Below are 72089 nucleotides of genomic sequence, written 5' to 3'. Positions count from 1 at the left end.
AATTGGTCATGAGGTACACCACAGGCTTCGGGTCAGTGGAAATGTTAGCTGTTATGCCTCGGAAAGATTGCCTTAGGCAAATGAGTTACGCAGTGTATGGTAAGAATTCAGTAAGGGTTTACAATTATGTATTGGTACATCATGTAGTGATGGATATGGTGTTCGTATGTTGGAAACAGACCTGGTTGAGAATTTCATATATTGAAATTTGGCTCTAAGGCTTATTTGACTAGATAAAAGTGAGGATTTTCAGGTTTGCCCGAGAACATAAGCTCAACTAGGTTGTGGTAGCACAGGTAGGTTCACGAGGTGTTACACAATGATTTCGGACAACTCCAGAGCAATTCTTAGCACGTTCGAGGACGAACGTATGTTTAAGTGGGAGTGAATGTAACGACCTGACCAGCCGTTTTAAGCTCTAGCACGTCATTTAGCGGTTTGAGACCCTGATCAGCTTCACTTCAGGTATTATGACTTGTACGTATGGTTGGAATTGAATTTCGGGAAGTTCGGGGTTAGTTTGGGAAGGAAATTCTAATTTCGGAAGATTTAAGTTGGAAGAATTGACTAAGGTCTGATTTTTGAGTAAACGACCTCGGAATCAGGATTGGAAGGTTCCAACAGGTTCGTATGATGATTTTGGACTTGGGCGTATGTCCGGATCGGGTTTTGGATGATCCGGGAGCGTTTCAGCGCCTATTATGGAAGTCAGCATTTTTGGAAGAATTTCCTAAATTTGGGTTGAAGTGCATTTTAATGTTATAAATGTCCGTTTGGGATTCCGATTCTGGGAATAGCTCCGTATGGTGATTATGGTATTGGGAGCGCGTTCGAAAGTGGAATTGGAGGTTCGTAAGTCATTTCGGGGTCATTTGGCGAAAAATGGAAATTTGAAGGTTTTTGGAAAGTTTGATCGGGAGTGGACTTTTTAATATCGGGGTCGGATTTCGATTCCGGAAGCGTGAGTAGGTCCGTAATGTCAATTATGACTTGTGTGCAAAATTTGAGGCTAATCGGACGTGATTTGATAGGTTTCGGCATCGATTGTAGAAGTTTGAAATTTCGAAGTTCATTAAGTTTGAATTGGTAGGTGATTCGTGATTTTGATGTTGTTTGGCATTATTTGAAGGTTCGACTAAGTCTGCATTGTGTTTTAGAAGAAGTGCTTAGGGAGCTTACACCTGGTGCAATCGCACCTGCGTGAATAGGGCCGCAGGTGCGAGCCTGCAGGTGCGGCGATTAGGTCGCAGAAGGGACATCTGGACGGAGATGGGATGGCCATATATACGAGTATGTTTCCGCATCTGCGAGCCCGCAGATGCGAGGAAAGCTCCGCAGAAGCGGAATGCGAGCTGGCAGCTGGAGTCGCAGAAGCGGAAGGTCTCTGCATGTGCGAGACCGCAGGGGCGTGTTTGGAATCGCAGGTGCGGAGCTGTGCTGGGAAGAGGGCATACGCAAGTGTGAGGTTTTGGCCGCACCTGCAAGATCGCAGATGCGGTGAAGCGGCCGCAAGTACGGGAGTCGCTGGGCAGAAAGGTTTTTTTAAGAACGGGACTTAGCTCATTTTTCTCCCATTTTTGACTTGGTTGGGCAATTTTCGGAGAGCTTCAAGGGGAGATTTTCATCATCTATGTCAAGGTAAGTGATTCCCACATATTGCAAGTTAAATACTTGGTTTATATATGGATTTGAACATGAAAATTTGTAGAAATTTGGAATTTTGAAGAAAAACCTAGAAATTAGTATTCTTGGATTTTGATCACGAATTTGGGCATGAAATTGAGAATAAATTATATATTTGAGTTCATAGTGCAATGGGTAGTGTTTGTCTTCTAAAATTTTCGGAATCCGGGCACGTGTGCCTGAGGGTTGCTTTATTTATTTTTTGAGCGGAGTTGGGAATTTAGTTATAAATTGATTAATTATGAGTATTAGAGTACATTTTGATTGGGTTGCATCTTAATTGACTAGTTTGGAGCGACGAGCATCAGTTTGAGGTGTTAGAGAGGCTTTGGAGCTGGTTATGGATTTTCAGAGCGAGGTAAGTCTTCTGTCTAACTTTGTGAGGGGAAAATTACCCATGGGTGTTGTATATTAATGTGTGCTACTTGTTGTGGGGGCTACGTACGCGCGAGGTGACGAGATCTCGTACGTAGCTACATTCATGTTATTGTCCGGGTAGGCTTAGGTTCACGTCATGCTATAGCTGTATTATTTGAGCAGTCTCTCGCCCATTAAATTACTCTGTTTTACATTACTACTTGAGACCAGACTTGTTATTGTAGAGACTTCACGAGTTCATGATTAGTCACTGAATAATTCTACTCCTCTTACGGCATGTTTCCGTGATATATATATACTTCATTGAAAGGTTTTTGTTAAAGAAATTACAACTCACACGTTTATTCGTGAGTGGGGTCAAGGACCCGTCAAAGATTCTTACTCTTATGGGATCGGGCCATTCGCCTCGGCAGGAATTTGTATTTCACTTCTGATTGGTTAAAGATTTAAAACCAAGTATGGAGATTGTGGTACTATCGCTAATGTGAGAATTTATGCCTGAAGGGCACTCGGTTTATTTGGTTGTGGAATGTGGAAGTTTGTTCCGGATTTGACGGTTGTTCTTATGTGTCGTGAATAGGTCATTGTGGGTCCTTGAGAGGATATTTCGCCAAGCATGGTATGATCAGAATCGGATTGAGGTCCGTGGATGGATCTACATGTGAATGTGGGCTTTATATGAGGCCAGATGTGCTCATCTTAGCATAGCGTTGTTTTCGGGAGGGTCTTCGGGCCTTGGATGTTATTTCTGTCATCAGCTATTCCATGTAATCTATATTATACTAGGTGGATTGTGAGGTGGTTTGATTATTCGCACTCATCCTGAGGTCCCGTATGGTTTGTAGTATTATGTGAGCAGGATGGCTCTCGAGATGTAGATCATATATCGCACCTTAGTGGTGCTTGAGTTTTGTAGCGCCTGACGCTACCCCTCTCCCCAGGATTTTTATTATACACTTAAAGTGCTTATGGTTGATATTTGGGCATGTCGTGAGTATAAGCGTTACGGCTCGATGTGTGTTTTCTTTAGATTATCATATGTGGATCGGGTGGCACGCCGCCACAGGTCTATGGTTGGATCGGGTGCCGCCACGGGTATATGGTTTGATCGGGTGGCACGCTGCCACGGATATTATGTGTGGATCGGGTGGCACGCCGCCACGGATATTATGTGTGGATCAGGTTGCACGCCGTAACAGTGTGTTATTGAGTATCGTTTCCTATATCTATTATTGCATGTTTTGCTCCTTATTTCCTGAGGAAGGTTCATAACATCCTTTCAGTTGTTTAATTAGTTACGTGAGTTGGGTAGTTCTTTACAGAGGTCGTTATTCCTTATCTATCACATTCGAGTTTGTAGCATGTTGGCACATTGTGGCATGATACGAGATTTTTGTCAGTGTCTGAGGTGGCTTATTGCCTGAGCAACTTATACTGGGTGAGACAGGATTATTGGACCTGGGATCAGTGCGATAGGATTTATATGAAGCATATTAAAGAGTAAATATTGTTATTTAGTCCAGAATGAGGTAATGGTTCTTGTTGGAGGAGAGACTCCATAAATTGTGATTCGGCAGGTGGTTACGAGTTCTACACTTCTTCTCTGTCGTGGCAGTATTGCGAGAGTTAAACCAAGGATTAATTGGTCATGAGGTACACCACGGGCTTCGGGTCAATAGAGATTTTAGATGTTGTGCCTTGGAAAGATTGCCTTAGGCAAATGAGTTACGCGGTGCGTGGTAAGATTTTAGTAAGGGTATACTATCATGTGTTGGTACATCATATAGTGATGGATACAGTGTTCGTATGTTGGAAACAGACCTTGTAGAGAATTTCATATCTTGAAATTTGGCTCTAAGGCTTATTTGACTAGATAAAAGGGAGGATTTTCAGGTTTGCCCGAGCAAATGTGCTCAACTAGGTTGTGGTAGCACGGGTAGGTGCACGAGGTGTTACACAATGATTTCGGACAACTCCAGAGCAGTTCTTAGCATGTTCGAGGACGAACGTATGTTTAAGTGGGAGAGAATGTAACGACCCGACCAGTTGTTTTGAGCTCTAGCATGTCATTTAGCGGTTTGAGACCCTGAGCAGCTTCACTTAAGGTATTATGACTTGTACTATGGTCGGAAATGAATTTCGGGAAGTTCAGGGTTAGTTTGGGAAGCAAATTCTAATTTCGGAAGCTTTATGTTGGAAGAATTGACTAAAGTTTGAATTTTAAGTAAACGACCTCAGAATCGGGATTGGAAGGTTCCAACAGGTTCGTATGATGATTTCGGACTTTGGCGTATGTCCGGATCGGGTTTTGGATGACCCGGGAGCATTTCAGCGCCTATTATGGAAGTCGACATTTTTGGAAGAATTTCCTAAATTTGGGTTGAAGTGTATTTCAATGTTATCAATGTCCTTTTGGGATTCCGAGACTGGGAATAGCTCCGTATGGTGATTCTGGTATTGGGAGCATGACCGGAAGTGGATTTGGAGATCCGTAGGTCATTTCAGGGTCATTTGGCGAAAAATGGAAATTTAAAGGTTTTTGGAAAGTTTGATCGAGAGTGGACTTTTTGATATCAGAGTGGGATTTCGGTTTCAGAAGTGTGAGTAGGTCCGTAATGTCAATTATGACTTCTGTGCAAAATTTGAGGCTAATCTGACGTGATTTTATAGGTTTCGGCATCGATTGTAGAAGTTTGGAATTTCAAAGTTCATTAGGTTTGAATTGGAAGGTGATTCATGATTTTGATATTGTTTGGCGTGATTTGAAGGCTCAACTAAGTCCGCATTATGTTTTAGGACTTGTTGGTATAATTGGTTGAGGTCCCGAGGGCCTTGGATGGATTCCGGATGGTTAACAGACCGAGTTTGGACTTGGAAGAAATGCTGAGGCAGCTGATACCTGGTGCAATCGCACCTGCGTGAATAGGGTCGTAGGTGATAGCCCTCAGGTGCGGCGATTGGGTCGCATAAGCGACATCTGGTCAGAGTTGGGATGGCCGCAGATGTGAGGAAAGCTCCGTAGAAGCGGAATGCGAGATGGCACATGGAGTCGCAGAAGCGGAAGGTCTCCGCATGTGCGAGACCGCAGGGGCACGTTTATCATTGCAGGTGCGGAGCTATGCTGGGCAGAGGGCATGCGCATGTGCGAGTTTTTGGCCGTACCTGCTAGATCGTAGATGCGGTGAAGCGGCCGCAGGTGCGGGAGTCACTGGGCAGAAGGGTTCTTCAAGAACGGGACTTGGCTCATTTTTCTCCCACTGTTCACTTGCTTGGGCAATTTTTGGAGAGCTTCAAGGGGACATTTTCATCATCTATGTCAAGGTAAGTGATTCCCACCTATTGCAAGTTAAATACTTGGTTTATTATGTATTTAAACATGGAAATTTGTAGAAATTTGGGATTTTGAAGAAAAACCTAGAAATTGGTATTCTTGGATTTTGATAACAAATTTGGGCATGAAATTGAGAATAAATTATATATTTGAATTCGTAGTGCTATGGGTAGTGTTTGTCTTCGAATATTTTTGGAATCCGGGCACGTGGGCCCGAGGGTTGCTTTATTTTTTTTTCGAGCGGAGTTGGAAATTTATTATAAATTGATTAATTATGAGTATTAGAGTACATTTTTATTGGGTTGCATCTTAATTGACTAGTTTGGAGCGACGGGCATCAGTTTGAGGTGTTAGAGAGACTTTGGAGGTGGGTATGAAATTTCGGAGCGAGATAAGTCTCCTTTCTAACTCTATGAGGAGAAAATTACCCGTGGGTGTTGTATATTAATGTGTGCTACTTGTTATGGGGGCTACGAGAGCCCGTACGTAGCTACATTCATGTTATTGTCCGGGTAGGCTTAGGTTCACGTCATGCTATTGTTGTATTATTTGAGCAGTCTCTCGCCCATTAAATTCTCTGTTTTATATTACTACTTGAGACCAGACTTGTTATTGTAGAGACTTCACGAGTTCATGATTAGTCACCGAATAATTCTACTCCTCTTACGGCATGTTTTCGCGATATATATATATATATATATATATATATATATACTTCATTAAAATGTTTTTGTTAAAGAAATTACAACTCACACATTTATTCGTGAGTGGGGTCAAGGACCCGTCAAAACTTCTTACTCTTATGGGATCAGGCCGTTTGCCTCGGCAGGAATTTGTATTTCACTTCTTATGGGATCGGGCCATTCTCCTCGGCAGGAATTTGTATTTCACTTCTTATGGGATCGGGCCGTTCGCCTCGACGGGATTTATGTACCACACTCTCATGGGAGTGAGCCATTGGCCTCGGCAGGTTAATTGATTTATCATATGGTTCGGGCCGTTCGACCCTCGACAATGCACTGTTTTATTATTATATTGGATTGATCCGTACGCCTTGGCATTTCCTATATCACATTCCCATGAAATCGTGCGTAAAACTTGGCAAGAAGCCAGTGTATCTGTAAATTGCAGATTTGAATTGTGGTAGCCACTTGACGAGTTTCACTATAACTATATATATGATCTAGTTAAGGAGGAAATTTCTAATGAAGAGCTTGAGTTCCTCGTAAAGAGAGGGGGTTTGTACCACGTGATCTATATTTGTCTATTTCACTTACTTACTCTGCCTCATATTTGCTACCTCTTTACTATACCTTATGCCGTTGGACCACTAGTGAGAGTCGATGTCGACCCCTCGTCACTACTTCTCTGGGGTTAGGCTAGATACTTACTGGGTACACGTTGCTTACGTACTCATACTACACTTGCTGCACATTTTTTGTACAGGTATATATATGACTAGTGGCCTTGTGAGAGCAGGGCCGTGTATGCATGCGGGGACTTACATGAGCTGCATTCCATATTACGATCCGCAGCCAGCAGAGTCCTGTTCAGAGTATTTACATTTTCCTGTCAAACTTGTATTCGGGTTTTGGGGTGATTATGAGTTGTTTTGTATTGAGATTGTTAAGAATTTTATTGTTTACACTGTGAATATCATCTTTTACTATTAAATCAAAGGAAAATATGATTTCAAAAATACTAAAAATGAGAACCAAATCAAGTATTTATTTTTGGCTTGCCTGACGGCGGTGTCCGGTGCCATCACGGCCTTAATGGATTTTGGGTCGTGACTCAACTTGCCCAATAAATCACGATGAAGAGGTCCTGTTAGTGGTTTTTTGAAGATATTTTCCAACTCGGCAGAATATCGAACAAAAGATAATGAAATCAGCCGAGCTAGATATTGTTCGTGCACAAAATGACAGTCGATGTCAACGTGCTTCATCCATTCATGAAAAACATGGGTTTTCGCTATGTGAATTGCTGCTTGGTTTACGGAGTGAAGGGTGACCGGAAAAGAAATATTAATTGACAGATCATCAAAAAGACAAACCAACCATGTAAGTTATGCGACCACTCACCTTATAGATCTGTATTCTGCATCGACCAAACTGAGTGAGATTGAAGTTTGCTTGTTGGATTTCCAAGAGATCGGAGAGGTACCAAGGGAAATGTAAAAACCACTCACCGACTTCCTCAAGTCCGGGCAGATTGCCCAATCGGAATCACAAAAGGCTAGGATCTTGAATGATGAGGAAGAAGACATAAAGAGCTCAAGCCCAGGATCTTTGAGAAAATAGCAAAGCACACGAAATGATGCATCTAGGTGTAGTTGTCTTGGGTCCTGCATGTACTGGCTGAGGTGCTGGACCGTGAAGGACAAGTCTGGTCGGGTGTGAGTGAGGTAGTTAAGTTTTCCAAGGAGATGACGATACAAGGTGGGATCCTTCACTGGATCCCCTGTTTGATGTCACGACCCAAAGTTCCCTCTATAGGATGTCGTGATGGCACCTAGTCTTAGGGACTAGGTAAGCCTAACATTTACTGAAATAATAACAATATTTAACCAATGCCTAACAAATGTGAAATAGAAATCTCTATATGAATTTACAATCCTAAAACCTAGTAGTACAAGTCATAAGCTCTACTGAGTTTGCTAGAAAATAGACCTCTAAATACAACTGTTTCGAAATAAAGATAAAACAGTGCAAATACAATGTCAGAAGGTGACTCTGAAGCCTACGAACGCAGCAACAAGTTTACCTTAAGTCTCTGCAGCAGGATCCGTACAGCTAGCTAGCAATCGACTGACTCCGAATTATCTGTATCTGCACAAAAATGTGTAGAAGTGTAGTATGGGTATACCACAGCGGTACCCAGTAAGTATCAACACTAACCTTAGTGGAGTAGTGACGAGGGATAGTCAAGACACCTACTAGACTAAATAACCCGGACAAGTACAAGTGCAGAACTAGCAAAGTACGATATCTCTAACAAACTACGCAAAATGACAACAATAACACGGTGCTTGCAATAGGAAATAGAGCAACAATTAGCAGTGGGACACAACAAGTAATAACACAGTAGAGTAAGCTGAACACAGTTTAAATCTGGTGAAAACAATTAAGGGAAAGACAAGTAGCAACTCAGTAAGAATAACCGCTATCACATCAGGTTTATCCAAAAACATCCACGAGGTACCAAACCTCAGAATAAACACAATTCACAGGTCCTAGTTCGGGAACCCTAATCACTTGGCACCCTGTTCCCTCATTTCAACCGGTAACTGCACGGACGACTCACGTGTCAATAAAAAAATGCTAACGTAGAAGGAAAATGGATGAGGGTATGTATTAATGATCAACAACATTAGAATCCCTCTTCTTAAACAGATAGGGGTGATTAATTACGTGTATGCTTGTGCAAGTGTTCTATCACAATTCAGGCCAAAGAGTAAGAGTAGAGGAAATGTACGGCACATAAGGAACAACCCTCACAATTTGGACAAAGTAAAGTTCACATAAGTTAGGCATGCCACTACACAAATATCAACAACAACAATGCCCCCATATCATCTCAAGTCATCACCAATCAAACCCCGACATAGCCCACCTTGTCTCGCCACGTGCGCAATAATAAAATAAATGCCCGCCATGTCTCTCTGCACACGCATAATAGTATTCTCACCTTGTCTCGCCACATGCGCAAACCCACACATATATAGCCTACCTTGTCACGCCGCATGTGCAATATCAATAGTAACAATAGCACGGTAGAAACCTCGTGCGAACACCCGATAAAACCTCCCAACAATAACACGTGCTAAAATCACAACATCATAATAGCCCTCATCTCAATAAACTGAGTAAAACAACAACCACAACAATACACGAGAATTCGACTAGTAAATCAATTTAAGAGCTTTCGAACACATAGAAATGGTAGAACGGACTCACAGAGAATAAACACAATAAAGAATACCAGTCACAATAAGAATAGCTCAAGAAGGAAGAGATAATATGTAACAACAGTTCCACAAGTACAACTCGACAACAAGAAATATAACGCGAGTCAATAATTCCAAATAAGGGTGAGACAACTATGATAAAGGATAACTACTTAGTTTTGGGTTGGGCAACCACGAAAGAGATACAATAATTTCAATTAAAGATAAGCAATTAAGAAAAGATAACATGGCAGCCGAAGAGGATAAAACTTCAGATAAGGCACAGAGGAGACAAATATGCAATAAGAATGGAACATGAAGCAATTAATTCCAATTAAAATACGTAGGGGTGAACCTAGTAAATGGGAAATTCAACATATCAAAAACAACTTCATATTTAATGAACATAAGAACCTAAGAATTCTAAACGGTCAACTTTCCATAAATAAGCCCGGGAACGTACTCGTCACCTCGCATACATGGGCTTCGCATGGCACAATTAGCATAAAGGACTCAAATCCTAAGGGAAAATTCCCCTACACAAAATTAGGCAAGATACTTACCTCAAATATCGCTCAATCAATCGATAAGGATGCCTTTCCCTCGGTTTCCGACTCAGAATGGCCCAAATCTAGCCAAAAGCAATTATATATCATGAATACAACTACAAGAAACTAATTTAAATACTGAAACTATGACTTTAGCAAAGAATCGAAAAATCGCCCCAGCAAGTCGACCCGGGCCCACATCACGGAATCGGATTAAAGTCAGAAAATACAAATACCCATTCGATATCGAGTTCACCCATACCAAAATTACCAAAATCCGACACCAAGTCGCCACTCAAATCCCCAAATTAAACTCTACAAATCCCTAACCTCAAACTCTCAAATTCCACCTTAAATACACACCAACTAGGTGAGAAAATCAATGGGGAAACAAGGTTATTGATAAAAAATGAGAACAAGAGACCAACCTAAAGAAATCTCTCGAAAACGCTCTCAAAAATCGCCAAGACCCGAGCTCTAAATGTTTAAAATGAGCAAAAATCGCGAACCCTTGCATTTAAGTGTTTTGTCCAGTATTTCCGCTTCTGTGAGTACATAGCCGTATCTGCGGTGTCACAGAAGCGACAACTTACCCGCATATTCATTTCTCTTTCTCCTGCGATCGACCCTTCCGCTTCTGCGGTCCAAATCCCGCTTCTGCGGGTGCGCATCTACGCCAAAATGTCCGCTTCTGCGGACAGGCCTCCCGACTCGTCCGCTTCGCTTCTGCGACCTTCACACCGCACCTGTGACTACTAGACAATTCCCCTAGCCCCATATGTATGCCTTTCCAACCGTATCTGCAGTTGCACACCTGCGAGAATAGTTCCACAGGTGCGATTGCACCAGAAGGCGAAAAATCTCAGCATTTTCCTTAAGTCCAAATTTGATTCGTTAACCATCCGAAACTCACTCGAGGCCCCCGGGACCTCAACCAAACATACCAACATGTCCTAAAATATCACACAAACTTAGTCGATCCTTTAAATAACATATAACAACACTAAAACACGAATTACATATCGATTCAAGCCTAATAAGCTTCAAAGTTTCAAACTTCTACATCCGACGCCGAAACCTATCAAATCAAGTCGGATTGACTTCAAATTGTGTACACAAGTCATAATTGACATTACGGACCTATTACAACTTCCAGAATCTGAATCTGAATCCGATATCAAAAATTCCACTCTCTGTCAAACTCACCAAAAATCATCCCATTTGTTTAACTTTCACCAATTGGCGTTAAAATGACTTACGGACCTACGATTTAATATCTGAACATGCTCCTAAGAACAAATCACCCTATGGATTTATAGGAACCGTCGAAACTCCATTCTGGTGTCGTCTTCAAACAGTTCAAACTACGGTCAATTCCTATTACTTAAACTTCCATTTTTAAGGACTATGTCTCCCATTTCACTCCGAAACCAAAAACAAATCCTTCCAACAGGTCATGTAACCACAAAATGAAATAGAGGGAAGAATAAATAGGTGTTCGGGGCTAATACTCTCAAAACGACCGGCCGGATCGTTACATTTGAGTAGACAAATGAGTAGATGAATCAAGTGGAGAAGAAACACGCGACAAATGGAGGGAGTCAAATTCTTAGAGAAGGTCTAAAGTGAATTTGAGCTGAGAAAGGATGATTTCATATGTTTCTCGGATAAATTCCATCCCTACAAAAAAATGTAAGTCCCCGAGATCTTTAATTCTGAATTCCTGATTGAGAAATTCTTTCAATGCATGTAATTATGCACTATCATTTCCTGTCAAGAGTATATCATCCACATAGATAGCCATTATAGAAATGGAAGAATCTGACTTTTTAAAGAACAAGGAATAGTCATTTAACGAGTGAGTGAATCCCTTAAAGTTCAAAGCGGTTGTAAGTTTAGCATACCACTGTTGAGATTCTTGTCGTAGCATATAAAGTGATTTATTTAACTTGCATGCATGAGTAGGTGAAGGAGGCATAATCCCTGGTGGGAATTTCATGTACACTTCTTCATTTAGGTCTCCATGTAGGAAAACGTTATTCACATCTAGTTGATATAGACCCCATCCTTTCTTTACTGCAGTGTATGCATCTGATTGTGGTCATCTTCACCACGGGTGAAAATGTTTCATTGAAGTCTATGTCCTCTTTCTGTATGTCTCCTCTAATGGCCAATCTTGCCTTTAGTCTTTCTACACTTCTATCTAAATATTGTTTAACCTTATAAACCCATTTGCTTGGTAAAGCTTTTCTCCCATGTGGTAATTCAACCACTTCCCAAGTCTTATTCAGTTCAAGAGCCTCAATCATTTTGTCCATTGCTTCTTACCACCCTGGGTGATGTGCTGCCTGTATATAGTTGATAGGTTCTTGTATATTGGACAGTGTGTTTAGCATGTGTTGATTAGTATAAGATAGCCACTAAAATATATATAAGTAGGTGTAACAGGTATGAGAAAGCAAGAGTTGCTAACATCCGTGAGTTGGAGTGCATTATAGATATAATCCTTGAGATAAGATGGAGTTGTGTGTGGTCTAGTAGACTTCCTAATAAGAATATCCATCATAGGATCAGAATTTACAGAAGGAAAAACAGGTACAAATATATGTGATTGACTATATGATACTGGATAATCTGGAGAGAACCTAGAAGAAGAGCTAGAGGAAATAGGTATGCTAGGATGAATTGAAGAAATGGGAAAAGAACATAAATCAATTGATGATTCAGTAGGCTCTTGGAAAACTTCAGTGTGAGGTCTGCTAGCAAAGGGTAAAATTTCACAATTTCACTATGTCCCTCTACTGAAATCATCAACAATTGTAAGAAAATACTTAAATCCATCATATGTAGCACTATTGTATGGTCCCCAGGTATCCACATGAATTAATTCAAACACTTTCTTGGTAGAAATAGAACTAGAGGGAAAAGGAAGTTTGGATTGCCTTGCCATAGGACAAATAACACATGGAGTGGAAAATTTAGAAAACTTGGATATAGAAACTGATGAAATATTTTTTATATTGCTAAGGGGCATATGGCCTAATTTGTAGTGCCAAAACTTTTCCTTTACACTTGCATCAGAAAAACTAAAACATGAATGTAAATCATGATTGGAAATAAAATTCCTTCGTGGAATGAAAACTCTTCTAGAGTTAGGTGAACTCTTAGACACTGCTGTTGTATGTATGGATCTGAGAATGTAGAGGCCTCCTTCCTCTTTACCGATCTCCAGTGGGCTCTTCATTGTAGGGCCCTGCAGAAAAAAAATAGGAAGAGGGACTGAATAAAATATATTGCTTGAGTTGTCTGCACAACTTGTGCACAGACAACAGATTATATTTAAAGGATGGAATGTAAAGAACATTTCGCATAATCAGATTAGGGAAAAGAAAAACCGTTCCTGGATGAGTGACTTTAACTTTGTAAGAGTTTGGGAGTTTAACTATGAGAAGTTTAGGCAAGATTTTCAAATCTATGAAAATTTATTTGTTGAAAGACATATGTTCTGTTGCTCCACTATCCAATATCCAAGAATCATCATTGGTTTGAATTAAACAGGCAAAAGAATCAAAGAAATTGGTTATACTAGCACAACTCACATTTGCTGCAACATCAAAGGTTCCTGCACTATTTTGTCCCATTTTCAGTTGCTGAAGGAGTTGTAGCAGTTCAGCCACATTCTCCTATGGTAAGATTCTAAACTCCTGTTGCATTTTCTGCTCCATCTTCACTTTCCTCATTTGAAAAGAAAGCGTTGTTTGCTCGGGCACCTCCCTGAAACCTTTTTTTCTTTGTGAACTTGGAATCTGCTGGAAACCCATGAATCCTATAGCACTTGTCTATACTATGTCCAGGCTTCTTGCTATAGGAAAATATTCCTGTATTTTTCTTAGATTCAAAACTTGTTTTTTGCATCCTGTTCTCATTAAATTTTCTAAAGTTTCCTGGTTGGTTTGCAACAATGAATGAGGTTGGTTCCCCTAAGTATGCAGGGGTAGCATGTATCTCCCCCTGTTTCTCATCTTGAATCACAAGAGAGTATGCATGTCCAATGGAAGGTAAAGGTGATGATAATAAAATGTTGCTCCTTACCCCAATAAATATGTCATTCAGTCCCATTAGGAAGTGTAGTAGTCTCATGTTGGTGCGCTTTCAAGCTTTTGACTTTTGCTCCACACTCACACTCACAAATATAAGCAGAAAATGTGTTGAGTGCATCTAGTTCATCCCATAGGCTCTTCATTTTGGTGAAGTAAGTTGACACACTTGAATTTCCTTGCACCGCTGAACTTAATTCCTTTTGTAGTTGGAATAACTTTACTCCATTTGCTTGACCAAATCTGTCTTCCAGGCCACTCCATAAATCCTTTGCACTCTGCGAATAGAGAATACTATCAGCTATCTCTTTGGACAAGGAGTTGAGCAGCCATGAAAGTACCATGGCATTGCATCTAGCCCAAGCTTGTTGGATTCCTGAATCAGCCTTAAGGACAACCAGGGTATCATCGATAAATCCCAGCTTGATCTTTGCAGACAAGACAATAATGACTGCCCTTCTCCAACCTCCGTATCCTTTTCCATCAAAAGTTAAGGACACAAAGTTCATCCCTAGATAGTCAGAAGGATGAAAGTAGTAAGGATGAGTAGAGCCAATCGCTCCTGAAGTAATGGTAACTTCAGGTACAGGAGCATTGGTGGTGGTAGTAGCAGAAGCTAGAGTATCAGTCGACTGTGGTAAAGAACCTATAACAGACAAGCTTAAGAGAAGAAGAAAAATGAATAAGGAAAGCTGATTTATGACTGAGAAAGCAGAAAATGATAGCAGAATCAAACCTGCTCTGATACCATGACAAAATGAGAGAATGATTTGAAAATTTCCTTCTTTGTATATTCAATAATGTGTAATCAGTCATTGTACATACCTAGGAATATAGCATGAATCTAGAGCTACATGCTATATTGCCAAGTGGTAATGTCCTCTTAGCTAGTATAAAGTTGTACATAAAATAAAAACAAGGAAGGAAGAAATAATTAAAATACAGGGTGTCATGTCCTGTGCACTATGAGAATATTCTGGAACAATGTTTTTGTCACTGAAACCCAATTCCAAATACCAGCCGAAGCAAGCCCATAAGAATGCTAGTAGCAAGCATGCCCAAAATGCAGAGATGACCCAAAATAGAACCGAGTGGCCTCATATGTATATCCTAGACTTAAGTACAGTGTAGTATTTGTACTTCATAATCAGAAAATCCTAGACATTTTTGTGCAAAACTTCATCGTCTCCAGCAGTTAGCGAATTTAAAATAATTTTTTAATAACATAAATTTAGATAGAAGAGATAAATTTTTCTTTGCTAGGAGCTAAGACTTCTTTCCCCTGGTAACACAGCACAAAAAAATAATAGAACAATCCACTAAGTTGATAACCATAGAAATTGATCAAACGGAAAAGAAAAGTATTTTTTTTCCGTTTGGATGTAGCGTCGCCCCTATCAAGGAATACATGTCGAATCCTATTTTGATATTATTTGCTTTTACTGAACCATGTTATATATTTAATAGTTAGCTAACTAAGAAACTAATTGGTTTTAGGTAAGACGAAAGTTTTATATACAAACAATAATCAGAACTCTTTTCCCATTCTGGTTAACTCTTGAAAATGGAAGAAGCGAAAGGAAAAACCTAATTTTAAATCTTTCACATGGTTAACTTAGGAATTATAGTTTTAAAGATAGAAGTTCTAACAAAATTCAAATTTAATTCTAAGAAGTGGCCGTCTTTGGTTAGAGCCAGGACTCCTTTTCCCAACTAACAAATGGTACAAAAACAAATAGAATTATCATAATAGTTTCAAAAAAGGTTAAGCATTATGAGGGTACATACAACATTTGATTTATGTGCTTCTATCTGTGGCCTTCTCGATGCACTATGATATAGGTGTAATCTCAAATATCTCGCTTCAGGCAAAAGCACTCGTCGGCAAGCAAATCACTGAACATTCAGAACTGAACATAGATATGTACTTCTGTAAATCTATATTTCATATTTATCAGCCAATAGAAAGAGCTTCTGTTTGGAGGCAGATGTTGATAAGGAAGCAAATATTTTAGCAAGCCTCATGTACAGTTATATTTAGTCTTTTATATGTTATGTTTTTTCAAGGGATAATATGGCACAAGGATTGACTTCCCAACATTCTATCTTACGTTTTTTTGTGGGCTAAACAAAGTTCATACCCCTTCCAAATGTATAATGATATTTGAAAAAATATGACCTCGAAGTTCTGTGCTTAAAGAAGGAATTAATTATAGTTGGTGCTACATAAAATCAAGAACAAATCTCTCCATATGAATGAGCTCCAAATAATGTAAAATTATTTTGTATTAACATCAATCATAAAATATTAAAATTTATAAGTTATATGAAATAATGCATAACCTTCCAATTTCAGATTAGGAATTGCTATTTTATCTGATGCAGTTAGCTCTATTCACTTACCTGAGGGCGGGAACCGTCTTATCTTAGGGTAGGGGTAGCCCCACTTACTTTTGAGTCTATCAGCTGCAACAAGGGCTGCGGGAACAAGTGATGTGGTTGCCCCGACCGATATCACCATTCATTACCATGAACCAACCTCTCTTAAGGAGTGTGCTAGTAATTCCCAAACGAAGGAAAGAAAGACATGAGAGGCATATAGAGGACTCAAGGACAAGACACGACTCAGACCCCGGTAAATTTGATCTTCATTGGCCTTGCTGTCCGCAAATCGATTACTCTCCTTTGAAGGTGAAATATAACAATCTGTACGGTCTTTTTGAGAGAATTAGCTCTGAACCTCTGTTTATTGCTTCCTCTACTTTATTTAGTGGTTATGTAACTTGTTGGGAGGATTTATTTTTGGTTTCGGAGTGAAATGAGACACATAATCGGTAAAATGAAAGCTTAAGTCATAAGAATTGGCCGTAGTTCGAACTATGTGAAGACGATTCTAGAATAGAGTTTCGATGGTTCCAATAGCTCCGTAGGGTGATTTTGGTCTTAGGAGCATGTTCAGATGTTGAATTGGAGGTCCGTAGGTTGGAAATTTGATGAATTTTGAAAAAGTTTGACCGGGAGTGAACTTTTTGATATCGGGGTCGGATTCTGATTCTAGAAGTTGGAATAGGTCCATAATATTAATTATGACTTGTGTGAAAAATTTGAGATCAATCGGACTTGATTTGTTAGGTTTTGGCATCGGATATAGAAATTTGAAACCTTGAAGTTCATTAGGCTTGAATCGATGCGTAATTCGTCTTTTTAGCATTGTTTGATGTGATTTAAAGGATCGACTAAGTTCGTATGATGTTTTAGGAGTTGTTGGTATGTTTGGTTGAGGTCCCGGGGGGGAGGGAGGGGGGTGGATTTCGAATAGCTAACGGATCAAAAATTGGACTTTGAGAATAAATGAGGCTTTGTTGTGTCTGGTGTAATCTCACCTGCGCATTTTGGGCCACAGGTACGGCACCGCAGAAGTAGCCTTCAAGCCGCAAAAGCGGAAATGGGACTGTCCAGCTGAGCCCGCAGAAGCGAGAAGATGGGCGCAAATGCGGAAGGTGCGCAGGTGCGATGGTGAGTTCCGCACTTGCGGTTACGCAGATGCGAGGGAGAAGACCGCAGAAGCAAAGGCCGATCTCCAGTGGTTAACCGCAGAATTGGTGCATTTTCTGCAAAAGCAGGACTGCAAATGTTGTCAAGTGATCCGCAGAAGCGGAAATCCTGGGCAGACGGGATGTTTTATCTTTGTTGGACATTTTGAGCTCGGGTTTTGGCGATTCTTGAGAGCATTTTTAGGGATTTTTAAAGGTAAGTCTCTTGTGCTTATTTTTTATCAATAATCTTGTTTCCCCATTGATTTTCCCACCTAGTTATTGTGTATTTGAGGCAGAAATTGGGAGTTTGAGGTTAGGGATTTAGAGAGTTGATTTGAGTAAGTGAGTGGCGATTTGGTGTCAGATTTTGGTAAATTTGGTATGAGTGAACTCGTGGTCAAGTGGGTATTTATATTTTGTAACCTTTACTTGATTTCGAGACATGGCCCCGGGTCGACTCTTTGGGCCAAATTTTTTATTTTTTGCTAAAGTCGTAAATTTATGATTTAAATTAGTTCCTTTAGTTTTATTTGCTTTTGGCCAGATTTGGGCCATTCAGAGTCGGAAAATCTAGGGAAAGGCACTCTTACCAATTGATTGAGCGAGATTTGATATAAGTGACTTGTCTAACCTTGTGTGGGGAAAATCCCCTTAGGATTTGGTACTGTTGTAATAATTTGTGATATGTGAGTACAGTATACGCGAGGTGATGAGTGCATACACAGGCTGATTATGGAAAATTCGGTTCTTGCTGATTTGTCATCTTTTTAAAATATATTAACTGAGTTGTCTTATTTTAAAATACATTAACTGAGTTGCTTTAGCATATATAGTGATCATGTTTAGCCTAGCATCGCATGTCTACGTGCCTTAACTCTTACTTGCAATTTGTGCAACATACTTAGTTGAATTACCTGTTTGCCCTTGACTTAAAGTAAAAACTTTAACTGTGAGTTTTCTTTCCATAAATTCATTGTTACGACATCCTACGGAGGGTGAATTGGGGTCATGATAAGTTGGTATCAGAGTCGGGTGAGGCTAGACAATTGGGTATAAACTTGGTTCAGGATTCAGGATCGACTTCGTACAGCCCAGTCCAAGCAGAAGAATTATGCGGATCGAAAGATTCGCGACTTTGCATTCATGGTTAGGGAGTGGGTATTGCTCTAGGTTTCGCTAATGAAGGGTGTTAGGAGGTTTAGGAAGAAGGAAAATTTGATCCCTAGGTATATCGGCCCTTTTGAGATTCTTGAGAGGGTTGGAGAGGTGGCTTACAGACTTGCACTACCACCTAGTCTCTCTGTAGTTCATCCAGTATTCCATGTTTTCATGCTTCGGAAGTATCACGCCGATCCGTATCATGTATTAGACTTCCGCTCAGTCCACTTTGATAAGGACCTATCTTACATTGAGGAGCCAGTGGCCATTTTGGATAGGCATCTTCAAAAGTTGAGGCAGAAGAACATCGCTTCGGTGAAGATTCAGTGGAGGGGTTATCCGGTCAAGGAGGCAACTTGGGAGACCGAGCATGATATACGCAGCAGTTATCCTCATATTTTCACCACTTCAGATATGTCTCTATACTTATTCGAGGACAAACGTATATTTTAAGAGGGGGATATAACGACCCGGTCGGTCGTTTTGAGAGAATTAGCCCTGAACCCCTATTTATTGCTCCCTCTACTTTATTTAGTGGTTATGTAACTTGCCGGGAGGATTTGTTTTTGGTTATGTCCCTAAAATGGAAGATTAAGTCATAAGAAATGAACGTAGTTTGAATTGTATGAAGAAGACTCTGGGATGGAGTTTCGACGGTTCCAGTAGCTCCGTAGGGTGATTTTGGTCTTAGGAGCGTGTTTGAATATTGAATTGGAGGTCCGTAGGTCATTTTAGCATCAATTGGCGAAAGTTGGAAATTTGATGAATTTTGGAGAAGATTGACCAGGAGTGGACTTTTTAATATCGGGGTCGTATTCCAATTCCGGGAGCTAGAATAGGTCCGGAATGTCAATTATGACTTGTGTGCAAAATTTGAGGTCAATCGCACTTGATTTGATAGGTTTCGATGTCAGATGTAGAAGTTCGAAACCTTAAAGTTCATTATGCTTGAATCGATATATAATTTGTATTTTTAGCGTTGCTTGATGTGATTTAAAGGCTCGACTAAATTTGTATGATGTTTTAGGACTTGTTGGTATGTTTGGTTGAGGTCCCGGGGGCCTCGGGTGGATTTCGCATGGCTAACAGATCAAAAATTGGACTTTGAGCATAGCTGAAGCTTTGTTGTGTCTGGTGTAATCGCACCTGCGCATTTTGGGCCGCAGGTTCAGCACGCAGAAGCGGCCTTCGAGCTGAAGAAGCAGAAATGGGACTATCCAGCTGAGTTTGCAGATGCGGTCATGGCCCCGCAGAAGCGAGCTCGCAGAAGCGAGAAGATAGGCGCAGATGCGGAAGGTGCGCAAGTGCGATGGTGAGTTCCGCACCTGCGGTTGCGCAAATGCAAAGGAGAAGACCGCATAAGCGAAGGCCCAGCTCAAGTGGTTAACCGCAGAAGCGGCGCATTTTCCACAAAAGCGGGACCGCAAATGCGGTCAAGTGATCCGCAGAAGCGGAATTCCTGGGCAGACTCTATTAATTCAAGGGCTCGGGATTTTATCATTGTTGGACATTTTGAGCTCGAGTTTTGGCGATTCTTGAGAGCATTTTAGAGGGATTTCTTGAGATAAGTCTCTTGTTCTTATTTTTGATCAATAATCTTGTTTCCCCATTGATTTTTCCACCTAGTTAGTGTGTATTTAAGGTAGAAATTGTGAGTTTGAGGTTAAGGATTTGGAGAGTTGATTTGAGGAATTGAGTGGCAATTTGGTGTCGGATTTTGGTAATTTTGGTATGGGTGAACTCGTGGTCGAGTGGGTGTTCGTATTTTGTGAGTTTTACCCGATTTTGAGACATGGGTCCAGGTTAACTTTTTGTGCCGAATTTTTGATTCTTTGCTAAAGTCATAAATTTATGATTTAAATTAGTTCCTTGTAGTTTTATTCATGAGATGTAATTGCTTTTGGCTAGATTTGGGCCATTCATAGGCGAAAAATCGAGAGAAAGGCATTCTTACCAATTTATTGAGCGAAATTTGAGGTAAGTGACTTGTCTAACCTTGTGTGGGGGAAATCCCCTTAGGATTTGGTACTGTTGTAACAATTTGTGATATGTGGGCACCATGTACGCGAGGTGACGAGTGCGTACACGGGCTGATTATGGAAAATTCTGTTCTTGCTGATTTGTCATCTTTTAAAAATACATTAACTGAGTTATCTTCTTTTAAAATGCATTAACTGAGTTGCCTTAACATATGTAGTGATTATGTTTAGCCTAGTATCGCATGTCTACGTGCCTTAACTCTTACTTGCAATTTGTGCAACATGCTTTGTTGAATTACCTATTTGCCCTTGACTTAAAGTAAAAACTTTAACTATTAGTTTTCTTGCCATAAATTCATTGTTCCTTCGGTTACCTGCTGCATATTTACTTTGGGACTACGAGGTCGTTCCTCGAGAGATCCCCTGTACTTCATATTTACTTTGGGACTATGAGGCGTTTACTCAGGAGATCCCCCTATACTGCATATTTACTTTGGGACTACGAGGCATTTACTCGGGAGATCCCACTGTATTACATATTTACTTTGGGACTACGAGGCGTTTACTCGGGAGATCCCCCTGTCTTGCATATTTACTTTGGAACTACGAGGCGGTACCTCGGGAGATTCCACCTTGTCATGCATATTTACATTTGGGACTACGAGGTGGTACCTCGAGAGTGCCCCTGTTATTTACCTCTATTTACTTTGCTGATATTTTTTGAAATTTCTTGTTGTTTAAATTCTCAGTCATTTCAGAATATTATTATATCTTCTGCCTTAATTTTTTTTAAACCAGTAGGGCCCTGACCTGATCTCGTCATTACTCTACCGAGGTTAGGCTTGACACTAATTGGGTACCGTTGTGGTGTACTCATACTACACTTCTGCACATTATTTTGTGCAGATCCAGGTTCTTCCCACCAGACCAGATACCAGTGAGTTGGACTGCGCGTGGAGACTTCAAGGTATATCTGCCAGCATCCGCAGACCTCGGAGTCCCCCCTCTATCCTTACTATGTCATTTTCCTTATTTTCTTAGACTCTAATGTATAGAGACACTTAGTATTTGCTCTTAGAAGCTTGTGACTTGTTTCCACCGAGTTTTGGAAGTTGTAATTATTAATTTGCAGTTTAATATTTATTTTACGTGTTGAGAATTGGGCTTCAGTTTTATATTATGATATTCCGCAAATTATTAGGCTTACCTAGTCTTAGAGACTAGGTCCCATCACGACGTCCTACGGAGGGTGAATTAGGATCGTGACATGAAGCATGTTTGAAGGCAAGTCATGGTATCCGGGATCAAACATCGAAAGGGAATGCCCAAGGATTGAGAAGGAAGGACGCTTTCAGAGGCGAAAGTCCATGGGAGCTACCGTCTGTGATCCATGGATCTCATCGGAAAATCGTATCCAAGCTCCGTGGCTAGTCGGCGCTCTTTGGACTTTTCAAACTTAGCGAACTGAAACATCGTTAGGGAAAACTTGGTTGCGGCAAGTCAAGGAGAGGTTAGGTCAAGGTATTTGAGACAGAAGTCCCATCAATAAGAAGAAAAGAATATTCTAGGAAAGAAGGAAACAAGGATATCCAAAATAATAGGCCTTGAAGAAAGGTAGTCGGGAAGTTATTCCTATAATAAGGAAGTGCGGTCTTTCAAAAAGGTGTTAATGCAAATAAAAAATATCTCATGGATAAGCTTCACGACCGGGCGGTCTTCGCAATAATACTCTTATGGGCAAAAATCACAAGTTGCTTTGTCTTTAAAAGATTCACCCATGGTCTCTCATATAGCTAAAGTTTCATATCCATGACGATTTGCTATTTGATAAGAAATTTAAAAAATCATCTATCTTCACTCAACACAATTGATCCATTTGGGTTTTATGTGGGAATTTAAAATTGTAAAATTACTAATCGCACAGTAGGGAATTTCTTATGGTATTACATCACATATATCACGAGCGTCATATTAAAAATAAGAAAAAAAAGATCTTAAAATGCAAAAACCCCAAAATAAAGATTTAAATTAGTAAATTTTTTATTAAATCGATACCCAAAAATCGCATATTAACAAAATAGATGCAAACAATTCTCTATGGGACTTATATTGAAATAAATATTACTTAACTAAAACGACATTAAAATACAAATACCCTATTTTAACCAAAAAAGAGGCACAATATGTTTCCTCTGCGAAAAAGAGGCATAGTATATCATCAACTGCACTTTCTTCAACGGGTGACTTTACAACTTCTCACACAAAAATTCAGTTTCTACGCAATTTGAAGAAACTTGGAAGAAAAAATAGAATGTGCACACGGAAGCAAAAACAGCCTAAATACTCCTCGGATAACAATAGTATGAACTTTTATTACTATTTACAGATTTGCAATATAAACTCATATACTATTGTTCTTAAAGTTAAGTACTATTTGGTTTGTGTACCAAACATTCATGAAACTATCAAACTTGCCTTTCTACTAATTTTTCTCTTTACTGCTTTGATAGGGGTTGCGTGCAAGTTGCCACTACTGCTTCTTGAGGAGGTTAAAATATATTCTAGTTTTCGTATCTCAACTCAACAACTATCACTCCTCTTGTCTTAATTGTTCATCTGCATATTCTATCTTCGTCAGGTCCACTATACTCTTAATTGTATAATCGGGTAATGAGTCTAAACCTCTAAAAAAAAATTTGGTCAAAATAAAATTTTTATTCAACCAAGTGTATATATGTACATCTACTAATCCTTTTGGACTGTAGGACTAGTTCTCTATAGTCAATACTTATCTAAGTAGTATCTCAACCTATACAGAGAATCTAAAGAATCTGCTACTTCTATATAGAAAAATAATTCAAACTCTCTAACACTTTTTGCCATTTGTGATATCTCTGCCCTCTCGTATGCAGCTGGAGGGCAATTTCCCTTATTCTATACCCATTATCTTTCTTTTCTTGCTGGAACCTTCGGCTATTTCGTTCCTGCCAGACATGGTAAACAGTGGCAGCAAACAACCATCTTACAATTTCTTGTTTTGCTCTGCCTCCCCTCGTTCTTTTAGCCATCCAATTTAGTTCTTCATTCCATGTAGTTATCTGTCTAGGTTCTCTATCCATCGCAACAAGGTAGCCCATATTTGTCTTGAATAGGTACATCCAAAGAACAGATGTGTAAAGGTTTCATCCTCACTTGAATTACATAAAACACATTCCTTAGGAACATGAATCCCCCATCTTTCCAGTCGATCAATGGTAGCCAATCGTTGTGGAACTGCAAGCCATAGTATAAACTGATGTCTTGGCATCAGCTGTGTTCCTATAGTAATGTGTTTCCAAGGTACCTTCTGGTACTGTGGACATAGAGCTAGGTATGCTTTCTTTATGCTGAAGCCTTCCTGTGTAGCGCATTTCTGCAGTTCCACTGTAAGGTCCTTGTCCCTATACCAGTTCCTTGCATCAAAAATTTTCCTCACAAGCCAGCATGCTTGTTTAGGTGTTGGCATAGTGGCTAAGTCTCTATTTTTATATAGAATCCATGAATCCATAGTACCCAAAGAGACTCTTTTCTTATGACCACTGTCCAAAGTAGTTTACAGATTACTACTTTGTTCCATGTGTGAAAGTTTATGAGATTTAAACCTCCAGCTGACTTGGGCATACATAGTTGTTACCATGACACTAGTGCCTTCCTCGATGCATCACAGCTTCTTGTACAAAGAAATGTTCTGCAGATACTCGTTAGTAATTGAATTACTTTCTTTGGTAATAGGAAGACTTGAGCCCAATATGTTTGCATCTCAAACAACACACTTTTGATCAATTGTTATTTTCCACTATATGATAGCAGCTTGGTAGTCCAGCATCTGATTTTTGATGTCATTCTCTCTACTAAGGGCATACACTGCTGTATAGTGAGCTTCCTAGAAGAAAGAGGAACACCAAGATACTTAAAGGGCATCTCCCTTAAAGTAATTGCCTTTCAGCCAAGATTTGTTCCTTCAGGGTTGTTGGGACACCAGTGATAAATAGAGAAGTTTTGTCCAAATTTTCTCTAAGGCCAGAAACATCCGAGAAGTGATTGAATGCTTGGAGCAACAATTGGATTGATATTCTATTCGCTCGACAGCACATTATGAGATCATCCGCAAAACATATATGCACCAACTTCATCTTCCCACACCTTGGATGGTAGTTGAAGTCAGGGTTATGTTGTAGTTGCTTGAGGGTCCTGTTCAAGTATTCCATCGCCAGAACAAAGAGGTAAGGAGACATAGGGTCCCCTTACCTCAATCCTTTTTTGCCACAAACTTAGGAGTAAGCCCTCCATTGATTAGGAGTGAGTAGCTCACTGTGGTAATACATTCCATGATCTAGTCCACAAACTTCCCAGGCAAGCCAAATTCCAATAGTACATTCTTTAGAAAACCCTACTCCACTGAATCATATGCTTTCTTTATGTCAATTTTGATAAGACATCTAGGTGATAATCCTTTCTGAGTATAGCCCTTAACTAATTCATGAGCCACTATAATATTGTCCAATATACTCTTCCCTGCTATGAAAGCTGATTGGCATGGCCCAACTAAAGAATCCACTACTATCTTCAACCTGGCAGTGAGAATTTTTGCTATAAACTTGTTGATGGTAGTGCAACAAGTTATAGGTCTATACTCTTTCACATATTTTGGATTAGAGACCTTGGGTACTAATGTTATTGTAGTACAATTGATCTCCTTTAATAGTTTTCCTTTGCCAAAGAACTGTAGGATAGCCTGAGTAACTTCTTCTCCTATTATTCCCCAAAACGCCTTAAAGAATTCTGCAGTGAACCCATCTATTCCAGGAGACTTGTCATTAGGTAAATCTCTCAATGCCTGGATCACTTCCATTTCTGTGACAGGTTGAACAAGAGCTTGCTGTTGCTCTCTATTGAGGAATGGTCCATCTTTGCATAGTAGGTGTTTAGGCATGGCAACTCTTGAGTACTTGTTCCTAGCAGCTTTTGAAAGAAGTCTGTGAATTCTCTTTGCACATATGTAGGCTCTGTTAGTTGCACTCCTTGATCATTCCATATTGACACAATACTATTCCTCGCTTGTCTAGCTTTGAGTTTAGCATGAAAGTACTTAGAGTTGGAATCCCCATGATTGATCTAGATAGCTTTAATTTTTGTCTAAGCACTCTTTCATGAATAGTAGACCATTTCTCTAGTTCCCGCAGTATCTCTTTCTCTCTCTCTGCCAAAATCAGTTGAGGATTATAGAGATCATTTCCCAATTCACTCTGTATGTCACTGAGCTTTGACTGTAACTCCTCTAATTTATGATCTAGTGATAATATTTCTCTGTTTATGGTCATTGATACTTGCTCAATATGCTTCAACTTCTTGCATAGTACATAGTATGCCCTGTGATGTTAACCTCCCAAGCTTTTTGAGTGGCCTCTTTGAATGCTTCCTGATGCAGTAGCACATTCAGCAATCTAAAGGGATTGGGTAATCTCTGTCTAGGCACAATGGTAGAGATGAGGATAGGTGAGTGATCTGAGCATCCCGGATTAAGATAACAAGCTTCCAGATTGCCATAATTGGTGAACCATTGATCATTACCAAGAGCCCAATCAATTAAGCCATAAATTCTATCATCAGGATCTTGCTTATTACTCTATGAAAACTGACATCCTTTCCTTATGATTTGGCCCAAGCCAACTTCATCTATACAATCCTAAAAATCTTGTGTTTCTGCTTGTTGGACAGGAGCCCCATTAACTCTATCATGGACCGACAAAACTGTATTGAAATCCCCCATTATCACCCATAGTTCTATCATATTGTTGTTGATCCTTTTCAATTGCTCCCAAATTTGCTTTCTACCTTCAATTGTGTTATACCCATATATGTAAGTGGTATGTCAAGCAAATCTAGAGTATTTGTCTTTCACATAGCAGTGCACTACTTGAGGATATGATGATATAATCCTAACAGTAACCTATTGTGGCTTCTAACAAACCCATATTCTGTCGTTAGGACTTGAGTTATAGTCCGCATCCACCTACCAGTCAGCCCTTAATTTCCTCTTTATTCTCTCAGCCTTATTAGCTTTAACTTTAGTCTCAAGGCAGCCAATTAGAACCGCCTTATTCTTAAGTAGAAAGGATTTTAACTCTTTCTGCTTGTAGGGCTTATTCAGCCCTCTAATATTCCATGATCCGAAAATCATGGTGGATTCTTATTGATTGGACTAGTAACCCTTACCACATTGCTAGTGGATTTCTCTGTATCAATTCTTAAGGCACTGAACTTGTTCTGTCTTAGCATCCTCTCCATTTCAATGCTTGCCTGTATCTTATCTTGTATCTCTGGCTTCTTCATTATCTGCTTTCCTCTATCATTATTATTTGCTTTCTCCATAGGCATATCTTCAAATTGTTGGCCAGTTGTTATTAGATTGATAACATCATTTGAGCTCTCAGGTTGTTCAGCTGTTGATACTTGTATCTGTTCATTTCCCATATCCTTGTTTGGGATAGGATCAGATTTGGCCCTCTTATCTTTCTTTTGGTATTTCCTCCCCTTGTTCACTTGCTACTGCTTCCAGCTACCAGTGTCATCTAGTTCCTTCTTACAGCTGCCTATTACATGTCCCATTTGAAGATAGTCTTAACAAAATAGAGGTTTCCATTCATATTCCACAACCTGTATTCGACATTGCCCATTGGGCATCTCTAATGGAATTTCGTCTGGCAATGGTTGGGATATGTCCATTTCAATTAGCATCCTAGCATAAGCAATTCTATCTTCCTATGCTATAAGCTTATCAGTGCAAATTGGTCGCCCTAGACAACTGTCTATTCTGCCCAAATTTCCAGTAGTCCAAAATTGGATAGGTAAATTTGGTAATATTACCCACATAGGAATGATTTGGTCAGGCTCATTACTCATCTGAAAATCTGGACTCCATTGCTTGAGCACTAGAGGTCTGTGATTGAAGGTATACTGCACATTCTGCAGTATTGTGTTCTTATCTTCCTCACAATCAAATTTGAACATGAAGTACCCGTCGTTATGGAGAAATACCTGAGGGGAAGTGACTGAGTTCCATACGCCGTAAACGAATTTTAGCATCTCCTTGAATGTAGGATTTCCTCCAATTACATAACCAATTAAGGCTAGACTCCATTTTTGGTTCTGCTCTTCAATTTCTTGCGGGTTCAATTTAACTACCTTGACACTATCCTTTAGTACCGGCGGGAAGTATTCAAGTTTCATTCCCAATTGTTGTTGTCGGTTCCCTTTAACCGCTTCAGTCATAGTAGGCTTAATTTCATTAGATTTGGCCGAGAAAGTGAGCTTCCTCGCCGTATTTGAAGCTCATACTTCTGGATTGTGTGGAGACTCTTCCTCTCTTGGTTGAATCACCATTTGCATTACTGTTGGAACATTCCCCATCCTTGGCATCCAATGTATCAATTAAATCGGCGCTAGTGATTGGAAAACGCCAAATTCTGGTGTTATTTACCTAGATATACCTTCATTAGCTTTAGGTGAGGCCGGCGCCAGAGCAACCTGCTGCTTCTTCCTCGCCATTTCAACTGGTGGCGCACGTTAATAAACCTAACATAACATGCGCCTAAACTCGTTCTGAACCTCTAATTTTAAAATATAAGAGCTTGGTTTCAAGCTAAAAATGTGCACTGATAAAGTTTAAATTTAGGTTTCGTCCCTGCCTTATCTGAGGCTAATCTTGCTCACACATATGTCAAGATGATTGGTACTAATGCAAGTGCTTATTTAATGTGCATGCTTTAATCCAGTTGTTGCTACTTGGGAATTTCTTTTGTGGCTAATTCTTTCTCAAATTTCATATACATATATCCTGGAATATTAAACCATAACATGCTCTAACGCCAAGAAAATCGTGATGGCCGATGAAATGCACGATAAATATCGTCGAGGTCAAAAGTACATAAGAAACAATAAGTACTCCAGATCAAAATAATGAAAAGATTTTAACATAGCAATTTTAAAGCAGTTATTGACAATTTTAATTTTAAAAGTTTATTTGAATCAGTGATTGGCTTCAGGATATGAGGATCCAATCAAATGAAAGTGGTTGAGGCTCGGAAAGCAGCTGCAACACTAGCCACATCACCACAATTGATCAAATCTCTATAATCACGGTAATTTTTGAATTACTTCTGCCACTTCCAAGTCAGATGATACTTGTGGAAGCCACCCTACTTTGCTATGCCAACAACAAACATAGAAACCAAAAACAAATTTAAAAAATATGCGTGTGCATGTATGTTGATGGATCAACTTAAGGTGGATACATTCTGAATTGTCTTTTGAACAAAATATATTTAATATCCTGTACTTTTCCAGTTGTTTTCACCCACAAAGTTTGTGCTCCTTTTCGTATCTTTTTCTTTTTCCTTCCCTCCCCCCCCCCCCCATTTTCTGTGTTTACTTCATCAATTCTAATGAATTATGCTCTCACAAAATGTGTGATCTAAAAAAACTCAAACCTCATGTATTTAAGTTGTTGAATCGGTAGTTAACTCACAAAAGATATGCTTACCAATTTGACAAAAAAGAATCACATACCTATAAAAAGAAACAATATCCTTACGGTTCTATGCATCCTATTTCTTGTTATCTCTCTCTAGCTTTTAAAGGAAAGAAAGAAAGTTAAAGGTCAAAATTTCACCAGTTAATTTCTCAAAATGATGGAATTGTTGATTGTAGCATTACTATTGTTATAAAATTGTGTAATCACACCTGGTTCTGCATCCCATCACGAGAGGCTAGTTATAAAAATTATTCACTATGATTCTATCAACTCGCGTTTCTACGACCCAAAACTAACACTTGAAGATTGCATCAAAAGAATGAATCAAAGATCAGAGGCTCGCATTTCAGATCTAATGAATGTCTCAAATAAGATGCGGTTGACGTTTCTCCTCGGATTTACCCAGCATATACCTCTCAGTTTCTTGTTCCATTAGAAATTGGTACACCTCATGTGTCACATATTCTTACCATGGACAATGGGAGTATATTACTTTGGGTCCATTGTGGCTATACCATTGGTGGTGAAGCCTTACCAGCTCCATTATACCACAATGTACATTCTTCATCATATGAAGAAGATGTGTATTGTGAGACATGCATCTATATATGACCTTATGACTCTTAGAGGAAGATGTGGAAGAATCTCAACGAGATGTGAGTATTTTGTAAAATATACAATAGGTAAGAGTAAAGGACATCTTGCTTGTGTCATTTAAGTCAATCAATGACTATCAAGCGTCTTATTTTTGGATGCTCAATATATTTTGATAGTGCAAATCATGTTAGTGGAATCCTTGGATGGATTCGGACAAATAGTTGTGTCTTTGATTTCACAACAAAATTATACTGGATCATTTTCATATTGTATCGGTGATATAACTGATGTGGATTATGATTCAAATGCGTTAATTCTCATAACTTTAGAAAATATCAGTGTTGGGGACAAGTTTCTTAACATTTATCCAAGCATATTCAAGAGGATCGATCACCAAGGCGGAATGCTTGTTGATGCCAGGGAAACTTCTAGTTATTTGCCTGAGATAGAATACAAGAAACTGAAGGAGGAAATTAGATCTGTAATTGGCACGACGTTAGAAGAATTTATAAGCAAAAGACCACAAGAGCTTTGTTACTATGGAGTTGTCACCGAGGATCTTAAAGGCCTTCCAACAATAGCATATCTCATATTTTCTACTTCAATGCCACACAAGAGGAAGATAATTTGAGTGGTGTCCAATTTTTCTGTGCACTGATTATATAGAAGGACCTAGTTCTTCTAAGTGTTCCTTATACTACTGTTGCAGAAATAGTAAATGCGGAAAGTAAAGAACACAAGTATTTTATATAGAAAACACCCGATTCAAAAGGTGAAAAAATTACGACCTACTACTCAGTAGGAGTTTTTCCAACACTTCATTAAATCATTGAGCCAAAACAGTATTTACAAAACTCTTTGTAAACCTAAGGATTAACTCTAACCCCGTTGTGGCAACCAGTCTTTAACTGTTGCGATAATTTCAAGTTAACTCTAACTTGAATACTTAGAGTACCTAATACAATTGCTTCTAGATAAAGCTAAAAGGTACAACTTGAAAATATCTACTACAGTTGAATTAGCATAAAAGACTGTCGCTTGGAACTGGTTCTTCTATCTGGTTCATGTAGCTTCAGGTTCGCACACTTGAATCACACAAGAATTGTTTGCAAAATGCCTTGCTATTTTGCTCTCAACTAACGTTTAACTTCAGCTTTTGTGCGTGTGCCTGTAGAATGAGAACATCCTGCAATATATAGAGTTAGTAGAATAAGAAATAACTAGAGTTCTAATGTTACTCTTATTTGGTGGAAGAGCTCTAGTTATCTTCAACTTCTAACTCCTCCCTTATCTTGTATAGTATTCTTTTTGAATAAGGAGTCCTTCTCCTTATTAATTATGCAACCTTTTCGATCAGGAGATAACAGATATAACAAGTTAAGCTTATCTCCCTCACGTGCATCCCTTATGCTCGAATCTGTCTGTGTCTGTGTACACTATGGATGGACCTGGTTCATGCTTGAGTTTCTTTGTCAATCATCAAAACAAACTTCACTTGGGCCAATAAATTCCCCCTTTTTGATGATGGCAGATTATGTGCTTTTCATAAGCATAGGATATGTGTCAACTTAGCTCAACATCAACACAATATTAGAACACTTTTCATTTTAAAGACACTAATCATCGAGGACCAGGTTTATTAGGTTATAAATATCACAGTCCAAAGTAAAAAGCATAAACCTAATCTTCCCCCTTTTGGCATTATCGAAAAGGTGCATAACATGTTTGCTAAAGAGCCTTGAAGCTCCCTCTTTACTAACATGTTTGTTCAATTTTGCAGGTACATTGAGTAGGCTTAGTCAATTGATGCACTTTCAGGGTATGGTATTAGCATCTCAGATGCTCATTATACTGAAAGTGCACCAATTCACTTTAGTCTCTCAACATGGTTATACATACACAAACAAGTTAATCTTCAATAACTGGATGCATGACTATATGGACAACACTTCCAAGATGTCTACAGGACATTAATACCAACAACTTCACATATGCTACCTCCCTTTTACGCATACCAACTACTGCCAGAAGACACCAACACAGCTGCCACTACATTACTAACTAGCCGCTTACTATCTAGCATATCTGCAATATCTTATCTTACTGTACACTGTCATCAGTGCAGGTCCTCAGCATGACACATCTAGGGGCCAGACCTAGCTACCCTGCCTTTTCTATCCATCAATAACCAGTAACAAAAATCCATACTTTCTAGGGAGTTTACTTCAGTTCTATACATTTACTTCAATTTTTGGATGATAGAAGCAGGACAATGTTCACTCTCTCCTTTTAGAAAAAACCAGATAGTGGCAGCGCCGTTGCCCAAATGTATGGGCCTTTTTTATAGCTATCTTCAACTGGGCTTTCTTTGACCTCAATTTCAAAGCAAAGCTGAAGATAGTCTCCTCTACATACACATGTTTTTTGCCACACTTTCTAGGGAGTTTTTACACCTTCTCTAGTTGTAGAACTTGTTGTATATGGAAGGTAACCTTCCAACTCATTTACATAGTAGAATTAGGCTCAGGTTTGCATGATTATATTGTTGACCTAGGCTTACTTCACCTGGTTTTTGTTTACAAAATTTTCTATCAATGTTAGATAGACAATTGGTACATCATCTTAGGTCTCACTACACATAGCTTTCAGGTTTCATTTGGTTGTTAGATTAGGACGACCGGGTGTACTTTCATCTTATTCTGGAGGTCAGATTTATGCCCCCTACCCTCCTTTGTTATACTTTATCTTACATATGAAAATCAATGTTCCTAAAAAAATGTGCATAATTATGTTAGATAACCAGATGTTAATAGAAATTACTCATGGCCACTGGGGCTACTTCAAATGCAATCATGGAGTCAAGTATCATTTATCAATCTAATGATATTAGCCATCTAAGAAGCATCAATAAACAATTAGAGAACAAAAATAGTCGATTATCATTGATATTTAGTGATCCACAAGTATAAAAAGAAATAAAAATATTGGATCATGAGCAAAAGAAACAAAATAAATCCCGAACTGGGTCACTGGTTGATCTATACTTGGCTAGGAAGGTTTAAGGCTCGGAAGGACTAGGTTCTTGATTTTTGGCTTGAAGCAGTTTCAGCATATCCTGAAGAATGCTATCATTCTCCTCCTTTTCTTTTGCCAGCTCAACTCTGAGAGCATCTCTCTCAGTCTCCACTTTTGTCAACCTCTTCTTCAGCCTATCAATTTCAGCATCCTTAGCCCCACTTTCTTGTACCAAAGCTCGCACTTTGCTGGTCACTGGTACGTTTTTGGATGAACCAGGTTCTTTGGGAGTGATTTGGACTTCATAGTTACAAGCAGTTAGAGTGTTTGCCCCAAAATGATCCTTGCTTGTATCAACTTCCTATATCTTGATTTGTACCTTGAAGTGTGAAAGTACAGCCGTGAGAATAAAGCCATAGGATATGGCGTGAGTTTTGGTGCCATTCAGAACCCTATCAAGAAGCTAGATAATGAAACCAGGCCTATTGATTTGCCGCCCACTGTCCAAACATTCCATAAGGACCAGGTCCATAAATGTTGCAATGTGCCTCATTTCCTGCCTAGGCAGCACAACTTTGTTCAAAAACTCGAACAACACTTTGTGGGGAGGCTTCATCTCACTTTTGTAAATAGCCTTGGGTTCAGGTTCTTCATCATTGTCACCAAACTTTCTTGTAATGGCAATGGCAGTAGTGAGATTCTCTAGACTTGGTCATTTGAGCTTCTTATAATCATTGCACCCTTCAGCAGGTACACCTAAGATCTCTCCTAGTTCTTTAGCATCAAAGCTCACTCTCAATTTTGTAAATAGCCTTGGGCTCAAGTTCTTCATTATTGTCACCAAACATTCTTGTAATGGCAGGGGCAGTAGGGAGATTCTCTAGACTTGGCCATTTGAGCTTCTTATAATCATTGTACCCTTCAGCAGGTACACCTAAGATATCTCCTAGTTCTTTAGCATCAAAGCTCAATGTCACCCCATTTACCACACTGGTGACCCTACCATATTTGATCTCACAATTTTCAATAAACTCCACAATCTCGATTCTGGCCAGCTTTCTATCCATCTGAAGGACTATGTCCTTCCATCCTTACAATTGTAACTTCTCCAGCAGCATTACCATACCTTCCTCCTCCAAGTCCCTGAGGAGTCTACCTTTCAAGATGGTTCTCTTCCCAAACTTAACCATTTTGTCCTTCTCAGCATGAGATTCTTCTTCTTCTTCCTCTCCACTCCATTCCTCTTCCTCCACTATTTTCACTTTTCTTGGTTTCAATGCAGACCTCGTTCTTTTTGCCAAAGTAGATGGCTCCGCGGACTTAGTTTTTGAAATAGACTTCTTTGTGGAAATCTTGCCTTTCTTTGCCTTTGGAGTCACAACCTCCATTTCTTCTGTGTCCTCTTCATCCCGAAGGACTAGGTCCATCTCGTCAACTTCAATAGCCTCAACAGGCTCAACCACCTTCCTTTTTTCCTTTAGCAACAACTTTTATCTTACTTTCTTCTAAGGCCTTTTCCAGTTCAGTATCACTCTGCTTCTTCTGACTCCTTGTAGCTCTTCCTCTTGTAAGAGGAATCTCTACAAGGATAGAACATGCAACCTTTCTCTTCTTGTTTGCCCTAGCAGTGCTAGGAATTTTGACTCCTGAACTCCTTTTCTTTTTGGGATTATAACTGTCAGTCACCCTTTTCAGTATGTCTGCTAGGGATTCCTGGTCAGATGGCACAAGTTCTTGAACATCCTTCCCTAATCGAACCAATCACTCAACAGCTTCTCCAGACCCACTTCCCTTTTTTTCTTTTACACTTTCTCCAGAAGATTCCTTACTCCACACTACCATTGCTCTTGTTTCTTTAATCGGACTAGTAGGAGTGGGTGAACCTTCAGCCACTCCTTTTTCCATACCCCTCACAACTCCTTGAACACCCTCACTCTCTTTTTCTTTTCCCTTTTTATCTTTACCACCTATTCTTTCAGACTCAGTAGTCTCAAGCCCAGCTACAGTTCCTACCAGAATGAACATATTCTCCAAATTAGCAACGACCTTAGAGATGATTTTAGTAGTAGTATTTGGGCCAGATGTTACAGGTTCGGTGTCAGACAAAATAGTTTCTTCCCCCTCAGTAGCAGATTTGAATGATTTATCAGATTTCTGGGGTTCTTCCTCTCGACTTGCTTTCAATTTTTCATTAATTTTCTTAAGTTGTTCTTTACCCGCAACAACCTTGTGAGCAAGCATCTTGACTCTGCTTTTATTAGAGGTGGGCATGGTTGAAGCTGTGATAGATGGTGTGTGTGTGATTTCTTTGTGTGGTGATGAGGGATTCTCAGAAGGGTTTGCCATTTATGTGTTTGGGAATTTGGAAAAAATGGGTTTCTGTGTGTTTGGAAGATGAGAGAAGAGAGAAATTCTTGATGGCTTGAGAATTGAGAAGTGAGGAAACAACTGAGGCCTAATCAATTTAAAGTGGAAGTGTTTGATTGGGTAACGACATCCTTTGCAGAAGTATGATCAAACTGGAATTTCGTTTGAAAAAACGTTGAAGAGTGTCCCTAGAATCTAGGCACTTAATGTGTTTTGGACTCTGTTAAATGAAACCAATCTATTTCGTAACTGATAAGATCGAGGGCTTTAGGATTGAATGAGACTCTCCTCTTGATTATAACTCAAATATAATTATTTCAAAATATGCAGAGTGGAGAGTACGTACCAAGTAATCTTGATGAACCAGGTTCTTTACTAAGAAATCTCTTGTGTAAGTCTGAATTTTTCAAGAAAATAGAGATAATATCATTAGAGATTAATGAGTTATTTTAGCACATGGCACAAGAGTATACTGATGAAAGCATGAGACTGAGCAAAATCTAATCTAATTATTTACAGAAATTCACAATTTTTCTAACCAATTTTTGAGTTAGAACTGGATCCTTTTAGGTGATCTTAATCAACCCTAATTCTAACATGTTCATTTCAAAGTGATCTCTACTTAGTGCTTTTGTGAAGATGCTAGCTATTTTCTTTTTCAGTGGCACAGAATTCTACAGTGATCAAACGTTTTTCATAGTTCTCCCTTAAAAAGTGATGTCTAATATCTATGTGCTTCGTTCTTTTGTGATGAACCAGGTTCTTAGTCATACTAATTGCACTGGTGTTAACACAAAAGATGGGGATACAACATACATCAATTCCAAAGTCCATTAATTTTTGTTTGATCCACAACAATTGAGCACAATATGAGGTGGCATCAACATACTCAACTTCAGTAGTAGATAAGACCACATAATTTTGCTTTTTGGTGGCCCAAGACACAAGACATGAGCCAAGAAAGTGTGCCATGCCCGAGGTGCTCTTTCTATCTACAAGAAAACCTGTATAATCAGCATCATCATATCCCACTAAGTTAAAATTATTACCTTTTGGGTAACATAGATAAAGGTCAGTGGTGCCTTTTAGGTATCTCAGGATCCTCTTGATGGGAGTCAAGTGAGACTCCTTTGGACTTTCCTTAAATCTAGCACAAAGGCCTACATTAAAAACAATGTCAGGTCTGCTATCAGTGAGATACAACAAAGAGCCAATCATTCCCTTATACAACTTCTGATCAACAGATGAATCAGGTTCATATACATCCAATTTTATGGTTGTTGCTATATGAGTGTTAATTTCTTGACAAACACTTCTTCCTTTAGATAGCCATTGAGGAATGAACTCTTGACATCCATCTGATGGAGAGTGAATTTCATATAATCAGCAAAGGCTATGAGGAGTCTAATTGCTTCCAATCTTGCAACTAGAGCAAAAGTCTCATCATAATTTATGCCTTCTTCTTGACTATATCCTTGAACCACCAATCTTGCCTTGTTCTTTGTAACTGTTCCATCTTTATCAAGTAAGTTTCTGAAGACCCACTTTGTGCCAATTACTGATCTGTCCTTGGGTCTTGGTACCAGATGCCACACTTGACTTCTCTCAAATTGGTTGAGTTCATCTTGCATTGCATTCACTCAGCCTGCATCCTACAAAGCCTCAACAACATTTTTAGGTTAAATCAGAGATAAAAAAGCATCAAAAGCACAAAGATTCTTCAAAGAAGATCTGGTTTTAATTCCAGAGATTGGTTTAGTGATTATGTTTTCAATGGTATGACAACTTTGATACTTGTAAGGTTTCACAACCAATTGGTTTCCCCTAGATGTTCCTTTAATGTTTTGTTGATGAGGAACAGGTGCATGGACAGGTTCCGTCGAGGTTTGAGGATCACTTCCTCTTTGTTCAGTTCCCCCTATCAAGTTGCCCTGGGTGGAAGGACCTATTCAATCACATGTTCCTACTTATGGTGCAACTTCAGTCTGTGTTGTGGTTTCATTTGAATTTCTCACCAGCCCAATTGCTTCATCATCATGTTCTCACCTCTCAGAAAGAATGTTAGTTTCATCAAAAATCACATGTACACTTTCTTCTACACACATAATTCTTTTGTTAAAAATCTTATAAGCTTTACTATGTGAAGAATATCCCAAGAATACTCCCTCATCACTTCTCGGATCAAACTTATCTAGGGAGTCTTTACCATTATTGTCCATAAAGCACTTGCATCCAAATGCCCTAAGATGTGATATGTTTGGCTTTCTCCCTTTAAGTAACTCATAGGGAGTCTTCTCTACAAAAGGTCTAGTCATGCACCTGTTTATGATGTAACATGCAGTGTTCACAGCTTCTGTCCAGAAACTATGGGGCAGTTTACTATAAAGAAGCATATTCCTATCCATATCTTCAAGTGTCCTATTCTTTCTTTCAACTACTCCATTTTGTTGTAGAGTCCTAGGAGCAGAAAAATTATGATCTATGCCATGCTCATCACAAAATTCAGAAAATTTAGCATTCTCAAATTCAGTACCATGATCAGACCTAATTGATGCAAGTTGATTACCTAGTTGTTTCTGAATTTTTCTAACAAAAGAAGAAAATATGTCAAATGCTTCATCTTTAGATGTTAAAAACAATATCCAAGTAAACCTAGAATAATCATCAATAAGCACTATCACAAATCTATTACCACCTCTGTTTAATGTTCTCATTGGTCCACAAAGATTCATATGGACCAGTTCCATCATCCTGGTAGTGCTTACCACTTTCTTTCTTTTAAAAGAAGATCTTACCTGCTTTCCCCTTGCACAAGCCTGACAAACTTTATCCTCCTTGAACTTAATATTAGGCAGTCCTATCACCAAATCTTTGGAGACTAGTTTGTTTAGTTGACTTAGACTGGCATGTCCAAGTCTCTTGTGCCAAATGAGGGGATCATTATCCAACACACTTAAGCAAGTGAGTTCATTTTCTGAAAGTGTGGACAAATCTTTAATATATATGTTGTTCACTTTTTTTCCCTGCAAAACTATCTTGTCAGTGGTAAGATTAATCACAAAGTATTTGGTAGATGTGAATGCTACCATGTTACCTCTATCACACAATTATGATATACTTATTAGACTGTATTTTAGTCCATCTATCAATAGACGTTCTTAATAGAGTGATAACCAGTCTTACCTACCTTTCCAACCCCAATGATCTCACCTTTCTTCTGATTTTCAAAGGAGACATTACCTCCTTTAAGATCCTCAAGTGAAAGGAATTAGTACTTGCTTCCTGTCTTGTGCTTTGAGCAGCCACTATCTATATACCATATTTGGCTGCTCCCCTTCACTTGGACCTCAGTTTCTTCATCAGATTCTCCAATGGCCATAAGTGCTTTTTCATCCCCATCATCATCATCTGAGTTTTCATATGAGCTTTCTCCCCAAGCAGCGACCATAGCCTTGATTGATCCTTTGCTTTTCTTAGGTTGAACCTGTTCCTTCTTCCTGTTCCTTCATTCAGCTTTTTCCTTCTTCCATTCAATTTCCCATAGAGAACAATTCTTGATATGGTGATCAGTCTTTCCACACTTAGAGCATCCATCATTGGTTTGCTTCTCATGACCTTTTTACTTACTATAGCTTCCACTTCGTGAAGGACCCTTTCCTCTCCTCGGGTACTTCTTGAAGTCCTTGGTGATCATAGACATTTTTTCATCTTCTAGATCAGGACCTTTAGTTATTTGGAGTGCCAGGCTCCTTTCCTTATTAGTACATCCATTTTCATGGTTTGTCTCCTAAGTTCATAGGCAGTAAGATTTCCAATTAATTCATCTAGTGGGAGAGTGGCAATGTTCTTTGATTCCTGAATGGCAGTGATTTTACTCTCCCAAGTAATAGGCAGAACCCTTGTCAATATCTTCTCGACTATATTTTCTTTAGGAATAATCCTTCCAAGAGACTTTAGTTCATTTGTCAATGTAGTGAACCTTGTATACATATCATGAATGGTTTCTCCTTCCTTCATAGTAAAGTTCTCATATTTAGAATATAGTAGAGTTCCTCTGGATCTCTTCACCCGATGTGTCCTTCATGAGCCACTTGCAGAGTGTCCCATATTTTCTTAGCAGTGGTACAACTTTGGATTCTACTGTACTCATCTAGACCAAGTCCATAAATAAGCCATTTCTTCGCTTTAACATTCTTCTCCCATTTCTTCAAGTCCTCAACAATGCAATTCGCTCTTGTCTTTGGCACCTCTACTTCTTCAGCATTTATCTTCAAGGTAGCCAGTAGACTATCAATGACAATGTCCCATAGCTCATAGTCCTCTCATATAATGTGATCTTTTATCATGTTTTTTCACTAAGAGTAGTACTGACCATTAAAGAGTGGTGGACTAGCAGTGGATTGCCCTTCCCAGTTTTCAAGTGGTGCACTCATCTTGATTTTCTCCTAAGGTGTTAGCCTCTTCAAAGATAACCTTCTCTAATACCAATTGATATTTTCTACTTCAATGCCACACAAGAGTGGGGGAGTGATTTGTGTGGTGATCAATTTTCGCCTGCACTGATTATGAAAGAACCTGGTTATTCTAAGTGTTCCTTATACTACTGTTGCAGAAATAGTAAATGCGGAAAGTAAAGAACACAGGTATTTTATGTGAAAAACACCCGGCTCAAAAGGTGAAAAAATTACGACCTACTACTCAGTAGGATTTTTCCCAACACTTCACTAAATCACTGAGCCAAAACAATATTTACAAAACTCTTTGTAAACCTAAGGATTAACTCTAATCCCGTTATGGCAACCGGCCTCTAACTGTTGCGACAACTTCAAGTTAACTCTAACTTGAATACTTAGAGTACCTAATATAATTGATTCTAGATAAAGCTGAAAGGTACAACTTGAAAACACCTACTACAATTGAATTAGTACAAAAGATAGACTCTTCGAACTGGTTCCTCTATCTGGTTCATGTAGCTTCAGGTTCGCACACTTGAATCACACAAAAATTATTTGCAAAATGCCTTGCTATTTTGCTCTCAACTCACGTTTAACTTCAGCTTTTGTGTGTGCCTGTAGAATGAGAACATCCTGCAATATATAGAGTTAGTAGAATAAGAAATAACTAGAGTTCTAATGCTACTCTTCCTTGGTGGAAGAGTTCTAGTTATCTTCAACTTCTAACTCCTCCTATCTTGGATAGTGTTTTCTTTTAGTAAGGAGTCCTTATCCTTATCAATTATGCAACATTTTCGATCAGGAGATATCAGATATAACAAGTTAAGCTTATCTCACTCACGTGCATCCCTTATGCTTAAATATGCCCGTGTCTGTGTACATTGTGGATGGACCTGATTCATGCTTGAGTTCCTTTGTCAATCATCAAAACAAACTTCACTTGGGCAAACAATATCATTTTGTTGAAAATGCTAAAATGGAGTTTACTGCTGAAAATTTGTTTAAACAAACTTGGAGTTTGGGCGCAACAATTTTTCTATATCGGCTTTAACTTCAACACCATGAGAATGTCCTTCACTAGGATAGATTGTGACCGCCTGTTTGATTGATCATTATATTGTACTAAATTGCTTGTATTTTCCTAATTTTCTAGTGTTTGCAATCTTAAAAGTTTCAGTGACCCAATAGAGAATAACGTTTAGAAGCTCTAACTAATTAAGTTCATCTACGAAACCATTGAACAACTTCAAAGAATTATCGAGACAGTAGCGCACTAATCACCAATTAAATGTACTGTCAGATTAGTACGTGTTAGACCAACTTTCACAACCGCAAGCAAAGTTCAAATTCTTATTAAGATAGCGGGATTGGACAATAATTAATTAAGCTTACTGGTGACAAATGGACGAGTTGGATCAAATTTAGATATGGGTTAAGAACGAGTTGACACATATATATTTAACCATATTTAAATAGGCGGATTGAACGCGAGTTCATTAGGGTCGGATTTGGCGGATCAAGCAAATTTATATGGAAATTGCCACCACTAATTGAACCTCATTTATAATTTGATACGTGGTTAAGATACTACTACTAATCAAGCATAAATATGATATTCATACTCCAACTTCCAACTGAGGAAACACCTGACACATTAATATATTATCACCAATTAAATGAATTATGGTAGAATCTCAAAGACAAACTCATAAAGTTCAAATGCGAGATCCGCCTCTGAGAATCATCGTTGATAAATGATCATAGTTGGATCAAAAGCCACACATGCGACTTCTAACCACTCCTGGGGTGGAGATAATCTGAAAGGCCTTTTAATATGGGAAGCACTATCCTTAACTCTGTCAGTGAAGGCTAAATGACAAATATGTTGTGTTAGCGCAGTCTCATTGTTACCTTTTAATATGGGAAGCACTATCCTTAACTCTGGCCATCTATTTGTTACCTCATAACCAAGGTGTAGAAGTCCGAATAGCTCGTTGAATTTATTGATAGTCCTAAAACCTTTTTCAAACACTTCATTGAACATTGGAGTAAACAAAAGGTGTACACAATTTTCTATTTGACAATGAAGAGTGTAAATATTTTTTGTTTTAGTCAGGATTTATAGTACTTTTTACATAATTCAAGGTAAAGTAGGACTAGGGTTCTTCTTAAACAAATTTTGACACAATAACAACTCCTAAATAGGATATTTTACGTCTTTATTACAAATTAGGAATTCGGTCAAGAATATATGGTTTCTTTTCCTTTCCATTTTGAAAATTGCTAACGCATGCAATTTTTACACGTGAATTTGAAAATATTTTTCTGAGAATTGCTATGAAACAATTTAAAAACATCCAAAATTTTTGAAAAGTTTATTAAAAGTTTTTTACTAAAAGTGCTCTCAACATCATCTTAATTTTCCACTTGTTTTAAAAAACGAAAAAGGGCCAAAAATGCCCTTGAACTATTTGAAATAACTCAAAAATGCCCTTCGTTTGTTTTTGGTACCAAAAATATCCCTACCGTATATGTTTTGGACCACAAATGCCCTTAAACCGTTAGTCTTGTCATTGAATGTGACATAGCAGTCCAACTGGGTTAGATTTGCTTACATGACCAACCACCTAAGCAATTCAGCATGGCAAAATTATTTTTTCGAAAAAATTATTTTTTCGGAAATTTTTTTAAAATACAAAATAAACACTTATTCCGAAAAAAGTAAAAAATAAATCCTGAAAAATAATTTTTCCGAAAAAATAGTTTTTCGGAAATTTTTTACTTTTTTCGGAATAAGTGTTGATTTTGTATTTTAATAAAAAATTCCGAAATAAATAATTTTTTAGGAAATTTTTTACTTTTTTCGGAATAAGTATTGATTTTGTATTTTAATAAAAATTTTCGAAAAAAATAATTTTTCCGAAATTTGTGTACTTTTTTCGGAATAAGTGTTGATTTTGTATTTTAATAAAAATTTCCGAAATAAATAATTTTTCCAGAAATTTTTTACTTTTTTCGGAATAAGTGTTGATTTTGTATTTTTTTTAAAATTCCAAAAAAATAATTTTTCCGAAAAAATAATTTTGTCATGCTGGATTGCTTAGGTTGATGACCATGTAAGCAAATCTAACCCAGTTGGACTGCCATGTCACCTTCAATGGCAAGATTAACGGTTTGAGGGCATTTGTGGTCCAAAATATAGACGGCAGGGATATTTTTGGTACCAAAAATAAATGGATGGCATTTTTGAGCTATTTCAAATAATTCAAGGGCATTTTTGGCCCTTTTCCGTTTAAAAAAATATATACAGACTCTACAACTTGAACAGAACTGCGAAATTTAGAATATAAGAATATCAATATATCTAAATTGTGGTGATGACCTTGGATATACATTTCAATATCTTCAAAAGATTAAATCCACCTTACCCCTAAATCTTTTAGGGTAGGGAAACAATACTGCTCATGCCCTTCCTCCCCCCAACCCCCCCTAAACATACACATTTTGAATGGGAAAGGGAACTCCGTTGGACCCAAAATCAACCAAAAAAGAGAAAACATCACTGGAGTTCACAAATCACACTATCCATTGTTTGAGGAAAAACTATGGGAAAAGAGAATATGAGTTCTTACAGTTTCCTTCGTTGTATCCTATGCATATCCTAAGCCTCACAAGTAATGATATGATAATCTCTAACTATTTTACTAGGAAAAGCTAATATATCCCGGTAAAAATGTCAAAAAAGCTAATGTTGATCCAACTCCGATCATATGGAGATCTAATCAATTTTTTTAGTTTCTTTTTATTCTAACTAGTCTTAATGTACGTGTGTTGTACGTGTTTGTTACATCAATAATAAACAATTGTTGATAAACTATATTTTTTATCATATAAATAATATTAATATCGTATTTTATTCGAATTAAAATTGTTTTGATTAAAAATTTTGAACTAAATATTAAATAACGTGTCAACACAAGTTGTGTTTCGTATTTACACAAATTATAATTTTTGGGGAAAAAAAGAATTGGAGCTTATATTATTTAAAAAATAATATTTTAATTTTCAATTTTAATTCTTTATAAGTTATTAGATCTGCATTGTTTCCTCTCTCTTTTTTTCTTTTTTTTTGGGCCTCTTGACACATTTTTTGCCTTCTATCTTTTCAACTTCAATTTTTATTGCACCAACTTTTACAATTTCGTCTAACTCTTATATAATTAAAGTCTTCTAACCTGATGCCCTCCATTTATTGTATTGAGTTTGAAAAGAAAGATAGATATTTTACCCACACTCATGACTATTTATAATAAAATTTATTGTCGTTAAAAAAAGAAGATTAGGTAAAAGTAAGAAAATATATATATATATATATATATATATATATATATATATATATATATATATATATATATATTAAAGTTAAATGAAAAGATGATATAACTTTTTGAGAGATTAATTATATATATTTTTTATTATTATCTGCCACGATCCGAAATCTCACCTTAGGCGTCGTGATGGCACCTAGTCTCTAAGACTAGGTAAGCATGTTACTTACAACACTTAAACCAGTAAAATATGATATTTTTAAAGCAGAGTTTAATATAAATACCGATACGAAGGTGATACAAGCCTACACGACAATATGCACAACAAGAGATTGGGTAATACAGAGTCACGAACTCTAACTGAATATATAAAAATATCTCAAACAAAAAAGAGAACAAAATACAATACTCTTCGGATAATGAATTAAGAGTACAATCAAAAGAAAAAGGACTCCAAGGGACTGCGACGACCAAGCATCCTCGCGATCAAGAAGATAACTCTGCCTGTGTCTGTTATCTCTAATACCTGAATTTGCACAATAATATATAGAAGTGTAGTATGAATATACCACGGTCGGTACTCAATAAGTATCAAGACTAACCTCGCTGGAGTAGTGACGAGGTACAAGTCAAGATACTTACTAGTCATAATAACATGTGCAGTATATAAGTATAAAGCTAATAATGGAAGCAAAAATCAGTAAATGACAACAAAGAATAAGCATATGATAAAAAAAGTAAAGTAATCAGAACATTGTTAAAGTACTAGTGAATCCAACTAAGGAAAAGCAAATGACAATTGAATAATAAAACTGTTCAAACACAAGTTTCACAACAAAATTACTCCTAGATACCTCATCCCAAAATCACAACTCACGAGTCCCGAATCACAAATCATATGCTCATGGCACCTCATACCCACATTGTTAATCACAATCGTATGGACAACTTACGTGTCAATATTGCAATCCACCCGGCATAGTCACAATCTCACTATCACAATCCGTACGGCGTGGTCACAAGCTCACTATCACAATCCGACATGCATGGTCACATGTTCCATATCACAATGAAAGTAGATATACAAGAATACAAGTGCATGATCAATAAATGTCAAGTTTCTTACTCCTTATCTGGTGTAATGATGGTATATGCATGTGCGAGTGTACTATCTCAATCCAAGTCACTAAGTAATATCAAAGACATAAAGTAGCTCATTGAAAATAACACAACAAGTCACGTAAGATGCATGCCACACACAAGGAAAATCACACCATTACACGAATATCATCAACATTAGGCCCACAGGCCATCACAAATCATCCCTCGCATAGCCACCCTTATCTCTCCGTATTGACAATATCATAATAGTTACCCGTATCGTTCCGTCCATACATTTAACACAATAGCTACCCGTATCACTCCGCCCAGACCATAACACAATAGCCACCCGTATCACTCTGCCCTCATAATATATCAACAACCACCCACATCACGTTGCCCTGATAATATATCAATAGCCACCCGTATCACTCCACCCTGACAATATATCAATAGCCACGCGTATCACTCCGCCATGACAATACATCAATAGCCACTTGTATTATTCCGCACAATCAATAACATTGAGATGTCACCGTTATACTCCGCATAGCAGCTATCAATCCACACAATACACTTACATGTTCAAACATCACAATAAAATGATATATCAACTCGTATTACAAGTGCCCATAGGCCACAACCTTTTCAAAATAACAATACCAATATCACCACAATACATAGCCCACGACTCAACCACAATGTGCACAAGAATCGCAATAACAACAAAATAAAACGGGAAAAATAAATCGACAATGAACAATACTTCATTTAACAACTTCAATAAAACAGGTTAATGGCTTTCAATGACTTCACATCAAGTAATTGCTTAAGAACAAACTTAATAATGAAGGTATTTTATATGCAATGGCAACTCCAAAATTTAGTGTATGACATAAGGTAACAATGAAAGAGATGGTCATGAAATGGCAACTACGTCTAAATGCATGAGAAAAACTTGACAACGAAGGAATATTATATAACAATTTCGGTTAAGAATAGTTTAACAATAAAGGAGGACATATTATAATAAAAGAGGTCAACTTTAAATAAAGCATATAAGAGTAAACTTGACAAGTAAAAGATACAACATATGTTAACAACTTCAAATAAAGCATGTGAGAGTAAGCTTGACAATTAAAAGATATAAAATGTACTAATAACTTCAAATATATGCATGAAAGAAACCTAAGAGTCTAAACCGGTCATTTTTACATATAAGCTCATGTACACACTCGTCACTTAATGTACACATCTTTCACATAATTCAAACAATGCAATTAAGCTCAATTCTACGGGGTAGTTTCTCCCACACAAAGTTAGGAAAGATACTTACCTCAAAGAAGCTAAATCAATACTCTAAATAGACCTTTCCGTGTGAAACAACCTCTGGACGGCTCGAATCTTGCCAAAATAACTTAATATCATAAATAAAGCCATAGGAAACAATTACAGATAATAAAATTTTGATCTTTAATGAAAATTAAAAATTCAACCGCAGACCCGCGGCTCGAAACCCAACAAATTCAACAAAATCCGATCACTCATTCTGATACGAGTCCAACCATACCAAAAATACCCAATTCCGACCTCAAATCGGCCTTCAAATCATCATTTTATGTTTTAGAAAGTTTTTATAAAAATCCTCAATTTTTCCAATTCAAATCACTAATTAAATGATAAAAATAAGGATGGTATCATGAAATAAAATCAAATCCGGGTCAAGAATACTTACCCCAATCCATATTGTGAAAATCTCCTCAAACAATCGCCCAAAACTAAGCTTTACAACTCAAAATATGATAAAATAATCAAACCCTCAAACTATATACATGCTGCCAGTGGAATCCGATTTTGCGGTCAATTATCGAATCTGCGATGGCCGCTTCTGCGAAAAATGTCTCGCATCTGCGGGAACCCAACAACTGGCGCCCCACCGCATCTGCGGTTCACAAAGCACTTCTGCGCTTACGCTTCTGCGACCCCTCACCGCAGGTGCAGTTCCGCTTCTGCGATAGGACGACCGCATCTGTGGTCCCTGCCTTCTCAAACCAAAGTCCACACTTGCGCTCTTTTGTCCGCTTCTGCGGTCCCTTATCCGCAGGTGTGAAGGCACCAGTACATGGGTTTCTCAAAAATTCAAAAAGGTTCCAAAATAATCCGTAATTTATCCAAAACACACCCGGAACCTCCGGGACACCGTTCAATCACTCCAACCAATCCCAAAACATAACGCGGACCTTTTCGAGACCTCAAATCACACCAAAAAATATCAAAACCATGAATTGTACCGCAATTCAAGCCTAATGAACTAATGGACTTTTAACTTTTGTAACTCGTATCTAACGATATCAAATCAACTCCGAATGACCTCAAATTTTGCATGCAAGTCCCAATGATACAACGAACCTATATCAACTCCTACAACCACAATTCGAGCCTGATAACAATAAATTCAACTCTCGGTCAAACCTCTCAACCTTCCAAACCTTCAACTTTTCAACTTTCGCAAAAAAAAAGCATCAAATCAACCTATGGACCTCCAAATCCGAATTCGGACATATGCCTAAGTCCAAAATCACCATACAAAGCTATTGAAATCATCAAAACACCATTCCGGAGTCTACATAAAAGTCAAACTCTGGTCAACTCTTACCTTTTAAGCTTCTAAAACAAGAATTATCCTTCCAAACCGATCTTGAATTGTACGAAAATTGAAACCGACCATACACACAAGTCATAATAAATCAAATGAAGCTACTCAAGATCTCGAACCACCGAACGGAATGCTAGATCTCAAAACTACCGGTCGGATTGGGTCGTTATAGTATCGCAACTAACCAAATATCATGTAGCTTCAAAAAATGCAACATTATTACTAATGTTTATAATCGTTGATATCAAACACCTCATATATTGGAATATATCTAGAAAGTCATATGTAAATAAATTATTATCGCATTTATGGATATATCATAATGAACTTTTTAAATCTTGAATAATTTTAAATTCCTAAATATTAGAATGTAACACGTAGTTCAATTGAATTGAATTCTTTTGTTAATTAGTTAATTAAAAAAGTAACTATTTGTTTTCAACACTAAAAGAATAATTATTTACCTCTTCAGATTCTTATATGAGCTCATCCCAATTTAAAAATATTTAAGTGTAATTATGAAGGAAAATAAAAATATTTTTCTTTATATTATTAAACTTTTCAATAATAAAAAATAAAGAAAAAAAATTAGTAAAGTAATAAGAATATGAGCTGCATTGATCGAGAAAATAATAGTTGAACTCCACAAAAATATGGCAAACAAGTTGCTACAAGAAGTTGCCAGCGAAAGATTTCGAGCACCAAGCACTTGAAAGGGAAAAAGAACAAAAATTTCATTCTTTTAATTCAGTTTGGATCAAATAAGGAAATTAAGAATTTTTATAAGGTAAAATTTTAATTGATTTCAAAATCTAAATATTAGGAGAGTGGCTTAAATTATTATTTTGTCCAATATAAAATCTATTTTTAAAGAGTAAAAAAGACAAACAATATTTTATTAAGAATTTTTATATTTTTAATATAGTAAATATAGATTATGTTGAACTTCCCAAACTAATACACACAAATGTGTACATATAACTGTGTGGGGAGTTAGTATGGTCTTGAGTCACTATATCTTGGCTGAAAGAAAAATTCAGATTAGATGATATTGATCAAAACTTATTCAAATCGAGTATTCATATAAGATCAATAAAAATATAACACGTGTTTGTATGTATATTTATTGTGACTATGACATCCTTCAGAATAATCCAAATTTGCGTTTCTACAAATTATCTTGTTTATGTACCATCAGACCAGATTTCGGAAGGCAAACCTTTTCTGAGACGTCTTAATCATAATATTCTCCATCTACAAATTTCGTTTTATGATTATAGAAACTAAAAATTCCTATATTAATCCAAAAATGTAACTCATATATTTAGGTGGCGCAATTCTTGTAAACAATTTCGAAAATGATCATGTTATTCATTGAAAACATGTTTCTTACATTTGGATTTACTATAATTAATTTCATCAAACTAAGTGTAGTTAATGTTTTATTAAAGATTAACGTTAATCAGATCACACAATAATACAAACAAAAGTTGACTGGGAAATTGCGCTAGTTTACTGAAAATAAGAATAAAAATTTCTCTTGCTAAACAAAAAAATATTTCTTTGTATAACCTGCAAAAAGAAGTACAGTACTTATTAAAGTGCGGGTGGTGCTTTTTTTTTTGGGGGGGGGGGGGGGGGGGGTAAATGGATACATACATAATATATAAAGCAAAATGAATTGGTAGTTCAGGAGTTTCATCTACCAGATTGCTATTAAATTAAAATATTAATTTGCCGTTTAAAAGTAGTACTCCCTTCGTTTCAATTTATAATAGGTAGTTTGACTTGACACGGAGTTTAAAAAAAGAAAAGAAAATTTTTGAAGCTAGTGGTCTTAAAAGCTTAAGGGGTAAAAGTTTTGTGGAGCCATGACTATTGTGTGGTTATAAAAATTTCTTATTAACGGTAGAATAAGTAAAATAAAAAGTTTAAAGTTAAATTATTTCAATTGTAAAAATGTGTTATTCTTTTTAGAACAAACTAATAAGAAAAGTGTGTTATCTAAATTGAAACACGGCGATTATCTAAAATGTATATCCATACTGCTTCATGACAAATACGAGAGGAACAACCATTGAAGTGGATTGACAGTTATGTAGATATTGACAAAGGTAATAAAATTTGATAACTCAGTCGTGTGCTCGAGCTAGTGTCACTCTAACTAATCATGAATCTCACTAAGAAAATAACAAACGTAACACTCTTGGATCGATTCGAGGTTCTTGGATTCCAAATGTTGTCAAAAAGATGTGATATTTCACGATTCCTTGATTGATATTTCAATATTGTCACACCTCCATTTTTTTTAATGGGAAATGAGTTTTTCCACTATAAATGACATTATTGAAAATTGATTAATTTATTTTATTTTAAAGAGTCGTCACTTGGAATAAATATTTACAGTGTCCCAAGTCACCATTGATTTTAAAATCCCAACTCAAGAAAATTGATTCTATTTAAGTCTGTGAAACACAGAAGATTGGGTAAAAATTTCTGTTAAACCGGGAAGGTGTGAGACACTCTCGAGTTCCGTGGTTCTAGTATGGTCTCTCTAATAATTATACCTGGCTTAATTAATTCTAGATATTTTAGGTTCTAGGGAAATTTAAGTAATTTTTTCTTAAACTGCTTTTAATTGCTTGATTGTTTGTAATTATAGAATTATCTTTAAATGAATCATATGTATGTGTATTCATTCTATTTGGTGTGTCAAAATTATGTTACGTGTACGTGTACATAATTGATAACACTTAATTATTATTATTGAGGTTGTTTTGTCAAAGTTACGCAAACGCATACCTTGCCTTTAATTTGAGAATCATAATTATGTCACAATAACGTATACATAATCAATGATAATTTGATTTAACTCGTGCCTAAAGCATGCTAGCGATTTAAATAAATTATTTTTCCTAAACTAATTTGAGATTGTTATAAGGCCACGAACTATGGAAGACCACGAACTATGGAATGAATTTGTAGATACGTGTCTAAAAACAAACTGTGTTTGATTTATTTGAACTGAACTTCGGGATTATTGTCAGGCATAAGTTATGGAAAAGTAAGCTCGCCCGTAGCCTTATTGGCATTTGGGCCCGCTTCAAATTTATTATATAAGGTGGGCTTACAGTTAATTTTCTAACACAATTCTTTAAATTTCAATTCATCAACAAAGTCCAACACCTGTTCCAACTTCTAGCACCCCACGGACCAATGCTATCCAAGTTGGATTATAAACAATGGTCCATTAATCTTAAAATTCATATCTAAATTAAAATTCAATCCCCAACCAAATTTGTCATAAAAGCCCAAGCCTTCTATTTTTACCAAGCAAACACATAACCCACCTATTTTCTAGCCATGTGCAGCATGTTATTGATCAAACCAAAGAAGAACTAAATATCAACTAAAGGAAGAAATCATCTAAGGAACTCAAACTCCACATAAAAATAAACTCATGGTCTTGCTGGTACAATGAGAATATCAAATTTCTATGCCGAAGCTTTGCAGTAAGTGACCAGATTAATGAAATATCAAATTTCTCAAGTTACTACAAACTTCAAAAAATCTATTAAATGGAAATCCATATTTCAACATGCTAATACAAAAATGAACAAAATGAGCATCTCATCAGGAAATTAATTAAGTCGAAATGCATGACATACTTGTTGAGATTAACTTCATCCATTTAAGATTCACTAAGATAATACCAAGACTTATCTACTCCATTAAGAACGAGGCAAGAAAAGCCACCACAGAAATAAGAGAAAACCAAACAAATCTGCATTTTCCTTGAGTAGGATCTTCTTTCCAAATCTGCATACAATGATATGTCATTACTCATTAGTCAAGGCTTCTTTTAGATTATTGATCATTATTAAAATTTTAAACTTAACAGTTTTGTGGTGTTGTGCGAAGCTGATTTAGGTGGCGTTTTTGCTAGATTTTCGTTGCTTTTTAGATTCTGATTTTCGTTGGGGTTTTGGTGTGGAAATAGGGCTCGTTTATGGACTGTTTTGGGATGAGTTGCGTGCTTCTTTCATGGCTGAAAAATAGTGCTGTCCTTTTTTGAGGAAGAAGGAGCAGCTGCGTTTTTGTTCTTAGAGCAGCTTTTGGGTCATATTGCTCTAGGATTTTCTTCTTTCTCCCCTCCTTTTGAATGTGTTTTGTCCTTTTATTTATACATTACTTCATGTGTTTTTAACTATATTTATGTGGTGGATAATATATACTGAATGGGGAATTATCGAGATCGTTTACTGTGTGTGCATATGACGTGAGAGAGTGGAAGTAAATTATGAGAGAGTTGTTCGTATAAAGTGACGTGATGGAAAAGGAGTTATTACTTGTTAGGGGACAATGGCTGATAGTTAAGCACACATTTTTATTTTAATATTATTTTTTTATTTTTTTATTTTTTTATTATTTATTTAAACAAAGGTAAAGTAAAATACATAAATAAAAATAATAACGCATTTCTTTTAGACAAAGAAAAAATATAAAGAAACTAAATTAAATATTTACACTATAATTTGAATGATACTAAGAAAAATATATAAAGTCACTAGCTTACTTGTAAAATTGTAAACTAAAAGAAACCAAATATTTTTTTTTGTTGTACATTTTCTTTTTCTTCTTACAAATAGAAATAAAATTTGTACTATAAGTATATGAACATTTTTTGTAATTTTAATTTTTTTTTTCAAAAATAAAACCTATTAAAAGTAAGATAAAAGTTTAAAATATAAATATTAGACCTAAAAGAAATATTTACGCTAAAATAGTACTTATAAAATTTGGATGCGGTCAAAAACTAGTTGTTCACAAATATCCCTTCATTAAAGTAGGGAGTATAACTGTTTTCTTTATCTTATTTTCTAATTATTCTTTTAACACGTTTTTTGCCTATACATCATATAATAACCACCAAAAATTGTGGTCGGATGAGCAGAACCCCTCCATCCCTAATTAGAGTCTTGAGTTTGAGCTCTCTGAGTGAATAATGGTAGAGAGCATTTTGTTCTTTGATAGGTCTTATGCAAATTAGTCGGGGTTTTAAAGCAGGTAACAGACACCAAAAAAAAAGGAAAAGGGAAAGGATAGGAAAATAGGAAAAGGTAAGAAATATACTTAGTTATCTGAGTTTGCGGTTAAATCTAAATTAATTGTTAGGATCGGGAACCCGGGTAGTGCAGAATTTAGCCAAACAACGGTATAATGACAATAACAAAAACAATGGAAGTTAATAATAACGACAATTAAAGTAGATAAAGAAGACACAAATTTAACGTGGTTCGGTCAAAGTAACCTACGTCCACAAGCGGAGAGGAGCAATTTACTATAACAATAAGAGTGCAAAAGAGAGTACAAAATTAGAGCAAACACTGTAATTAATCCTAAATACCCTAAGAGAATAACCTCACAAGATCACTCCAAAGAAAGGGTTCACACAAGTGCTTTCCAACACTAACTCTCATACAAAACACTCTTAATAAAGGAAGAAAGGAAGAAATAAGAATTGAAGACAAGTCTTGTTGGTGTGTCTAAAATGAACTAATGACCTTCCCTTTTATAGGCAAAAAAGTCTTGACCTCTTATGTGTAAAAGAAGAGATACAACTTGTGCAAATGATGTCCAACACACAATGCAATATTTTTGGGTCCCAAAAAATATTGCCAACAAAGTCTACACTTTGCAAAGATGCTTATGCTTATGTGAGATGGACTCCATTTGACAAAATAATGGCCATATTATAAATCTCCACCTTGGCCTAATTTTGGATGATATAGTAAATTTGCTCCACCTTCTCCGCAAAAGCCCCAATGGGCATATGTCAAAATTTATTGCCATCAAAATCAGACAAGTTGTCTGATACCGAAACTGTAGTAGGGCCTATAACAGTGGAGCCCAATAAAATATACAACGAACCAGATCTGTGTGCTTTCATGATCACACGAGCACTTTGAAAAATTTTCAGAACTCCACATTCACCAGTGAATTTGCACCCAAGGGATTCTAAAGTGCCCAAAGATATGAGATTTTTCTTCAACTCAGGAACATATCTAACATCGGTGAGAGTTCTCACCACATCATCATGCATTCTGACCCGAATTGTATCTTTGCCAATAACGTTACAAGTAACATTGTTGCCCAATTGGACAACTCCACCTGTAACTGAATCATATGTAAAAAAACAAGTCCCTTCTAGGACACATATGATATGAACAACCGGAATCTAAAATTCACTCATTGTCTAATCTGAAACTAGTTTCAGTTGCTAAAAATATAGTTTCCTCAATCTCATCAGTTGCTACACTAGCTTCGGCGGTGTCAGTATTTTTGTGCTCATTTTTTCTTTCCTTATGCTTTTCTTTATTTTTCAGCTTATAGCATTCGGAGATAATGTGACCTTTCTTATGACAATAGCGACACTGTAAATTATTGTATCTGGATATGGAGTCGGAGTTTTCCCTAACAAATAAGCCAACTCCCGCTTGAGTTCCACTAGTTTCCCCAGTAATATCACTATCTATCTGTTCTTTTGATTTTAAGATAAATTTAATATCCTTATAAGAGATATTATCCTTTGCATAAAGCATAGTATCTCTTATATGCTTAAAAGATGGGGGTAGAGAACAAAGCAGTAACACGGCTTAATCCTCATCTTTAATTTCAGCATCTATATTACTCAAATCCATAAGAATGGAATCAAAGGTGTCAAGATGAGAGAGAATAGAGGTACCTTCACCCATACGAATTGTATAAAGTTTCTTCTTTAGGTAAAGTCTATTTTCCACCGTCCTCTTCATATATAAGGTTTTCAATTTTTCCCACATGCCTTTGGCTGTGGTTTTTATAGAAACTTCACGTAAGACCTCATTTGAGAGATTTAAAATGATACCTGCTTTTGCCCTTTTGTCTATGACGGCAAACTCCTCATCCGTCATTTTATCCGGCTTCTTCTCCTTTCCTTGCAATGCCAAGTCTAAGCCATCCTGAATTAGGATAGCTTCCACCTTTAATTGCCACATTTCGAAGTTTGCACTTCGATCAAATTTCTCAACATAGGTCTTTATTAGAGTCATATTGGCTACTGAAACAAACCCGATTTGATCCGGCTCTGATATCAATTTGTTAGGATCGGAAATTCGGGTAGTGCGGAATTTAGCCAAACAACGGTATAATGACAATAACAAAGACACTGGAAGTTGATAACAACGACAATTAAAGTAGATAAAGAAGACACAAATTTAACGTGGTTTGGTCAAAGTGACCTACGTCCCCAAGCGGAGAGGAGCAATTTACTATAACAATAAGAGTGCAAAAGAGAGTACAAAATTAGAGCAAACACTCTAATTAATCCCAAATACCCTAAGAGAATAACCTTACAAGATCACTCCAAAGAAAGGGTTCACACAAGTGCTTCCCAACACTAACTCTCATACAAAACACTCTTAATAAAGGAAGAAAGGAAGAAACAAGAATTGAAGACAAGTCTTGTTGGTGTGTCTAAAATGAACTAATGGTCTTCCCTTTTATAGGCAAAAAAGTCTTGACCTCTTATGTGTAAAAGAAGAGATACAACTTGTGCAAATGATGTCCAACACACAATGCAATATTTTTGGGTCCCAAAGAATATTGCCAACAAAGTCTACACTTTGCAAAGATACTTATGCTTATGTGAGATGGACTCCATTTGATAAAATAATGGCCATATTACACTAATTAAGTCACGTTCATAACAAACAGTAATCTCATATTCTTTAATTTCTTTGTCTTTAAGCTTCGTTAATTGTTTAGACAATGAGAAGATATTATACTCTAGCTCAAATGAGGTTATTTCTATGGTGATTAAATTAACCCCTTAATCTTTATATATGATCTATCAAGTTATGTTTAATATATTGTAACGATCCGATCGTTCATTTTGAGAATTTGCATCTCGTTCAATGACTTAAGGTCTCGAGTAGCTTCGTATTATGTATTATGTCGTGCGTGTGTGGTTGAGTTCAGATTTCGGATGATTCGGGAAAGTTGGAAGAAGGATTCTTGCTTTAGAAGCTTAGGCGATAAGAGTTGACCGGAGTTTGACTTTTATGTAGAAGACTTTGGAATGGTGTTTTGATGATTCCAATAGTTTCGTATGGTGATTTTGGACTATGGGGTGTGTCCGGATTTGGATTTGGAGGTCTGTAGGTTAATTTGATGCATTTTGGCGAAAATTGGAAAGTTAAAAGTTTGAAAGGTTGAGAGGTTTGACCAAGAGTTGACTTTGATTATATCGGGCTCGAATTTTGGTTCCGGAAATTAGAATAGATTTGTTATGTCATTTGGGACTTATGTGCAAAATTTGGATTCATTTCGGGTTGATTTAATATGTTTCGGTACGAGGTTTAGAAGTTGGAAGATTCAAAGTTCATTAAGTTCGATTTGAGGTGCGATTTGTGATTTTGATGTTGTTAGGTGTGATTTAAGGCCTCGTGTAGGTCAGTGTTATAGGACTTGTTGGTATATTCCGACTAGGTCCCGAGGGGTCCGGGTGAGTTTCGGACGTGGTTCAGATCATTTTTGGTCATGTTGGTAGTTCTGTTGTTGGTTCTTCGCACCTGCGCAAATTTGGCCGCAGGTGCGGACGCGCTTATGCGATAGGAATTTCACTTCTGCGAATTAGGGGTGTGTTGGTGAGTTCCGCTTTTGCGGAGGATATGGCGCTTTTGCGATGGTCGCATGTGTGAAAATAAAGGCGCAGGTGCGAACGAGAGTTGGGTGTCAAGTCTTCGCAGGTGCGCTTCTTGGCTCGCAGAAGCGACACCGCAGGTTCGAGTGAATGGCTCGCAAAAGCGCAAGCGCAAATGCACAATTTTGTCTGCTAATGCGAAAATGGTTGAGCAGAATGTTTAAGTGTCGATGGTTTGGTATTTTTATCATTTTTGGAGTTGGTGACTTCGAATTTGAGCGATATTTAAGGGGTTCTTCACGCGTTGGATTGGGGTAAGTGTTCTTCACCCATAATTGACTATATTACATGATTTCATAATTATTTTGATCAACAAATTAATGATTTGAATGGGAGAAAATGATAATTTTTGTGAAAACTTTCAAAAATATAAAATGATGATTTGAAGGACAATTTGTTGTCGAAATTTGATAATTTTGGTATTGTTGGACTCGCATCGGAATAGGTGTTCGAATTTTATGAAATTTTATCTGGTTCCGAGGTGCGGGCCTGGGGTTGACTTTTTAATTTAATTAAAGATCGAAACTTTATTGTCCGGAATTATTTCCTATGAGTTTTATTTATGATATGAACTTATTTTGGCTAGATTTGAGCCGTTCGGAGGTTGTTTCACACGAGAAAGTCATTTTAGAGTATCGGTCTAGATTCCTTGAGGTAAGTATCTTGTCTAACTTTGTGTGAGGGAACTACCCCTTAGGATTTGAGTCACTTGAGCTAATTGTGTTATGTGAAGGCTGTGTACATGAAGTGACGAGTACGTACTCGAGCTTATTTGTGAAAATTTGACCGTTTAGGGCTCTTAGGTTCTTATGTTCATTAAAAATAAAGTTGTTTTATCATGTTAAATCCTCCATTTACTAAATTCACCCTTACGTGTCTTATTTGGAGTTGATTGATTCATGTTCTACTCTAGTTGCTAATAAATTCTTATATGCCTTAAATTGAAGTTGTCGCCTCTTTTATTGCCATGCTGTCTTTTCCATAATTGTTTAACCTTAATTGAAGTGATGATTATCTTTTCCATAATTGCTTAACCTTAATTGAAGTGATGGTTGTCTTTTCTGTAATTGCTTAACTTTTAATTGAAGTGATGGTTGTCTTTTCCGTGATTGCTTAATCTTAATTGAAAATTTGTTATCCCTTTCATTGTTGACTTATCCTTATTTGGAATCTGTGATTCATGCTATCTCTCTTATCGTCGAGTTGTACTTATGAGGAACTATTGTTATACATTATCTCTGCCTTTGTTGAGCTATTTTTGATGAAATCACTATTACTTGTGGAGTCTTTCATTGTGAGCTCGTTCTTCTGTCTCTTTGTGTTTTGTAGTTCTTGTGTTGATTTACTTGTCGTACTCTCGTGTATTGTTGTTGTTATTATTGTACTCAGTATTGTTGAGCTGAGGGCTATTCGTGGTTGTACTATTGAGATTGTACTGAGAAAATGTTGTGGCATATAGGCACATGTGGTGAAAGTCATTATATTGTGTTGTTATGTTTTGGCACATGTGGTATTGTTGAGAGGATTGTCAAGGTGTTTGCAATTGAGTTGTCGGTGCAATTGTTATAGTGATATTTGTATATGTGATGTGACAAAGCGGGCTATATGTATATATGGGTTTGCGCATATGGTGAGACAGGGTAAAAATATTATTATGTGCGTGCGACGAGACAAGGTGGACATTTACTTTATTGTTACGCACGTGGCGAGACAAGGTGAGCTATGTAGGGGAATGATTGTGACGACTTGTGATGGCCTGGGGGCATTGTTATTAATGATATTTGTTTAGTGGTGTGCCTACTTTATGTGAGTTATATATTGTACATTTTGTGGTGATTGTTTCCTATGTGCCATTTATTGTCTCTACTCTTACTTGTGGATTTGATTTGTGATAGAACACTTGCACAAGCATACACGTAATTAATCACCCATATCGGTTTAAGAAGATGAATTCTGATATTATTGACAATTTATGTGTAATCTCGTTTACTTGCCTTCTGTGTGAGAGTTGTTCTATTGGCACGTGAGTTGTCCGTGCGGTCATAAGTCATTGTTATTGTTACCACGTGAGTCGTCCGTGCGGTTATGAATTGTGATGTGGGCACGAGATGCCAAGTGATTAGGGTTCACGAATTGGGACCCGTGAAATGTGACTATGAGGTGAAGTACCTCAGGGAAAAAAACAAAACCTTGAACAAATTTTGTGTGAAAGCAGTTGCTCTTATTGAGTTGTTACTTGTTTCCTTTATTTGGTTTCATCGGACTTAAACTGTGTTCAGTTTACGCTACGACATTTTACATGTTGTTCCTTGTTGCTAATCGTTGTTCCAGTGTTTTATTGCGAGTATTATTTTGTGTTGTCTTGACCATGCTTAGCTTTATATTGATATTGTTTTTCTGTTAGTTTCACATTTATACTTGTACATGTTATTTAGTCTAGTAGGTGTCTTGACTGTCCGCCGTCACTACTTCACCGAGGTTAGCCTTGATACTTACTGGGTACCGCTATGGTATACTCATGCTACACTTTCTGCATATTTTTTGTGCAGATCCATGTGCTTCGGAGTTGTTTGATCCCTAGTTAGCCGTTCGAGCTTTGCCGTGGAGACTCAAGGTATACCTGTCATCGCGTTCGCAGGCCATAGAGTCACCTTCTGATATTGTACTTGTACTGTCTATTTTTTTTCCGGAACAATTGTACTTAAAAGATTTTTCTAGTAAACTCAGTAGAGCTTATGACTTATACTACCGGTTTTGGGGTATTGTAATGCACTAAGAATTATTGGTTTAATATAGAAATTTTGGTTTCATGCTTAATAGTTGTTTCTGGTTAAATTTTGTCTCTAATTCAGCAAGTGTTAGACTTACCTAGTTTTAGTGATTATGTGCCATCATGACATCTTACGAGGGAAAATTGGGATCGTGACAATATACCACGGCCAGAGGGAAATTAATAGACGCATGTAAATGACCTATAGCAATGTCATATGGGCAAGAAAATGTTTCGGGTAAAATTAGGTGAATTTTAATACGCTAAAACAAGTACTCCTTCGTCTATGTTTTTGTCTTAGTAAACCATTTAGATATATTTATAAATAAAAAGAACCAGGATAATATTTAACCAAATGTGAAAAGATGACCACTAATTAAGAGCTGAGAAGTTGCTTTCTTAATACTCGTTTTACCAATTTTGCCGTATTATCTGGCTAGGGTGTACTTCTGCCTGGTTACCCTTATAACCTACAGACAAAGTAGGAATAAAACCTTATGAATGTGATGAAAAAACATGTATATAGTATTCTTAGCGATGGCAAAATAGATTTAAAAAACAGTTATTTATTCATATTATTCATTAAAAAATGGAATTGAATAATGAACTTTTTAAAAATATGTTAAATATGGATAAAGTCCATATTTTTCACTTAAAAAACGAATAACCAATATGTTTAACTTTTACATTTGCAAAGACTCAAATTAGGTCCATCAAGTTTGGGATACTAGTAATTTTCCTAAACTAAAATGATCTTATCAGCTAAGAACCATTGATAATATGAATATTCATATTATCCACCAATTAACTCATTTTCTATCCTTATTAAATATGAATCGGATCGAATATTTTATTCGTTTTTGTATTATTCATTTTTGACCTGCCCATTTGACACACAGGGGTGTTCTATATATTTATAGTACGGAGGCACTTCTTCCTTTTATAATGTCAAGTCCCTATTAGAATTTTTTACATTACTTCTTACAATTCAAACACGAAATGAGGAGTGGGTTGTTAAATCATGCATATTGGAACACGAAAATAAGATTCATGCACAAAACAAACGTTCGATATGACTATATATTTGCTGATTTACCGACAAAGATAATGTTATAATTCTGTACTGCTCTAATAAACAATTAAACTTTCTGAAAAAACAAAACAAAAAGTTAGTAATATTTGTTTAACGAAATAAATTTTGGAAAAAATAGTGTAGGAATAAATCGAGCCCACTGAATACACAGTATGTTCTTAAGGAAATTATTTTCCTCAAGTACCCGAGGTGCTGGAATATATTCTCCCAGGATAGAACGATTTAACTCACCGGAGTGTTGGTACCAAAACGCCGGTGAACAGCGAGCCACTCGAAGGCTGTAAAATACACTGGATTTTTTGTGCAGAAGAAGAAGAAGAAGCTCAGAAAATTTCGTAAGGAAAGATTCTAGGGATTCAAACTCTATTTATAGAGTTGCTGGCATTGTTTCTGAAAAGGTTTACAACCTTTCAGAAACAGCCATGGCTGTTGGAACAGGGTTATTTGAAATATTGCGGAAAAATATATTTAAAATAATCCGGGAAAGAAAATAGGTTCGTTAATTATTTAATTAATCCAAGCCCAAGCCCAAACCGAGCGAGCGATGGTGACGACGGCGCGAGGCTTGCCTTTTTCTTAACTCTTTAAGAGCTTGAAAAAGAACAATTATATATATACCCATCAAAAGTCTTTTCTTCCTCCAATATGGGACAATGTCCCTTTGTCAAGGGAAACTCAAATATTTCATTTTCCCTCCATTTTTCATTCACCCTCTTTAAGCTACACAAGCTTAAAATCCCAACAAATAAGAGTAGTTTTCATTTCGAAAGCGCTAATTAAAGACGAATTTAAATGTTTTACATCCGTGACCCGTCTGAAAAGTTTCTCCAGAAACAAAAGAATAGGAGTATAAAATATTAAACTGGGCAAGCGAGGTTTAAGATTTAAAGACAGTGGATGAATCTTTTTATATATATAATATATAAGAATTATGCTATTGTACATTTAAGTCATAGAAATTACAGAAATATAAGGCAAGTTTGCCTACAATAAACTTAGTCATGACCTACCTCTTTGCTAAACTCCGTGCATAGCATGAGCTAATTAGTGCATTGAATTGCCATTTTTGTTTTTGACATATATAATATTGGAGTTCCAGCCAGTTATATATTGGATTGGAGTCATACGGTGTGCTCACACGCATGGCTATTTGTCCCAACATTGCTTTAACCTTTTTAGGATCCTTTCTCTTTTTATTTATTTTATTTTAACTATATAGTGCTCTAAAATTCAAAAACATAATCAAATCTAGCAGCAACCCACTAGCTAGCATAAATCCAATATATATGAAGATCCCTTTGTTTGTGGGGTTTATGATGACCTCAGTCACATGCTATCGTGACGTTTATGGGGTTTATGATGACATCAGTCCCATGCTATCGTGACGTTTATTCCCCCTAAGAAATAAGTTCATCTGGTGCTTTTAGCATAAAGCTATTGACATGACTCTTACAATAGCGCTTGGGCTCTATACCAGGGGCCGTTTTGTTTGATATGTATAAAGCAAAATAATCCTGGTATAATTTTCAGCATAAATAATAATAGAAGAATTATAGCTACCCATCTGTGCATACAAATTAAAAAATATAAACAATAAATTCAACTGATCATTTGTATTACGATCTTCATTACATATCAATAGAATAAGTTTTAGCATAAACAAGGGTTATACGATCATCGAAATCAGAGAGTTTAATTTCAAAGGATAACAGAACAAATGTCATGAATGCGTGTAACTGAAAATTATATGTATATTGTCAATAATGATTGTGGTGGAGCGGTTAGTATTCATTTATTCTTAATCAAAGATCTCGGATTTGAACTCTAGGTATGGAACCGTTTATGTTAGAGAACGTTTTATCTCCAATATAAAAATTTTTCGCGAAAATATATTCAAATTTAATCGGATCCCAATACAAGTACCGCACACTAGATGAAAAAACTATATGTACATTATATGTAAAGACAAACTCAATGTAGGGATTAACAGTGGCCCTCCCCCACTCCCACTAGGGACTGGGATTTTGTAGTGAAGAAGGAGTGTGTTCTAAGACAAAATGATTACAATAGATCTTGGAGGAAGTATAAAGGTTATTTGGCGTGGAAAATAGCTAGCCAATGGAGAAAGAAAGTAATAATATGGTAGAACGTGATCGTGGCGAAATTAACCAAAGCCAAAAGCCAACAACAGAAAAATTATACTCCCACTTTATCAATTAGTGTGGTGGATCAATAGACACGAGAAGAAAAAGAAGAGCGCACTTTCTGTCAATCTAAATCGATTATTCTGCTTTTTATTATTAATCGTCTTTGGTCGGTCGACAATTTGTTATGTTGTGCATTAAGTTTTGATTTTTTTAATAGAAGATTAGCAAAAAATAACGCCAAAAAATCTGCAAATAAATATATTGTAGAATTACTTTTTTTCCAAATATAAATGGATATAGAAAATCATTTCCTTGTTTTTGTGCTTCCTCCTCCCTTTCTCTCTTTTTGCCCCAGCAACACTCACTAAATGTAATTATATGTTTGATTTCAAATATTACGTAGTAGTTTCTGACAAATTATTAGTAAATAATTAGAGCAACAAAAATAAATTGCTATTTCATGTATTTCTTGCTATTTTCGATAATAAGATGTATTTGGCCAATTTATGTGAACTTGTTTGACTCGACACGAAATTTAAGAAAAAATTAAGACTTTTGAAATTTGTGATCCTAAACAATTCAAAAAGGGGCCCAGAGTATTTGTGTGGTTATAAAAACTTCTCATTAAGGGTAGAATTGTAAATTTAAGCAAAATTATTTTCAAATTTAAAAATGGATCATTCTTTTTTAAACGGACCAAAAAAAATAGGTTCACCTAAACTGAATTGTAGACAATAACTACAACTACTATTTTTTTCCCCAAACCACTACTAGTACTTGTACCCACTATTTATGATAAGGAATATAGATGAAGGTGGGGAATGGTGCGTAGGTATGAAAGAGAGCAGACTACGCTGAAGAGGGCCCATAAAAGAAAAAAGCATAGGAACAAAAAAAGATACCAACAAATTAAAGCACAAAGATATTGAAAAGTTAGGGAAAATGGCAAGTTTCTTTTTTGGTCCAGAGTTTTTTTTTTTTTTATATAGTGAAAATTGCTGTTTTACCAAAATAAAGTTGTTTGGCCAAGTTTTTTGAAGTAAAAAAAAAAGTATTTTTGAGTAGAAGCAGAAGCAGTTTTGGAGAAACGGAAAAAATAGCTTTTCTACGAGCACTTTTTTTAAAAATCACTTTTAAGAAAATTACACTTAGAAGCATATTTTAAAAACTTGGCCAAATACTAATTGTTGTTCAAAAGTAATTTTTAAATTAATTAGCCAAACACAAACTACTTCTCACAAAAAAATACTTTTTTAAAAAGCACTTTGAAAAAAACACTTTTCAAAATAAGATTTTAGAAGTTGTCCTAATAGACGTGAGAAAGTAAAATTAGAGAACAAATCATAAAGGTAGACACAATATAGATTTGGGAACAAATCAATAGTCTCAAAATTAGATTTTCCTTTCCCAAATCTAATAGTCTCTAGTGTTGCAAAAGAGAACAAGTGGAAGAGCACACAAGGCCATCAAAACACTTAGATATCACACATCAAAGTAAAGGTCTGTTATTTGTTCTTTCCCTAAACTCTTACAATCCTCTTTTTACCACAAAGGAAGTAGAATCCAAGTTTTTGATCCGCGGCCTTCTCTTTATTATTCTTACTTTTCGACTTTGTGTAAAAAGAAGAGAGGATTGTCGAACAAGCTTAAAGTTCTTCAACTTCAAACTTGTTTTGTAGCGGTAGATGAAAACATACACTTCAACTCATAAAGGTAGACACAATATATGCAGGATCAATGATTTAACTTTTATACATATAACAGTATAAAGATTTTTTACACTTATAACAGGTAACATATTTTATTTTTCAAGTTATTAATTTCATCGTTTCTGGATATGATTGCACGTAGTTATCATTCGGAAACTTTTGTTAATTTAGCTCTTCTCATCTATATTGGCTAATAGTGTAACTGTTAGTATAAAATAAATTAAATGCTATATTATATATATATATATATATATATATATAAAAGGTAGGCTCTATGTTATTCATGTGTGATAAGATGAAGAAAATTGTCCTAAAACCTTTACATATTCTTAATCAGGGTTTCCAAGAAAAACTACTTGATCAACAATCATAGATACATATATGGATGAAGCTGGAAATATTTCAGGAGGATTTATGTTCCCAGAAATGTCTCCACTTCTCCCATGGACTGTCCCTCAAAGCTTCAATACTCTTCACTTTCCGAGCAACCAAGTTCATCACCGCGATCCATTTAATCTTTTTCCACCAGTACCATCACTTTATGGAGGTTTATTCAACAGAAGATCATCTCCTTTTGGTCTCCAAGATGAGCTGCAGAAAGTGAGTGCTCAAGAAATAATGGATGTCAAAGCTCTTGCTGCCTCAAAAAGCCACAGTGAAGCTGAAAGGAGACGTAGAGAAAGAATTAATAATCATCTTGCTAAACTCCGAAGCCTTCTTCCCAGCACTACAAAAGTAAGTTAAGCCAAATTACAACACATGCATGTTTTTTCATTCTCATCCCTACAAACTTATTGTTATTTTATAACTTGAATTATTTCCTTATATTCTTAGGAAACCCATAATCCCTATAGTTTAGGAAAACCTGTTGTCCTAATAGATTTGGGAAAGGAAAATCTATAATTCTTGTCAAATTGGGAAACCTTTCTCTTAGAGGTTTGAGACTATTTGAGATCTATATATAGGGGTTGTAGTTGGGGATTCTATAGATTGTATTTGTTTTTTTTCTCATTCATAGTGAAAAACTCTTTCTGCTTCTGTCTCGAGGATTAGGCTTAGCCGAACCTTGTTAAATCCTTGTGTTGATTTTTTCTTCTCTATTTGCTTTGTGTGTGATTGTGTGCTAGTTAACCCACGATCTTCCGCAATAATTGGTATCAGAGCAAGGTTCGGGTTTCTACATATAATCTAGGGTTAAGATGTCTTCATCATCTTCAGCAAAGTTACCAAGTAGAGAAATTTGACGGGGTTCTAGTTTCAGTCTATGAAAGATTAGAATGAAATCGTCCCTGGTGTTACAAGATTTATGGAAGACAATTGATAAGGATTTTCCTAAGTTAACAGAGACAAAGAAGGCAGACCTGAAAGAGAGTGCTTTGAGTGCGATTTTCATGAGCGTTACAGATAGCGTTCTTCGAGAAATTGCTGAAGAAACTTCTGCAGCAACAACATGGAAGAAGCTGGAAGATCTGTATTATAAGAAATCGCTAACAAACCGCCTCTACTTGAAAAAGAGGTTATACAATCTCCGTATGAACGAAGGTAATCCTGTTAAAACTTACCTTGATGAGTTTAATTCAATTATAATACACCTGAAGAACGTGTATATCAAAATTGAGAAGGAGGATCAAGCCTTGATTGTGTTATATTTTTTTACCACCATCATATAATTCTTTTGCCGATACGCTACTATATGGGAAAAACAACATTTCACTAGAAGATGTTAGTAATGCACTAAAATCTAAAGAGTTGAAAAAGAGCTTTCGAGACAGCAGAATTGAGGGCAAGGGTCTTGTGATTAGAGGAAGAACACAACAAAAGGACTTTAACAGGAAAAAGTCAACAGCTAGATAAAAGTCTAGAGCAAGGAAGCAAAACTTTTATGAGTGCGGGGAGCAAGGTCACTACAAGAGAGGTTGTCCTAAGCTGAAGGAGAAAAGAGGAAAGCAGAAAATAGATAATTCAGCGAATATGGTTGACACTGGAAATAATTCTGATGATAGTGACTATGTAGGGAAAGTCTGTGCTATGAGTTTTAGTCATGGCCAGAATTCTTGGGTTCTTGATTCCGGTGCTACTTTTCACATGTGTCCACACAAGAATTGGTTTACAACTTACAAGCAAATAAGTGGAACTGTCTACATGGGAGATGATAATCCATTACCAGTAGAGGAGATATGTAACATCAAATTGAGAATGTTCGATGGAATTATCAGAAATATTGAGTGTTGGCATGTTCCTCGGATAAAGTGAAACTTGATTTCTCTTTTGACTTTGGATGATCAAGGGTATAAATTTCACTCAGAGAATGGAATACTTAAAATATGTAAAAGCTCCATGGTACTCATGAAGGTAAACTGTATTGTAAATTGTATCATCTCCAGGCCAGTATAGTTGAAGGGGAAGCGGCTGTAGCTTCTAGGAAACGTGATCTGAATCAGTCTAAGATATGGTACTTGCGGCTTGGTCATATAAATGATAAGGGATTGTTTTTATTCAGTAAGTAGAATTTGTTTGAATGGGTACAAAAATCAAGTTTTGAATTTTTGTGAGCATTGTGTGTTTGGTAAACAGATAAGGGTAATGTTCAGCAAGAAGGAGCACAAGATCAGAGACAAGTTAGATTATATATACATTCAGACTTGTGGGATCCAAACAGAGTTTCCTCCAAGAGTGGTGACATATATTTTATGACTTTGATTGATGATTACTCAAAGATGGTGTGGGTGTATTTTTTGAAAACAAAAGATGAGGCATTTCCGACATTTGTTAAATGGAAGACGATGGTTAAGAGGCAGACGGAAAGAAAAGTTAAGCGTCTTCGAACTGACAATGGGTTGAAATTTTACAATTCGGAGTTTGATAATTTCTGCAACAGAGAGGGCATAGTGAGACACTGCACTTGTGTTGGAACACCACAACAAAATGGTATTGCAGAACGTATGAACAGAATGCTTTGTGATAGGGTACGGAGCATGCTTTTACGCTCATGTGTTCGCAAGGATTTTGGGGCTGAAGCAATCCATACAACTTGTTATTTGGTCAACAGATCTCCATCCACAGCTATTGAGTTCAAAACTTCTTTTGAGGTATGGTCCTGTTCGCCTACTGATTATTCAAATTTAAGGATATTTAGTTGTCCTACTTATGCTCATGTGAGGGATGAAAAACTTGAGTCGAGGGAAAAGAAGTACATATTTCTAGGGTATGCAACTGGAGTGAAAGGTTATAGGTTGTGGTGCACATATCAAAAGACTTCGGGGCTAATTATCAGTAGGGATGTAACATTCAATGAATCTGCCTTACTGGAAAGTCAAAGGGAGAAGGCAATAGCAGAAACAGATCGTGGTGTCAGTGACCGCATAAAGCTAGAAACTGAATCTCCACTAGCTCAGCCAGTAGTTCTAAAAGAGAGGAAGTGGAAGAGGTGCAAAACATTGATCAATATGATAATGTTGATGCACCTGCGCAACAAAAACCATATAACATTGCAACATGCAGAGAGAAGTGAGTGATCAACCGACCGCAAAGGTTTGCAAACGTAGTTGATGGGAATTCTTGGATATACGAATTATGTGGGATTTGCTTTGGCAGTTGCAGAGACCGTTGGTGCGTTTGAGTGTTATAGCTATCCAAAAGCTATTCCGGATACAGAACCAAATCGACGGATTAGTGTTATGGCTGAAGAGATTGAGTCTATTAACAAGTTTAGGCTTTACCTAGACTTGGTTGATGTGTACGGAAATGGGTAGAGCCCTCGCGAGAGCTGAGGGCAAGATAGAGATATATTGTTCATGTTAATGAAGAGAATTCAAGCCAAGGGGAAGATTTATTATTTTGTGGCTTGAATTATTTTCTTGTATTTTTAGGAAACCCATAATCCCTATAGGTTTAGAAAAACTCATTGTCCTAATAGATTTGGGAAAGGAAAACCTATAGTCCTTATCAAACTAGGAAACCTTTCTCTTATAGGTTTGACAGTATTTGGGATCTATATATATGGGTTGTAGTTGGGGATTCTATAGATTGTATTGCGCTTTTCTTCTCATTCATAGTGGAAAACTCTCTCTACTTCTGCCCTGAGGATTAGGCTTAGCCGAACCTCGTTAAATCCTTGTGTTAATTTTTCTTCTCTATTTGTTTTGTGTGTGATTGCATGCTAGTTAGCCCACGATCTTCCGCAATACTTATATGCTTAGTTAATACTCCCTCTATTTAATTTTAGATGACACACTTACTTTATTTGTCCGTTCCAAAAATAATGACACATTTCTACAATAGAAAATAATTCAACTTTAAACTCTTCATTTTATCCATTTTACCCTTGATGAGAAGCTTTTATAACCACATAAATGTCATGACCCCACAAAACTTTTACCCCTTAAGCTTTTATGACCACAAGTTTCAAAGTCTCTTTTTTTCTTAAACTCTGTGCCGAGTCAAACTATCTCATCCAAATTGAAATAGAGGGAGTATTGTTTGCTCATTTATTTATAAATAAATTTCCTTTTTGTTTTTAATTTAAAGTTTTAGATCCTCCAAGATACTAATCTGGATAGGTATTTAACCTAAAAATTATACTTAATATATTAAGCAATTAAATTTGTATTTCTAGGCCACAAGTCCACAAGCAATCGATTCAATCCAAATTGTAAAACCCTTTGGTTTAGTTTAGTTATTCATGTTAATTTGGGTAAACTATCTGTAGTTTGTCTGCTCTTTGAAAAACTTCTCTATATTTAGAGCCCGTTTTGACATACAAATTTTTTCCTTTTTTCCAAATGTTTTTTTGAAAACAATGTTTGGTTATCCCATTCTTACCAAAATTTTCAATTTCAGTCGAAAATCCATTTTCAAATTTGAAAAACTGGTTCTGACCAATTTTTCAATTGAAAATGGGAATTTGCTAGTTTTTTGTGTTATAATTTTACCTTGTATTTTTAAAATTTATAAAATAACCCAACAGTTGTTCATATTTATGTTGTTTTTGCCTTAAATTCCTTCTCTGTGTATTAGTAGAATTAGAAAATGTGATATTGATTTTGCATCTTCTGTATATTGCAGTAAAGCAGAATATGATAACTATTAAACAATAGCATTTTGATTGTTTATTTCAAGTAGGATAATCAAATTGGGGTGGTTTTGATATTTTTTATAAGTTGTGGGTATAAATCATATTTTATGGTTTTGAAAAAAAAGACATCCAAATATGTTGCAAAAATTATAACCAAACACTACTTCATCTTCAATTGAAATTTTAGTGAAATTCCAAATTCCAAAATATTTTTGGAATGCATGTCCAAACGCCTACTTAGTTTGACTAAACCAAAATCTGTCTTTTACTTGAATGCTGTTAGTTTATTAGTGCTTGGAGATCGAAGTTCTTGAAAACTTCAAACTAGACCTCCAAGAAACCAATTTACCAATTAATCTTCAATTATCACTCTACGAAAACTACACAAATCTCATGTTTTCAATTTTTATTTTTATTTTTTTATAAAAATCATGCATGATGAATGTTGTTAGAATTATTTAACCAGCTCAACAAAAAGTTCAAAGTATTAGGGAGATCACATGTATTTTTACTCTTCATTCAACTTTACGTGATGCAAATATTATTTGGAGGCTCAAATAATTTTTTTCGTATTCGTTTTTAAATATATTGAATTATTAATTATTGTGACTTATAGTACTATCTTTCTAAATATATAAATTTTATTTCAAAAATCAGAAGATTCTATGCCCAAATTTAAATTGAAATTTAGATAGTCTGACAAGGGTATTCCGAATCACGTCACATAAAGTGGTTTTAACAGATGACATATTTATTTAATAATTTCTTTGACATTCTTTTTGATATGAGAATTCTTTATATATATATATATATATATATATATATATATATATATATATATATATATATATATATATATATATATATATATATATATATGTATGTATGTATGTATGTATGTATGTATGTACGTACGTACCATGTTCGTAGTTTTCATTGGAGACATCTTTTTTTTTGGTTATTCCAGACGGATAAAGCATCACTGCTAGCTGAGGTGATACAACATGTGAAGGAGCTCAAGAGAGAAACGTCACAAATAACTGATACAAATCCAGTCCCAACTGAGATGGACGAACTAACAGTTGATAATTATTCGTCTGATGAAGAAGGAAACTTTGTGATCAAGGCTTCATTGTGCTGTGAAGATAGGTCTGATCTTTTGCCTGACCTTATCAAGACTTTGAAATCTTTAAAGCTAAGAACATTAAAGGCTGAAATAACAACACTTGGTGGACGTGTTAAAAATGTGTTGTTCGTAACGCATGGAGATCAAGAAGACCACAATACTAATGATGATCAACTGCAATATTCTATAAGCTCAATACAAGAAGCACTAAAAGCAGTGATAGAGAAATCTAGTGGGACTTCAGGGAGTGTTAAGAGACAAATTAAAGGACTACTAACTTAAGTATTCTTGAACACAGATCTCTCTAGGGATCGATATCCTTCTTAGGGAATGGAATTGTAGTAGAATAGTAAATACTTTTTTTTTATTAGAGGTCTCGGGTTCGAGCCTTAAGTATATATGAAATTCCTTGTATTTATCTACACTTGTGATTTTGTTCATAAATCATTCAAGTTAAAAAGTCAGGTACTTAATTAGGAAAATCTAGGAGCACTCACATCAACATCAACCATTGTAGCTTGCACAAACAAGAAGCAGAGGTGTAATTCACAAAGTAGAAGTAGAAATGTTTATGCAAATAGCGACGACCCATAAACACAAAGAGATACTTCTCTGTTCAATTTGAGAAAAAAAATCAAAAGGTGAGATGAAACAAATGAGAATTTATCATGAATTGGAAAGTTTTTACGCTAGTTGCCAACCTACCACAACCCTCCTCCTTTATCTCGACTTGAGACTGGTAATATGAGCAAGCTCACTGATCACGCCCAACTATGTCTCCTAAGAGGTCTAGTGATCGTTGCAAATATAATCAGCTTTACAAGTACAGAGTCAAATCTCACAGGGGATTAACTTATTAATCACAGCCACTAGTTTCACAAGAATTCAAGTAATTAATCAACCTTAAAAATATTAAATATCGATTTGAGTGTGTATTAACTAAGAGAAGAGTAATTAAGATGCAGTAATTTATAACTAACAGAGCAAATGTTGTAGACAAGATTGGAAGAGTCTAGGATTATGATTTCCCCTATTGTCGGAATCTTTTCCGCTATATTTTCTATAAATTTGCCTAAGTATTCTCTACCGATCGTGAGTACTTTGGGTGTCGTAATTCTCTTCCGAGCAACTAACACAATTTACTAGACGTATTCTTCCGAACTACACTAGCTGACACTAGTTTACCGCTCATTATGATCGCACCAAAGTTTCGTTATTCCTAATCCCACTTTTAAACCTTTCGTATTGATTCCTCATATACGTTAGGAGTGATGTTGTTCAACAACTACCTAAATGTGTACCCTTTTTCAAGCAATACACACTAAATAGGTACAGTCAATTGAGAGTTCTTCAATCAACCACAATGAAAACGTAGTTAAACAAGTAGAGAAATATCAAAGGCAAATTTATATTAAACGGAGTAGAAAATCATCCTCCAATAGGTTCCATCAAACCCTAGATGGGAGAGTTTAGCTACTCATAACCATACTAACAATCATGATAATAATTGAAAGCATTAAAATACAAATTAAGGAAGAACGGAAGAGAAAAACTCTTGTGATTCGTTGCTTCCTAATGTTCCCTTAGCCTTTTTTCTCTAAATAATGTCTAACCTCTAAAAAATAGGTTTAGAACCTCTTTTATACATGTTGGTGGCGTTTAGGATCGAAACTACCAAGTT

General features: G+C 36.6%; 3 protein-coding genes across 3 annotated transcripts; 1 reads left to right on the top strand and 2 right to left on the bottom strand.

Moving 5' to 3' along the window:
• Positions 1 to 27460: 27460 nt before the first annotated feature.
• On the bottom strand, positions 27461 to 27970 carry LOC138909413 (uncharacterized). The gene has a single exon (XM_070200613.1). The coding sequence runs from the start codon at positions 27968 to 27970 to the stop codon at positions 27461 to 27463; it is 510 nt and encodes a 169-aa protein (XP_070056714.1).
• A 10508-nt stretch (positions 27971 to 38478) lies between these two features.
• Positions 38479 to 39227, bottom strand: LOC138909412 (uncharacterized). The gene is made up of 2 exons (XM_070200611.1): positions 38953 to 39227; positions 38479 to 38707 (listed from the first exon to the last, which is right to left on the bottom strand). Exons 1-2 carry the CDS (start codon positions 39225 to 39227, stop codon positions 38479 to 38481), a joined length of 504 nt encoding a protein of 167 aa, XP_070056712.1.
• Positions 39228 to 63863: 24636 nt separating this feature from the next.
• Positions 63864 to 70890, top strand: LOC104110317 (transcription factor bHLH30-like). The gene is made up of 3 exons (XM_070199684.1): positions 63864 to 63999; positions 64546 to 64943; positions 70250 to 70890. The coding sequence occupies exons 2-3, from the start codon at positions 64590 to 64592 to the stop codon at positions 70688 to 70690; spliced, it is 795 nt and encodes a 264-aa protein (XP_070055785.1). The 5' UTR covers positions 63864 to 63999; positions 64546 to 64589; the 3' UTR covers positions 70691 to 70890.
• The last annotated feature ends 1199 nt before the right edge of the window (positions 70891 to 72089 follow it).

Source organism: Nicotiana tomentosiformis, chromosome 4 (genome assembly GCF_000390325.3).
Source record: "Nicotiana tomentosiformis chromosome 4, ASM39032v3, whole genome shotgun sequence".
NCBI classification, from domain to species: Eukaryota; Viridiplantae; Streptophyta; class Magnoliopsida; order Solanales; family Solanaceae; genus Nicotiana; species Nicotiana tomentosiformis.
This window is presented reverse-complemented; position numbering and strand designations above follow the sequence as displayed.

Bases quoted from the DNA above. Each gene is read 5' to 3' on its own strand.
- LOC104110317 (XM_070199684.1), top strand. From the start codon at position 64,590: ATGGATGAAGCTGGAAATATTTCAGGAGGATTTATGTTCCCAGAAATG. The intron at 64,944-70,249 runs GTAAGTTAAGCC...TGGTTATTCCAG, and splicing joins TTCTTCCCAGCACTACAAAA to ACGGATAAAGCATCACTGCT.
- LOC138909412 (XM_070200611.1), bottom strand. From the start codon at position 39,227: ATGAAGGAAGGAGAAACCATTCATGATATGTATACAAGGTTCACTACA. The intron at 38,708-38,952 runs GCACTCCAAATA...ATGAAGGAACAG, and splicing joins CTAATAAGGAAAGGAGCCTG to GAAGAAGGAACAGGTTCAAC.
- LOC138909413 (XM_070200613.1), bottom strand. From the start codon at position 27,970: ATGACTGAAGCGGTTAAAGGGAACCGACAACAACAATTGGGAATGAAA.